General features: G+C 43.0%; 2 protein-coding genes across 8 annotated transcripts in view; one reads left to right on the plus strand and one right to left on the minus strand.

Moving 5' to 3' along the window:
* Positions 1-3,863: 3,863 nt before the first annotated feature.
* LOC310872713 (golgin subfamily A member 7-like) lies at positions 3,864-36,113 on the minus strand. Of its 7 annotated transcripts, none has more exons than XM_083784759.1 (7): positions 36,064-36,094; positions 32,774-32,899; positions 19,530-19,682; positions 18,110-18,211; positions 12,940-12,992; positions 7,164-7,317; positions 3,864-3,959 (listed from the first exon to the last, which is right to left on the minus strand). In XM_083784759.1, exons 1-5 carry the CDS (start codon positions 36,070-36,072, stop codon positions 12,951-12,953), a joined length of 432 nt encoding a protein of 143 aa, XP_083640885.1. In that variant the 5' UTR covers positions 36,073-36,094; the 3' UTR covers positions 3,864-3,959; positions 7,164-7,317; positions 12,940-12,950. The 7 variants fall into 7 exon arrangements, with proteins under 7 accessions (XP_083640885.1, XP_083640884.1, XP_083640883.1 ...); XM_083784758.1 differs by lacking the exon at positions 3,864-3,959 and adding an exon at positions 5,580-5,914 and having other exon boundaries at positions 6,447-7,314; XM_083784757.1 differs by lacking the exon at positions 3,864-3,959 and adding an exon at positions 5,580-5,914 and having other exon boundaries at positions 6,447-7,317.
* Positions 36,114-69,998: 33,885 nt separating this feature from the next.
* sfrp1a (secreted frizzled-related protein 1a) overlaps positions 69,999-72,089 on the plus strand; it is a 19,011-nt gene continuing 16,920 nt past the window's right edge. The window contains exon 1 of the mRNA XM_083784754.1: positions 69,999-70,681. Within this exon, the coding sequence (XP_083640880.1) occupies positions 70,159-70,681 (523 nt within the window). The 5' untranslated portion in view covers positions 69,999-70,158. The remainder of the gene's footprint in view (positions 70,682-72,089) is intronic.

The raw sequence follows: 72,089 nt of genomic DNA on the forward strand, positions 1-72,089 counted from the left end.
TCCTGACTTCCTGAAAGTTCATATAATGGCCTGTTGTGGCGCTGTCATTGGGCCCAAAAAAACCCATAGCTCCATAGAGGTCCATGTATTTGGGCCCAACTTCACCTAGACTGGCGCACCTTAATAAACATGGTCATGAATACTTTCTGCTTCCAGTCACTAGTTTAAAGTCTCATTTCTCATGTCATAATATTATTTTTGGAAAATGATGGTGCCATTTATTTAAAAAAATGACCGTCGAGTATGTTCTGAGGGGTGTGGCTACCGTTGCAGTCTATGATCGGGACCACCCCCCCGCTCAAAATAAAAACCAACGAAGAAGAAGGGGGGAAGTCCCACCTCGTTGTCTGGGCCAGCCAATGACCAGCTGGGCCCAAACGGATCATTGTACATTTCTCAAATTTGAAAGCACTATATTTCTAAAACTATGAAACATTTCAAAGATTCCTTTTCGGGTAAACATGTCCACCGTAAGATGAACCTAAATAGGTTTGAATGGGGTGTATGTAGGACTAGTAGCATGCCAAAGTTTGTGCTATTGCCATTGAGAATGCATTGGGCGTTTAAGTTCAATAACTCAGAAACTACAAAACATTTCAAAGTAAAGAGTTCCAGCATGTGTCTCCACAGTAAGCTGAACTAGAAAGAGGCAATTCTGGGAAATTGCAAAGTGTAGTTGCCCACATCGCACCCGTCGAAAATGGAATTGCTTTTGGCTCTGCGTTGATGAAACCACCTTCGACATGTGATTCAGATTTGGGATGGATTGGACATTCCGTGCGTGAATTGTGGCGTTTTTTGTAAAATAGGCCCCTCCCACTAACTTGGGAAGACGATTACGACCGAACGATACAGAAGATCTAAATTCTGACTGTGCTGTTTTAATCGGATAGGTTGGCTGATATAGGCCCCTCCCAGTAATTATACCAGCCAATTACAATGTCAAGTCATCCTTTGTGATCATGCATAAGTCATTCAAAGAGGATTTCCCCCCCAAAATCATGTTTTTGTAACAAAGGGGTATAGGCCCCTCCCAGTAATTTTGCCAGGCAATTACAATGTCAAGTCACCCTTTGTGATCATGCGTAAGTCATTCAAAGGGGATTTCCCCCCCAAAATCGTGTTTTTGCAACAAACGTGTAATTGTTTTTGCAATTGTAGCGCCCCCTATGGATGGAAATTGAATTGCTTTTGGCTCTGTGTTGATTAGGCCATCCTAAACATGTGATTCAAATTTGGGGAGGATTGGACATTCCGTGCGTGAATTGTGGCGTGTTTTGTAAAATAGGCCCCTCCCACTAAATTCGGAAGACGATTACGGCCGAACGATACAGAAGATCTAAATTCTGACTGTGCTGTTTTAATCAGATAGGTCCGGAGATCATGTGTGCCGATTTTTGTGAGATTTGGACAACATCTGTAGGTGGAGGATCCAAAAGTGTGTTTTGAACAAAATTCAAAATGGCGGGAAATCTATCTAGACGCAAATGGGCGTGGCCTATATGGGGAGATGCGTCATGACCCAAGGAATCCAGGGAAAAAAACTTTTTGATTTTACGACCTACGGTTCAAGAGTTATACCCCAAAAGGTAAAGTTGGCTGTTATAGCGCCACCATGAGGCCGAACGATATACTTCTAAGGTAATTAATTTTAATAATTATGATGAATCTCTCCTCCAAGTCTTGTAAGTATAGCCCTTACGGTCTCAGAGGAAAAAATACTTGAAAGTGAGTTTTTGCATTTTCCCATTCATGTCTATGGGGAAATGCACTAATGCACTAATTAATTCATATCAATTAAATTATCCAACAAATGTCTTAGCAAAATACAAGCACACGATTCCCGATGTAGCCCGTCGTTTTGACATATGGCTCGAGTGCGTGCGACAAAAACTGTGGGAGGTATAACGGGACAAAATAAACAGGGCACTAGAACAATAGTATAGTTGCCCTCAGGGCAACTACACTAATTAGAAAAAGTGCGAATGGAGTTTCTAGGTGAAAGTGTTTTTTTGACGTGCCATAACCTGCCATTGAGCCCCATTGTAAATTTCTCAAATTTGAAAGCACTATATTTCTAAAACGATGAAACATTTCAAAGATTCCTTTTCGGGCAAACATGTCCACCGCAAGATGAACCTAAATAGGTTTGAATGGGGTTTCTAGGTGTAAGTATGTAGGACTAGTAGCATGCCAAAGTTTGTGCTATTGCCATAGATTTGAAACCACAACTTCTGGATCACGTGGACAGCCACTTAACACATTGAGCTACCAGGCGGTCTGCATCATGTCATGGTTTATCGTCTGTATTTCTTCTGATTAACATCCATAATAACACTTAAAAGCACTAAAGACACATTTGACGCACAGCAAACACCATTAAAATGCTCTGTACATGATCCCAAGGCCCCATTTGAAAAGTGACACCAAGAAGAACAACTTAAAACTTAAAATCACAGAGGGCTCAGTGGCACCCTTGTTAAAGGTATATTCAGTGATTTCACTCAAAAACCCTTAGGTTTCGTTTTTGGCTTTGGGACCCAGCCTTTCGTCCAATCAGGATAGAGAGTCAAAAACGAAACCTAAGGTTTTTTGACCCCCAGGGGTTAACTGGGGACAGGGAAGAACTCCTTATATGGCCAGCACACTCTATAGTAGGGAGGATTATCACAACAAAACAAAAAAAATAAGTGATATTTGAATTAAGTGAAATCACTGAATATACCTTTAAGATGGCATACATGTGAGTCAGAGGTTGTGAGTTCAAATCCAGCTGAGTTCCTCTTACTTTCACTGCATGTTTTGGAGATGCACCCAGAAGAACAGTGGAAAGAGATGGAAAGCTGAGGAGATTCTCAGGGAGCATAGTGGCTCTCTGTGATAAGTTGCTGTCTATGTGAGCCACAGGTCGTGGGTTCAAGTTCAGCCCTGCATGGCCTCGGTTGGCATACTATAGCATGCAGGTTTTCTACATTTCTGAGGATTTGAAAAAAAGACAAAAATCATTCAAGGACCATGGGCACGGCATGCCGTTTTTCATCATTTTTGAGGATAAAAAATAAATAAATGAAAATCACTCCGAGACCATGTCCTATAGCCCATGGTCTCGGACGGCATATTATGTCATCCGAAACCATGAACTATAGTATGCAGTTTTTTTCCGTGATTTTCATCTTTTTTTCAAATCCTCAAAAATGACATACTATATACTGTAGTATGCCGTCCGAAACCATGAACTATATATAGTATGTCGTTTTTTTCGTGATTTACATGTTTTTCAAATCCTCAAAAATCATGAAAAAGCTATTGAAACACAAGTATAGATGTGATCTGAACATTTTCAGCAATGTTTTGGGTGTTTTTGTCCTGTAATAGTCAGGATGTGCTTGAATCTTAATAATAACCATTTCTACGTATTCCTTTGGTCCTAATTGTATGGAAACATGTGTTAATCTGTGCCTGTAGGTTGTTTATATCAATAGTTAAGCTGTTTTCTCTTTTTTCCCATTTTTGGATTTGTGTAGGAGGATTGTGTAAAAAAAAGGGTTAAAAATGAACCCCTAGGAACATTATTTCAGTTTGGCACCTGGCAGAATCTTAAAATACACCCTTCAAGGATTAAGAAAATAACTGTTGGAACATCAAAATCCACCTAAGAATTTAGTAAACGGAGAAGTATAATGTGATCTGAACGTTTTCTTGCATGCATCCTTGCTTGCTTACACACAGAAACAAACCTCCCTACTACCAGCAGTATATTGAATACAGTACATATTTTATATAACATAAGATTCACCTCAAGTGAGAAATATTGGTGTTAAGGTGGACTCATGTCTGGTCCATATAACTCCTAAAAATCACACCTGTGTGAAGTGAGTGGTGCAACTCCGTGTTGGGAGTTCCAGACCTACAGGAACGCACCCAGGGTGACGGCCCGGTTCCGGCGTGCCGCCCCGCGTCTGAAACGGTTGAGAAATGACAGAGTTACCGTGTGGGGGTCCCTCAACCATGCTGTTTTCGTGGTCATACCCACCCAGGCCCACCCAGCTACCCAGCCAGCCACACACAGCTCTGTAAGGGAGTGGTTGCACCACTCAAAAGGAAAGAGCAATTACTGATCGTTAATGGCAGCCAAACTCCATAGGGAAATCCGGGGATGATCATACTCCTTTTTTCCTCCAGGTCACGCAATAACTAAGAACGGTAGAAATCGTGGCTTGTGCGTCTTGTATGAGCGTGAGAAGGAACACTGCTAAAATCTGAAATTCACAATTTACCCATGAAATCCTGACACATGAGTCATACACATTCCAAACACTTAAACAAGGAAAAGCAGCCATGATGTAAAATATGTACACATTTGTTTTATTACGGAACAATTTAAAGTTTGCGATAAAAAAAGAAGAAAAACATAGAAAAGTTACCATAAATTATCAAACCCAATGGAAAACTAAACATAAAAAATAAACATAAAAGTGTCCAAAGCAAATAAAAATCCTAAATTCTAAATAAAAATAAAAATGGAATGAAACAAATAAAGGGGAAAATATACATATTTACATAATTAAAACTTAAGTTTTTACTCTAGTGTTCAAAAAACAAACATTCCATGGAATATATATTTGGAACATAGTCAGTAATGAACATTTAAAAATAAATAAAAATAAACGTTTAACAGAGCACATTCAGATGAGGATCCAGCTAATTCTATAATTTACCATGTTGAAAATGCTGGGAAGATTCAACATCAAACTGAGGTTCTCAAAGTCAGGTGCTTTGGCCACACTTTACTATGGCGTTCTAGAGTTTAACCAGAGCAACTACCCTGTTGGAAAGTCATATTTGTAATATGTTTTATAATAATACTTATGCAAGAACCTAATGAATTTATTTGTGCTTAATGCTATCGTTATTAGCAGGGTGTACTTTTTTTCTTACCACTTATATTTGCGCTCACAGCCTTGTCCATTATGTTTTAGTAATTTACTAGATAACATTTGTCCAGGGTGATTTATAATTAGCGAATGGCTCAATAACAGAGCAATAACACTTTTACAGAGCACATTGCTTTGGTGGTCTAGTTTCCCTGGTGTCCTTTTTTTCATTTTTTTAATCAAGATCTTATACATTTCTCCCCGTTAAATACTTCTGATGTAGACTAATCTGAAGGTTGATACTCAGGTTAAGGACAAGGTACTCCAAGGTAAAGTGTACCCGATTCTTTATAATACCGTCAACCAACATCTTACAGTGAGGGAAGTCAAGAAAATCCTCATTTTCAGATTTTGTTGTTTGACTCAACAGAATATCATACCATGAATCCACTTGGAGACTTAAAAGGATCCCTGGCTAATAAGACAAATATGCCATAAAACATTATACTTGTCCTATATAACTAAAAGTTTAAAATTATAAAACCTTAAAATATTGTATTTATTTCATAAAAAATAGAATGTTTCACTCAATAGGAACTGCTCTTGTTGATGATGTCATATGTCCATGAGTGACTAATTCCCGTGGGCTCCCCCCGCCCACCCACTCCTCTGGCCGTGACCAGACTATCAGATATATATCGTGACAGACTATCAAATATGAATGACTACTGACTGACTATCGTAAACGATACAGCTTTGTAAACACATCAACCAGCACTGGACCTATACCTATATTATAATTATCATCATCATCTATATTCAGCGTTGCCCGTCATGCTGCGGATTCATGTTCTTCTCTCTCTGCTCGCGCTGTCATCCTGTCGAGGCCGGGGAGGCTGGTGGGCGCAGGGGAGGGGGATGGCGGATTGCACGGCAACTGGTGCGAGAATTAGTCACTCGCGTGTGGTCCAGCCCTATGGAATGTATGGAATGCACGTGCTAATAAGTATTTAAAATATTGCTTTGATGCTCATATTAACCTTAGGAAGGGCACGGTGGCACAGTTGGTGGTGCTGTCGCCTCACAGCTAGAAGGTCCTGGGTTCGATTCCCGCTGGGGACGCTGTGGGCACTGGCGGCGTGTTCCCTCCTCCGCGTCATCAGTGCCCATACCCGAGGCGGGGTTGGCGATAGGGCCTTTCTGTGTGGAGTTTGCATGTTCTCCCCGTGTCCCCTAGGGTAGATACCCTCACAAAAACATGCCGTAATCCTGGTCTCTAAAACTACCTCCCCCTGGCCAGCTGGGGCGCCTGATGGAGGGGAAAGGAACTGGTCGGAATAACGTGTCCCTTCCACGCGCTACGTCCGGCCGGGGAAATTCCCCTCTGACAGGTGAAAAGAAGCAGCTTGGACTCCTCATGCATAGAAGGAGGCACGAGGTCAGTCCGCTGCCCCCCCAGGTTGGCAGAGGAAGTGTAGCGTCCAGGATTACATTAGATAATTGGCACTGGGTGAAAAGAAAACTGGGTTACAAAATCGTGGGATAAAAATTAAAAAAGAAAAAAAAAAAAACCTTAGGAAGTATGAAGTTGTTTTTTATTAGCATATGCATTCCATAGGGCTAGACAAGCGGTTCCCAAACCTTTTTGGCCATGCACCCCATGTTACCTCCCGACCTAGCTGATGCACCCCCCACATAGCTATATAGAGACATATATTTCCTTTTTAGCCACATATATGAACCTGAATATAGCATAATATATGCAGCATAGGCTATATTCTGCATTACTTGCCATATATTGTATGTTAATATTTAGCACCACCATTAGACTTTTCATGTCGCGCACCCCGTAGAAGGCACTCGCGCACCACAAGGGGTGCACGCACCACAGTTTGGGAACCACTGGGCTAGACCATATGGACATATGACATCATCAACTTGCGAAAGGAGCAGTTCCTATTGAGTGAAAGATTATTTATTTATAAAATAAATAAAGGGATCCTTTTAACAAAGGCAATGTTCCAAGCCAACACAGGCACTAGTATCAACTAACAAGAGCACTTTTTTTTATATTCTTCAGTCAAATGTATCCTACAGTATGAATGATATATACAGTAAATGTGTAGAAAACATGGTTCAATCAAAGACCAGTAGTCACCAAACACTATGCATGTCACAGCTAAGTAAACCTATCTGAAGAGCATATAACATGCAAAATACAAAGACTTAAGTTAATACAAATATATTTAAGTTAATACATAACAAAGAAAACAATTATACTGTACATACATGAATTAGCTGGGGTGAGCGGGCATATTTGGGGGAGGATTGTTTGAGACGCAGTTGTAAGGATTTTGGATCTTTGTCTTCTGGGGAAGGAGGGTCACACTGACCAAATAGTATATCCCCGGCCTGAAGCCCCTCTGCTAAAGACTGGCACCTGCTGAGGAAACATGATGTAGTGAGCATTTTATAATACAAGGATCACACTTTAGCCATCACCAACAAACCGGATTGAAATTTCAGTTACAGCAGGCTAACTATGTAAAAGTGCTATTTTTGAAAATGTTCCTGTTCTTGTTCCTGCCTCGGTTTACACTTTAACACTATATCACTATATTTGCATTGCATTGGAAACTTTACTTCACTGCGTTTGATTTATTGGCAAAGTCCACTCCAGCGATGGGAGATAAAGTATGCTCCAAATGCTGCTCTGACTGGTTGACACAAAGTCCATCACATTGCTGGGAAAGTGATGGACACACTACTAGGCAACAGGGGTGTAGTGCTCGCGTATAGACCGATTCAGAAACGGGTCTCATGGTCGCAGGCAACATATTTCCTGTAGGCGGAGACGACATATCTGCAGTTTCCCCGCACCTCCTTCTACTACAGTGAATGGAAAAGTGATGTTAGTCTGCCTCAAATGTTACTCTTTTACCTGCTTTTTACTAGAGAGAAGAAAAGGGTCCCGTAACGTTTGAGGCAGACTAACATCAGTCACTTTTCCATTCACTGTAGTAGGAGGTGGTGCGGGGAAACTGCAGATATGTCGTCTCCGCCTACAGGAAATGCGTTGCCTGCGACCATAAGACCTGTTTTTTGATGAATTGAACAATGTGGACCCTGTTGTAAACAAGTGTAATGCTTAATTGGGTCGTCCACTCACAGTTAACAGTCTTTGTATTGAGTTTGTGCTTAAAATGTACTGTAAATTCTACAAACTGCCTACCTCTGATTGGCCTACCGACACAGCCGGTGTCGTCGAGGTGGAAGATTCATGCTGGATAGCGAGGTTACTCCGTGGTGGGAAATAAATAATACGATATAATACATGACAGCTTGTCACGCGCGACAGTAACTTTTATTTTTGTAGAAGAGGCAAACTAATATAGTTTATGCCGTTGGCCTGTTTATTTGTATACATGTGTGAACTTGTAAAAAGGTCTCTTTTCCTTTGATCTTTATCTTTTTTTAGTATAATAGTATTAGAACACAGCCAAATCAAATCATAGTATATAGGCCGACGTGTTCAATCAATTATTCAATCAAAGCAAAAAGCACAAACAATATTAGTTTGCCTCTTCTACAAAAATTAAAGTTACTGTCGCGTGTTGCCATTCTCTTGTACTTGTATTATTTCCCACCACGGAGTACCCTTGCATCTCGGAGGACAGTCAAAGACGGGCAGTGTCGGTAGGCCAATCAGAGGCAGGCGGGGCGTTACCATGTCTATGCTCGGACGTAGAAAAGATATACGCAGTGTAGAGTAGACCATAGATGGGCAACTGGCAGCCTGGGGGTCACATGCAGCCTCCACCTTCACTTTATGCGGCCCACAGGTTAATATCGGTATACTGATATATTGATTTCAGTTGTTCCAATTCCAAACCTAATTAAATACATTTGAAATTTAAATTTAAAAAAATACTTCAGGTTTTCCAATTTCTAAATTCTAGATTCCAATTCAAGAATAGCAAAAATAGCTCATCTACAAGCTCAAATGTTGTCACAGTGCAAGAATGATGAAGTATGGCATTCATTTACAAAAAAGTTAAATATGGAGATAAGAGGTTGACAGCAACAATATGCAATGTGACCCCTCTGAAATGAGTTTGGAAATATAGTGGCCCTCTCCATCATAAAAGTTGCCAACCCCTGGTGTTGACAGCGGTTTTAGAAGCCTGCTATATCAATCAGGTGGGCTACAACTGCAGGAATGAACCTCTGTGTACTTGGCCTCACCCCCCGAACCCACCTCACCCCTGCCCACTTTGACAGGCTGGAATGGCTTAGGGTCGACGACAGAGTACAGCATCTTGCAATGGGTCTGGTCCACAAGATTCGATACACCACCAAGATACCCATGTACCTGTCTAAATACTTCCTTAATGTAAACGAAGTCCACACCCACAACACCAGAGGGAGTGCAACAAACCATGTACAACCCAGATTCGGCACAAACAAGGGACTAAATTATTTTCGCTCCTATGCCACCAAAATGTGGAACGCCCTACCAACAGTCATTAAGACATGTGAATCCCTTGACTCCTTCAAAACCGCTCTCAAAGGGCACCTACGGACGGCTGCAATTCGAAACTGGCCTCTGTAAAATATGAATCCCCCCCACCGCCGCCCCATTTCCCCTCACTGTATATGTATCTTTTCCCTTTTTGCTTCCTATATGATGAATTCCTGTTCTGTTCTTTAGCTACATAGAAGTGTCTATTTGTATGTCTCTAAATGTTTTGATGAATTGAACAATGTGGACCCTGTTGTAAACAAGTGTAATGCTTAATTGGGTCGTCCACTCACAGTTAACAGTCTTTGTATTGAGTTTGTGCTTAAAATGTACTGTAAATTCTACAAACTGTTAATAAATATTTCAATCAATCAATGTGCCAGTGTGCGCGTTATCCAAAATGTTGACATAAAAACATAGTAAAAAATTCCATTTGGCCCTCTTTAAAAGTTGGGGCAGACAAATGTTGGCAAAGAAACCATAACATAGCACAGTAGCTGAATAGTTTAGCTCCCAATATCTCATACAAACATGCATAGTAAGTTGCCAGACGGCAAAAAGACTTGATCTATATGTAAATTAACTGCCGATTACATTCTGCATACACTTTTCTGCAACTGACAGAAGACATTTGTCAGTGTGTAGTCTATTTTGATTTCCACACCGGCAAGTAGTGGTGGATTAGATTTAGCACAGAGGAATCCAAAGCATTGACATTGTATGATCTTGCCCATGCAATTTCCATTTCCCTTTGGGACATTACGTTCATCATGAATATCTGAAATTAGTTAGCAGCGGGTAGAGGCTCACAGAGTCTTGCATTTCAGAAAGAAAGGAAAAATGTTGGCTGTTCACACGTTGCCTGTTCAGGAAATCAGATGATTTCTGTTCTTTGGAAAAACTTGTGGTGCGCAAATTATACATCAGTTTTTCTTGTGACCTTGAAGCCCTGGCCCTGTGCTGTTAATATTCAGACCTGTGATCTTTCCATAATGGGACAATCTCTCTAAACACTTGGGATACCCTGCTTGTCGCTGCCTCAAATAAACAGATCAGGTCTGTTTTCCCCCCACAGAGCTGTCTGTCTGGCGGCTGATCCATCACACTCTTCAGCCCTTGGTCCTAGGAGACTTCTACACAAACGGAACAGTCCTCCGAGCCAAAAGGGCCTTCAGCCAAGCCTTCATGGCACAGAGGTGAGGGAAGGGGGAAAGTTAAGAACAAGGAGATGGGCTAGCCTAGCTAGCGGCACAAAGTAGCTATAGCAACTATAGCAACTGTATGCATGCACATACACTGCCTGCCCACTGCAGTTTAGCCTTCTTCTGACCATGGCCATGTTCCAAAGCACTACTGTCTCAACAGTTACTTATAAAAAGAGATGGTTTACATTCCTCACTGAGAAATGTATATGTAGAGGCACTGGGCAGGAATTTCAAATGAGGAAATCTGCTTGTTCGATAGACGGCTCCCATGTCTTATCCGTCTGCAGGGGTCTTAAAAATGTTGGCCAAACATTGCATTCCCCATTGGTAAAATATATATGGATAGAATACTTACTTTGGCATTAGCTGTAGTGACTGTGCTATGATGCAGAGCTCATCACGTGTCTAAGTATATATTTTTTCAACACCTGCACAGTCTCTAGTCTAATACATACACAAGCAGGAGAGCATATCCGGAGGTTTTAATGGGAAAATTATGTTCTTTGTCACATTAAATGAGTTACACACGTGGAAAAGATGAGATTCAACAGCAGTGAAAGGATTTATGGAAGGATGTGTGGTGCTCCAGAGGCTAAAACTTTAATCTGTCTGCCATGGAATTTATTTTTAAGGGAATCTTCAATGTATGAAATTCAGCCATGGTTGAGTTGTTGCCTTGGGCAGAATCAAATTATTTTAACGAGCTAATGAAAGGAATACAGCAGGAAAAGTAAATAAATGTGATGTGTTCCCAGTGCTTTATCAATAGCTTTAATACAGCAAGGAAGCGTTCTTGGACTGAGTTGACCAAAAACAAATACAAAAATATGTGAAACTCAATTTGTCTTGTATAGGTCTATTCCCTATCATTACATTTTGGCAGATGCATCTCAATCAATCCCTTTCTGAGACAGCTGTGGAGCAGAGCTTCACGTATTGCAAATATTAATGACAGTCCATGTTTATGCATGGACTGTCACCAACTGACTCAAAACCAAAATAACATTTTTTTTCTATGAGTTGTCAGCGACATTAAGGGCCTTTCTCGGCCCCACCTCTCTCCCTGTGTTTTAGGCTCCAAGATGGCCGCAGCACCGGGAGGGGGTGGGGCAGAGGTGAGCGGGCGGGGTCGACATATGACCTTACTGGGCTGCATTCAAGACAACTGCCTTGTGTCTGACACCTGACTTGTGTCTGAACACAGCTTTGATGGATGTGTTCTGCCCCCCCTCCACCCCATCAAACAAAATGTTTGGTCAAACCATATGGGCTTCCATTGGAAATGCATTGGGTGGCCATTAAACACAGACACAAGACAAACGCAAGACAGGTGTCTTGAATTTGTGAACGCAACCCAGTAAGGCCACCCCCTCCTGGTGCTGCGGCCATCTTGGATCCTAAAACACAGTGAGAGAGGTGGGGCCGAGAAAGGCCCTTAATAGCAGTTCACACATCAAGTGGTGGATCACAGTCAACAACTGAAAACACTACAATATGTATGAATCAAATACAATCAATGTTTTAAAATGTTATGGACTTTTTCTAAACTTACACAAATTAGCAAGATATCTCAATTTTATATATGTGTGCAAAATATCTCAGATAAAAAAAGGAACAACTAGAAAAGTGCGCTCCTCTGAGTGCAGGTCTCCACCAGGCCGGGTTGCCTACCCAGTGCCTACAAAGTCTAGAAGGCAATTGTAGCCAATTGGAATGGAATCTGGAAGATCTGACTGATCACAAGACTCCTATGTGATAATGTGTTCCAATTTGTGCGAGAAAGATTGTAGTAGTAGCAAAAGGTGTTTTGAAGAAAACGTGAAATGGCATACATTCTGGACAGGCACAATATGGGGAGGAGCGTTGTAATCCAAGGAATCCAGGAGGAAATGTTTTTGATTGTATGACCTACGGACTGTCAAGAGTTAGAGGCCAAAACATGAAGTGGGCTGTGATAGTGCCACCATTGTGGATCCATGGTAGATGTTATTCCCAGGCAAGGTTTCACGGCAATTGCACCGCTGCATTCATGATTTCGGACATTTTGTACAAAACTGGAGATTAGTTTCTCACAAACACACTGACTGTCTCTGGCCTATTCGGCAATCCGGCCTGGCAAAGAATTATATTCCTTTATTAAAAATGCCTGCCGGACGGTTAGCTCAACCGTCTGGGCACCTAGGCTGCTGAGCCAGCCTCACGGCGTGCCGCGGGTTCGACTCCCGATCCCTACGGCCTTTTCCGCATGTCTTCCCCACCATCTCTCTCCCCATTTCCTGTCAGATTACTTTCAACCTGAAAGATGATTAAAAATACTTCCATAAGTGATTAAACTCACCACTGTGGCTTTTATCTTCCCAAACTCCTGTCTTCAAAGACCGTGATCTCAATCTTCATAAACATCTAGTTAAGGAATAACATCTGAAACATGATTGGGACGATTCTCTTAATTCAATCAATTCATGGGAAGGGTTTTGCATCATGGAAAGATCTGGGTTTTTACAGAATAAATAGCTTCAAATGTAAACAGAAAATGAATTTACATTTAGTCCAGGCCCGGCGCCACGGGGGGGCAAAGGGGGGTGTTTGCCCCCTTAAATCAACCTTTTTGCCCCTTAGATCAAAAGTCGATTTTTTTTTAGTTACAGACAAAACAATGGTACATTTCCAGGCATTCAATTAAATTCCATTGCTTGAAAGGAGGGAAGTAAGGATGCATCTTAATACAGGATGCAGTAGCATCTTAATGATCTCCCATCTAGAACTGGAAAAACAACATTCCTCACCTATAGGCCATCCTTGGGGTGGGGAGGGATGCAAATGTCATTGTTGCAGTGGTCAGGGTGCTTAAGTGGGCAGCTACTGTACCTAGCCTATTTATTTGTTTGTAAAAATGTCAATGATGATGGGGAGGGGTGCTATAATGTCATTGTGCTGGGTGTGGTCAGGGTGCTTAACCCATGGACTGCCAGTCCCAATTTTTTTGTTTGGGTAACAAATTGGCATATTTTTAATTCATCGTTTTAACATACAAGAAAGATCTGGTGGTTGGAAAAGATGTTTTTTCATTTTTTTTTCATTGATAGTGTATTCTCTCGATTCGCCACCAGATGGCGGGAAAGCACCATTACGCTGATTTTGGCCAAAATAGACGAATCTTCCTAAGTCACTTCCGGTTCAACGATCAACAACATCCTGTAGTATTTTGACCCTAGTCAATAGCTTGGCTGGTCCGGATTGCTAAGCTAATGCTATATTTTTCATAACTAAGTCAAATTTACCTCAAATCAACCCCAAAAGATCGCAAAATATCACATTTTTTACAGCGACGCACATAGACGGCGCGCGTGCACGATAGCGCACGATCACGCGGATTTCGGCCGTTTTTTGGTAAATTACATCCAAAAATATTAATATTAGCGAAAGAATATTAATTTTTGCTCTTTTGACACCCCGATAACTGATATTGATTGTCATTCCGTTTATTCCGTTAACGGGAGGTTTCGATTTTTAGATTAATTCCGTTTTTTTTCGTTAATTGTAGGCCAAGGGTTAAGTGGGCAGCTTAGCTATTGTAACTAGCCTATTTATTTGTTTGTAAAAATGTTAATAATAAAATATAATTTTACTTTGTGTTGTTTTTATATTTGGCAATTTTGGCAGTGCCATTGATTGATAAGTTGCAGCATTTGATGTGTGTAGTTCTTTATAGATCAAATGATTGTTCGTCGTTTTATATTTTATTATTGACATATTTAAAAAAAAGTTTTTTGTGCCCCCTCAAAAATTGCAATTGCCCCCTCCGTCATTTCATCCTGGCGCCGGGCCTGATTTAGTCTCTCAGACCAGTTCCATAACAGATGGTGGTGGTTATAAGGGATCACATTATCATAGAAATACAGTCATCGGTCAGACTTGAATCAACAGGGGAGGTGTGTGTGTGTGTGTTGTGGTTGAGGCTAAACAACAGCACAAGTGTGACATTCTTGTCAATCTCTGCAACCACCCCTGCCCCCCCCCCCCCCCCCCACCCCGAACTTCCTCTCATGCCAAAGTCAGCAGAGCAACAGCTTGGCGGTGTCAAAGACATAATCCAGGTCAGTTGTGCAAATGAAAACCATAATACTCCAATAGAGAGAATGGCCCTCAGCTGCAAACGATTTTATTCATTTTTTTTTCACCATTTCTAATCCACCAGTTACAATTAATTAGAATGTTGAGTCACCCGTGACCCTCCCCCACAGACTCTTGGAAAAACCGAGCTGTTTTGCACGCCTGCTGATTTTACACAGATGCTATGGATTACATACACAACTTTTATCTGGTGGTTATTATAGTGTATCCCTACATTTCCTGTAAACTGACCAACAATGCTGCTTCCCATTTACTGCCAGCAGGTCCAGAAGATGCAATAGAGGGGCTATGCTATGTGCACCGGCGTAGGGTCCATTGGGCCATGCGGGCCGTGGCCCAGTCAGTTTAGAGCTGGCCCAGTCTAACTTCCAAGAGAGGGGGGGGCGAAAAAACTAGAAAAACAACAAAAGAACTTTGGCAGCCCTATGTGCATGCACATGTCTGTTTAGTATTACAGCATGCAAATGTCTGTTTAGTACTACAGCATGCAAATGTCTGTTTAGTACTACAGCATGCAAATGTCTGTTTAGTACTACAGCATGCAAATGTCTGTTTAGTACTACAGCATGCAAATGTCTGTTTAGTACTACAGCATGCAAATGTCTGTTTAGTAGTACAGCATGCAAATGTCTGTTTAGTAGTACAGCATGCAAATGTCTGTTTAGTACTACAGCATGCAAATGTCTGTTTAGTACTACAGCATGCAAATGTCTGTTTAGTACTACAGCATGCAAATGTCTGTTTAGTACTACAGCATGCAAATGTCTGTTTAGTACTACAGCATGCAAATGTCTGTTTAGTACTACAGCATGCAAATGTCTGTTTAGTACTACAGCATGCAAATGTCTGTTTAGTAGTACAGCATGCAAATGTCTGTTTAGTACTACAGCATGCAAATGTCTGTTTAGTACTACAGCATGCAAATGTCTGTTTAGTACTACAGCATGCAAATGTCTGTTTAGTACTACAGCATGCAAATGTCTGTTTAGTACTACAGCATGCAAATGTCTGTTTAGTACTACAGCATGCAAATGTCTGTTTAGTAGTATCGGTACTACAGCATGTAAAATGTCTGTTTAGTAGTAGTATTACTACAGCATGCAAATGTCTGTTTAGTAGTGTGGATAGTTGCAATAAGCTCCATGGCCCATTTGATTTGTTAGGCATCAGGGCCACTGAAACGCGCTCTGCAACAGTGCAACTCTGTGCTAGATGTGTACATATTTCCCATTACTGGCATCAATAGCATCCTGTAAGTCATCCTGTAAGTCAGGCTGTCAGAGGGACAGATGTGAATATTGGTTAGAAAAGGTCCCCTGGCCCATCGCCCCCAAATTCCAATTTTAGCCCCTTCTATAAACAGCTTTTGTCCCCACACGTCTCAAGATTTGCCATTGACTACTGTAAGAGAATTCCGGTCAAATGTCCGCTAAATTTTGTCCCCGCCCGTCTCTAGTTTTGCCATTGACTATGAACGGAGAAATGACGTCGGAATTCCGCTGAATATGATGTAAATTAAACATCAAAACATTAAACGCCATTGACATTGAAGGGAAAATGTACGTCATATGTAAACGAGCAAAATGAGCCAACCAATCACAGGCAACAGGCATTCTGATTGGCCAATGGCCAGAAAATGGCCAGTATGAGATGTGCGATGATAAGAGCTGATAATTCCGCTAAATATTACGTAAATTAAACATCAAAACATTAAGCGCCATTGACATTGAAGGGAAACATTCAATATAATTGATATAATATAAATATATTGAATGTTTTTTTTTACCAAAAAATTATCCTGGTCAAAACACCTTAATTGCCCAGGGTTATTTAATCCATAAAATTATAGCGCCCAGTCGATTTATAGCAACGAAGCACTTTTACCGACGGACCAGATGTTGTTCCGGATGTGGCTGTAGCAGCTAGATGTAGCCAAACCACTCTCGATGCGATCGACAACAATGGGAGGTAAGAATAAATCTATCGCGACTAGCGACTGGACAGTGGAGGGCCGTCTTAAGCGTTAATCATAGTCTGGATTTTCGGTGGTGGGGTGACCACCGAACTACAACATGACGTCACGAGCCGCGGTGAAGAGCAAACCCAGCCCTTCTCTCTGTTTTTACTCACCACCGCTCAACGTTATTTCAGCTCCGGTGGTCACCTCACCACCGAGAATCCAGACTATGAATAACGCTTAACACAGGCTCTTTTTTATAATTAGACAGGATGATTTAGATCGCGAGTTTTAAGATTTTCGTTGTCGTCGGCTAAACAGGGGGGGAACATTTTCGATGACGTCTCACTGTTGCGCAACATAGAGGATTGCGAAACAGGCGCTCCCAGGCTGTGGAGCGATGTGATCCGTTTTCATATCAATAAACTTTGTCTTTTGGATAAAACTTCGTCTTGGGCGTTACTAATAGAAAAGACAAAGAACTGGGCGATGGGGGTGTTAACTGTTAAACCATTTCTTAGATGTTTTAGAAAATTCCTACAAACGGCTTCTCCTAGCTTATCATCTATCTATAAATGCACCAAGTGTGTGTGTGTGTGTGTGTGTGTGTGTGTGTGTGTGTGTGTGTGTGTGTGTGTGTGTGTGTGTGTGTGTGTGTGTGTGTGAGTGAGTGGGGTGTGTGTGTGTGTGTGATACTTGGGGTATCGCTGTAGATTTACCATACTGATATTCGGAAGCCTGGGCCATGTGCATAAACTGACCATGAGTGGCCTAAGAATAGCTGGCATGACAAAAAGCAAAGCCAAACAACTTGCCAAATACAGTTCTGTTTCGGCTGTTATAGGCAGTTTGTCTGTGTGGAGAAGGAGGTGCGATGTGTATCCTTAAGTGAACATGAACCGTCAACCCCGTTATATTTGTTTCCTTGTAAAATTAATTGTAATTTGTGGATTCAAATAAAGTGTGTGTGTGTGTGTGTGTGTGTGTGTGTGTGTGTGTGCACGTACGAGCTTGCCTGTTAGTGTGTTGACATCACAATGATGTTCTGACATCTGCATACTCCATATTTGAGCATGCCTGACAATTAACTTCATATATGGGCATAAAAAGGGACACAGACCATCACACTTCATTGTTGGCTGCTTGTAATGTTGAGTATATATGATTTCAGCTTCTCCTCATGCGTCGTTAACACTTTAGACGTGAATGATACTGTCAGCACATCAACCACAAGTCATTTAAGATGTTACTGTTAGCAGTTAGAACAAAATCAGCTTTGGAAAAGCATTATAGTTAAAGCTAGAGGGAAAACTCCAACTCTTTCAACACACCTTGATGCTGTTGCGAGAAGTGAAACAGATTTTCCTTATTAAAGAAAAAGGTTTTCCTGGCTACAAAACACACATGGTAAGGATACAACTCGGAGTCCTCTTTCAATGGGATCAGTGAGCAGGAGACCTCGTGGGGCGTAGATCTTGTCGTTCTGCTCCTGAATGTACTTTGCAATTTTCTTCAAAACCTGAAAAAACGGAGGAATAACAGTGACAAATATTACAACGTAAATAAACGTATGTTTTAAAAATACTATCAGGAGGCTCTAAGGCTCAGCTGGATACTGAAGAGGAGCACATGCTTCCCGCATTGGGTCTGCGCGCCTCGCCTTGAGTCCTGGTCTGTGTTTTCCGACTTTGCAAGCTTGCATAATACAATACAAATACTAAGAATTATTTACAAATGCTTTTTGATCCTCGTCTGGCTCTGTGCAGCATACGGCTTTGACATACTTTCACACAGACGGACAAACAAAATTACACTAATATATAGCACGTTAGCTAGTCTTCATTTTGCAGCAGTGGGAGGTTCTGGGAACTCTTCATACCTGGGATGGAACTTGCATACTATTGGCTAAATAGTCCATAAAACAACCAGCCAGCCTGCTGCATTCTTGATTTTTTTTCTCTCCCTTTTTGCCAGGAGCTGAATAGTCGAATCCAGCGAATCTTTGGCTTGGCAAAGACCAGCTAATTCAAATCACCAGTCTTTATAAGGGTCTCGTAAAACCGCGAACCAAGCCAAACTGTTTTTCATCCTCGATTACTCCTGTCCACTCCAATACAAATCCCCTGGACAGGAGAAGCCTATACTGACATACTGATTCATTTACATTCCGTGTGGGTTGGGCTTAAAGAGGGGGTTTGCCAGAGGTTGAGGAGGTATATAAATCATACACATTTTGCAAGCTTTTACAGAGGATCATAAAGCTGTTGATTTATGGCCAAGCTGCAAGGATCCACTCAGCAACAACATGGCTTCTTAGGGTTTGAAGCCACTTCAATAATCTCCAATGTGGCTTGTATACACATTTGTTGATGGGTTTATGTATAAATGTAATCAATTCACAATAGCCTTTTTTGTGTGCGTCTGTGTTTAGGACCCTGGGAGAGAGAATGACGAGTATGTATCTGTGTTTAGGACACTTGGGAGAGAGAACGACAAGTATGTATCTGTGTTTAGGACACTGGGGAGAGAGACACTGTGTTTAGGCCACTGGGGAGAGAGAACGACGAGTATGTATCTGTGTTTAGGACAGTGGGGAGAGAGACACTGTGTTTAGGCCACTGGGGAGAGAGAACGACGAGTATGCAAGTGAGTGAAAGACAGGAGGACGATAAGAATGGATGGATAGAGACCGAAAGAGAGAAGGAGAAAAGGAGACCACATTTTTAAGTGAGGATGGAATTATTGAAAGAAATGCATGAAGCCTACATCATTAAAAGCCATGTATCATGAGCAGAACTTATTAATAAAAGCATCTATTGAGCCATGCAATCTCCCACCTTCTCATAATGGGTCTCCATACAGAGGAAGATTGTGTAGGCAGTGAGACAGGCCAGGCAGCCCTCCAAATATGACTGACCACCGAGCTTTTCAGCTTCAGCATACAGGTTGTTCAGTGTCCTCAGCGTCTCCTCAAACTGCTGCTTGTCAATCTGAAAACACACACAAGAAATGCAATCTGAATATAAAAGCAACCCAGGTCATTCATTAACACGGTAATGTCTTCGTCATCCCACACACGCAGCTAGCTTCCCGATATTACATCGGTCAGAATGGTGCAACTAAAGGTTACACATCGTTTATATGGAGGCTGTGAAAGTGCGCGCGCACACACACACACACTTTAGATTTTATGTTATCTGCTACTTATTAGAGGTTCATCCCCAAAGGGCTGAGTGAAATGTTATTGTTTTTGTATTCATTGTTCTCCTTCTGTAATGAATTTGCCAATTCCTCTGTGAGAATTCACAAATATGAACCCAATCCTTTGATTTAACCCATTAAGACCGAGGTCGATTCTACAAATGCCTTCTAAATCAGTATCTTCTCAGATCAAACATTTCCAAACATTAGAACACAAATCCTAAGAGTTTTCTGAAAAACATTTGATGCTATATACTATAGCTAAAATCTACACCGACTTTCCCGGCTTTGTTTAATGATTTCATCGGTTTGGGCTGTATATAAAAAAATGTTTTTGCTTGCTACAGACATCCCTCTATCCTCACACTACAAATTTGCCTCAAGAACTACAAAGGTCTGTCTGGCTATATGTACTTGCGCAAGCAGAGAGCGCAAGTAATAGTTTTCATCCAGCGCTTCGATGCGTATGTCGCCGTTTGATGCGTATGCGCCGTGCCAGAATATGACGTAATGACTACTTGTGCTTGATATGGCAGTGGTGTCAGATTACATACATGTACAGTATACCTTTAACCCATTCTGAACGGGAACCCATTTTGGTGTTAGCATCATGTTATGCTTTAGCTATTGAAAAATAGCAGATCTACAAGCTCATATCGCGCCACCGAGTGGCGCGATACGAGCTTGTAGGTCTGCTATTTTTGAAAAATTGAAGACACTTTTAGAATCTGATCTCAGGTCAGAATGGGTTAATCCTCCCGACACTAAAACATATCGTCACCATCGAAAACCAATTACACCCTGTCATTGGTTTCTTTAATCCACATCTTTATCACGTCATCATTGAGAGCTAGTTATACCAGTTATACCCCGACGCCATATGCTGCTACGATACATATACGCATCAAACGGGGCATACGCAAAGTAACCACATTATACCGCTAATCAACTTACATATATACATAGCTGAAATTTGACAGTTTGTAACGGTCGACAGTACTTGCGCGCTAGTAGGCGTGCAACAAGCAAGTAGGCACTCGACAGAGTGCAGTTCTAGTTTCCACTATTTAGAGAAAAAAAAAGATTTTGACCGATTGCTACTAAATCTTCTGTGGACCAAGCTTATCAAAACTGACAGATACAGCTGCTGGTTGACATCTCAGTCATCTCCAATTAACCCATTCTGAACGGGCACCCATTTTGGTGTCAGCATCATGTTATGCTTTACCTATTTAAAAATAGCAGATCTACAAGCTCATATCGCGCCACCGAGTGGCGCGATACGAGCTTGTAGGTCTGCTATTTTTGAAAAAAATCGAAGAACGACTGACATTTTTAGAATCTGATCTCAGGTCAGAATGTGTTCATCAGACCAGTGTGTGTCCGGCGGAAACCTCGTATGAATCTGATCTCAGATCAGAATGGGTTAACTTCAAAATGGCCTGGCTCAGCACGTACATATACCAAAGCCAACAACTGCCAATCACAAGACTGGATATGTCTAAAGAACCTGAAACATTCCCTGAAATCCCCAATAGAATCCCTTGGAACAATGGTATGTTGAGAAACAATGTCCTAGGACAGGGGTCTGCAACAGGCGGCTCTAGAGCACACCCCTAGTGGCTCCCTGTAGCATTAAAAGTAGCAATAAATTATTTTTCATTTATGGTTTCTGTAGGAGGCCAAAACGTGACAAGCATTATTAATATTTATTCTACACATTTTTACAAAATTAGAAAACTTAACTAAACTAAAATTTGCGTCATAGCATGCGACACACTCAGTGCCGTGCCAGCCAGGTGTCTATTATAAACAAACCGGTGGGTGTGTGAGGCTGCTGCCTGCTACGCTATGGCTTCTACAGGGAGAGAAATAAAGATAGCCGACGAAAAACAGAGGATTTAACAGTTCGTGGACAGAGGCTTTTGCCTTCACAGCCAATGCAGATTGACTGCCTGTATGTTTAATCTGCAGTGAGAAGCTATCAAACAACAAAAAAAGTAATGTTGAACGACATTTCCAGGGAAAGCATGCTAAATTCTGCTAGTTTCGTTGCAACCCGGGAGATAATAAAGCTTGGCAAGCTGCATTATAATGCGTCATTTTCTTTGCGGCTCCAGATAGATTTTGAATTTATTTTTGGTCGAAAATGGCTCTTTCAACATCTTGGGTTGCTGACCCCTGTCCTAGGATGTGGCTGGGTGGGCATGCATAAAATACACACACGTACAGACCCACCCACCCACCCACGGCACTCCTCCGACTTTTATTCTTTATATATTGGATTTATATATATGCCATAAAGGTGAACCATGAAAAAGTGACTTTCGCTTAAAACTTTGACCTAAAAGTAAAACAAATAAACAACATTTTAAATGAGCAGAATTAAACAATGACAGACGACAAGATAAGAGCACGGGGACTGTGGGGTACATAAGGGGTAGATGGAAAGGGAAGTGATTCTCAACCTGTGGTACTATTACCACTAGTGGTACAAAGGACCTCCTCTGTGGTACGAGAAATCTTCCCGACCACCAGGGGGTGCAAGTTTTGTTGTTGGATTTGTGCTAATGATGCGATCATGGATCACAAACTAAACCGTGGCAACCCAGTGGCTGAAAATGGAACTATAAAAAAGTGTGGAAAATATTTTGACGTAAAAATTGCAGTGGTCTCGTAGTCAGGCGGACCTACAGCACTATTGATCCAGGGAAATGACATCGAGTGCAGTGTTGTGGTCCCAGCACAAATACGTGCCGTTAGGGGGCCGGGCCGGTTCTGGCGAGCTGCCCCGCGTCCGAAACGGTTGAGAAAAGACAGAGTTACCGTGTGGGGGTCCCTCTACTGTACTGTACTGTCAATGTACTGTCACACCCGAAATCATCATATATACAGTTATTGTGTGTGTGTGTGTGTGTGTGTGTGTGTGTGTGTGTGTGTGTGTGTGTGTGTGTGTGTGTGTGTGTGTGTGTGTGTGTGTGTGTGTGTGTGTGTGTGTGTGTGTGTGTGTGTGTGTGCATCAAAAAAGGATGATTTGGTATAAAATATGAAAAAAAGCATGATTCGGTAAAAAGGATGCTTTGGTAAAAAGGTAGATTTGGTAAAAAGGATGAAATAAGGATGATTTGGTAAAAAGGATGAAAAAGGATGATTTGGTAAAAAGGATGATTTATATATATTTATATATATGCCATAAGGTGAACCATGAAAAAGTGTCTTTTCGTTCCCACATCTGGGCAGTACTTTTTCCTATGCATTTTTTAATAGATTACACCCTTGTTGACTTTAAAGAAATCTAATTCTGATCTGATCAATTAAAAATGTAATCGTATAGTGATTGTTTTGCTTATAATGTATTAATATTCATTTTGACAACACAAACTGTTATTACTTGCGCAAGCAGAGCGTGCAAGTAATAGTTTCGCCCGGCTCGTATGCACCGTCCCAGCCAACCCGCCACTTTTGATGCGTATGCACCGTCCCAGCAAATTGTGCCTGATTTGCTGGGACCAGATTACATGGTGTGTATATGTATAACTAGCTCTCAATGATGACGTAAGAAATATGTGGATTAAAGGACCCAATGCCAGAGTGTAATTGGTTTTCGATGGTGACGTAATGACGATATGTTTTAGTGATGGGAGGATTAAAGGTAATGCTCCTGTGTATACATGTATGTAACCTGGACCACTGCCGTATCAGGCACAGTTTGCTTGGACGGTGCATACGCATCAAAAGTGGCGGGTTGGCTGGGACTGCGTACGGCGCAAAATAACCACAGTATACCGCTAATCAACTTACAAATTACATATACATATACATAGTATATATGTATAGCTCTCAATGATGACGTAAGAAATATGTGGATTAAAGGACCCAATGCCAGAGTGTAATTGGTTTTCGATGGTGACATAATGACGATATGTTTTAGTGTTGGGAGGATTAAAGGTAATGCTCCTGTGTATACATGTATGTAATCTGGCACCACTGCCGTATCAGGCAAAGTTTGCTGGGACGGTGCATACGCATCAAAAGTGGCGGGTTGGCTGGGACTGCGTACGGCGCAAAGTAACCACAGTATAAACCGCTAATCAACTTACAAATTACATATACTGTACATATATACATAGTATATATGTATAGCTCTCAATGATGACGTAAGAAATATGTGGATTAAAGGACCCAATGCCAGAGTGTAATTGGTTTTCGATTGTGAAGTAATGACGATATGTTTTAGTGTTGGGAGGATTAAAGGTAATGCTCCTGTGTATACATGTATGTAATCTGGCACCACTGCCGTATCAGGCACAATTTGCTGGGACGGTGCATACGCATCAAAACTGGCGTGTTGGCTGGGACGTGCATAGGGTGCAAAGTAACCACAGTATACCGCTAATCAACTTACAAATTACATACATATATACATAGTATATATGTATAGCTCTCAATGATGACGTAAGAAATATGTGGATTAAAGGACCCAATGCCAGAGTATAATTGGTTTTCGATGGTGACGTAATGACGATATGTTTTAGTCTTGGGAGGCACTGATTGACATATACGTCACCATCCAAAGTCGTCACTTACGTATTCATTACAACATTATGTTTCTGAAGTGTATAAAAACAATTACCATTGTTTCATTCTGGTACCACTGCCATATCAGGCACAAGTAGTCATTACTGAGATTTGACAGTTTGTAGCGGTCGAAAGTACTTGCGCGCTCTGCTTGCGCACTAGTAGGCCATTTATGGCCTACTAGTGTGCAACAAGCAAGTATGCACTCGACAGAGTGCAGTTCTAGTTTATACTGTATCTATACCTAAGAGACAAGTATTGGTGTAAAAAATACAAATCACACTTGTGTGGCGCTCTTATCACAAGTAAGACGCGCAAACGCGGGAAGCGAACGCAGCTCGTAAATGGCAATAACAACAATTAGAATGAATTACATACTTTTTTTAAGGTTCTTTTTAAAGTTCTCTTTTTTGTGTTTTTTTAAGATTTTATTTTTGAGTTAAGTTTTTTGAAGTTGTGTTTAAAAAAAATTGAAGTTAATTTTTTTTTTTTTTTTTTTAAGTTTTTAAGATTTTATTTTTAAGTTAAGTTTTTTGAAGTTAAGTGTTTTTAAAGTTTTTTTTAAGTTAAGTTTTTTTTTTAAGTTAAGTTGTGTGTGTGTGTGTGTGTGTGAGTGTGTGTGTGTGTGTGTGTGTGTGTGTGTGAGTGCGTGTGTGCGTGCGTGCGTGTGTGTGTTTTGTGTGATACAGCTGTGCCCTCTGGTGGCGGGCGGGTGGGTGGTGTCACAGCGGGACAGACACACACACAGACACACAGACAGACAGACATGATCTGCAGGGTCTCATAGTTAGTGCTCAGTGCGTTCGCAATCATACATCACATTCCGTGCTCAGCCAATCAATCATCTCAAATTTGGTACACACAAACACACAAAGCTGGGCATCAAAAAAAGTGTGGGTCATGACCAAAAGAATAAGGTTGCGGATAAAAGCGGCCGAAATTAGTTTTCTCAGACGGGTGACTGGCATTTCTCTTAGAGATGAGAAGTTCAGTCACAGGAGAGAGACTCAAGAGTAGAGCCGCTGCTTCTTCGCTTGGAAAGGAGCCAGCATAAGTGGTTTGGGCATCTAGTACGGATGGCTCCCGAGCATCTCCCTAGGGAGGTCCTCGCTGTCGCTGGGAGGAGACCCCAGGGCAGACCAAGGACCAGATGGGGGGGATTACATCTCCACACTGGCCTAGAAACGCCTCGGGATCGCCAAGGAGGAAGCTGCTAATGTTGCTCTAGAGAGGGAAGGCTGGAAATCTCTACTGTTGCCCCTGCGACCCGACTCCGGATAAGCAGTTGAAGATGGATGGATAGACATGCTGTGACTGTCACATTGTATAAATATTGTATAGTGCTCCATATTGTGTACTCATTCTGAGCTGTAATGCATCTATTCTAGTATTGTCCAACTAAAGTTAACACGTTTATATCCATTGGTGGCTGTGAAAGCATTCTGCTGCGCGCGCACACACACACGCACACGCACACACACACACACACACACACACACACACACACACACACACACACACACACACACACACACACACACACACACACACACACACACACACACACACACACACAAAGAATCAACTATCATAAATCAATGTTATTCTGATTATAAGCTTTCAGTATCACCAATTCATTTTTATGTTGGTGCTTTGATGGCCGGTGCCATAGAAAGCACTGTTCAAATCTTAAATCTTCACCGTTCGAGTCTTTTGGAGTCTTTGGATCAATCAGTAAATGAAGCGCTGTGATTTTATTCTAAAGATCAAATGGAAAATTATTCTGAAGATCAAATGGAAAATGCTCTAACAATGGAAAGTCCTCTAACAAACCCCAGATCACTTTTTTTCCCCCTCTGCTCTGTCTCTGGACCAATGAGTGGGTGAATTTTCCCAGACATGTAATTCATCGAGGCAGAGCTGCACCTCTTTCCAGAAATGGCAAAACAACTCTGAAATGAGAATGCCTCAGCTGTATTGATCTCTGTGTTCTTTCATTTACTTAGCTGGACAAACACACAACTAAATATCCAGTATTGAGATTCACTGTGACCTTATCTCCTGACAAGGATTCACCTTTTATTAACTCAACCCTATATCCGGGTATATCAAGACTTCTGATAGCATCAAGAACACGGTTATGAAAATGGGCTGGGTAACAACAGAAGCAGCCTTTCTCAAGCATTCCTCACATGGAGGCATGCTCCATGGATGTTTCAGGGCCTAAGGACTGCTGCTGGACAACTGCCGTTGTTTTGACTAGGTTATCAACGCTAGTCTCCACTATGCTCTCCACAGTGCACTCACTGAGACCCACTCAGAACATAAGAGATAAGAGGAGAGGAGGTTAGCCTTTGGCTGGAGCCTGAAGCACAGATAAAGAGCCCTCTAATAAAGTGGTTGCGCCCGTTAATAAAGAATGTACGTTTCTGTTTATTCAGTTATAGGAACACAGGCACATTGTCTACCTTACAAAGACTGTAGAGCTCACCAGCAGCCAGGACTTTGCCAAACCTTTGGACTCCTGGATCTCTGAATGCCTCTAACGCGGCCTGACCCCCATGTGCTGGAAGAATGCAGCCGCATCAACATGCTCCAGCCAAGTGGTCTGAAATAGTGTTTTGATGCCTGCCTACGCAACAGTGTCAATTTAACGCTAGAGATTTTACTGGAATGGAACCAATTGGGTCCCATTTGTACACTCTCAGAGTTAAATGAACACTCAGGAGTTGACATTATACGCTAGGAGCTTTTGTTCTACAGCTTATTTCCCATTTAGTGAAAAAGGCTACAAAAAAGGCTACAAAAACATCTGTGAGTATCTATTCTGTTCTCAATTATGTCCATACACAAGTGTCATTGGTACGATGCTATCCTGAGATACAAGCAGGGGGATGGATGGCCGAACCCCACCCAAGACTTCATCCTCTCAGCATTCCATTATATCACCTAACCTTGGGATATGGCCTTCGTTCTACCAATGTAAATAAGACACTCCCCTGCATATTCTCAATGTAAAAAAAAAATAAGGATATACACTCAACCTCAGTTGAATTGGCCTGCATAGTTCCCTTGCACTGAATGTGAGGTCCAGTATGTGTTACACAACTCGTATTGTTCCACACCAACGTCATCAAGACAAATTACTGTCCGTCTAGTAACTCTGAGTAACAAAATTCTGTCTCAGCTATCTTAGCTTGTCTGGCAAAGAAGCTGCCAAACACGAGTGCTTTCCCAGTTATTTGGGATTATTCTCCATCCAAATATTAAAACAGAAAAGCACTACCAACAATAATACATCAACCGCCCCAAATAATGCTATGCAAGAATGTGCTTTTACAATATGAAAACTTTTGCAATGAAAGATAAGTAGAAACAGATTGAACTAAATGTTAGCCATTAAAGATTAGCAATAGTCCAAATGAGGTGACATAAATAACAGGTCAGTAAAAAAAAAGCTTAATAGCTTGGCAAAGTGCTGCCGCTGCATATCTGATAGTTTGCAGCAAATAATAAAAATATATGTTGGAAACACTTTTGTATTATATATGGCACTGAGGCAGTTGCCTCCCTTTAGCCCATTCTGACCTGAGATCAGATTCTAAAAATGTCTATTACATCCTGACAGTTTCATTATTAACCCATTCTGACCTGAGATCAGATTCTAAAAGTGTCTTCGATTTTTCAAAAATAGCAGACCTACAAGCTCGTATCGCGCCACTCGGTGGCGCGATATGAGCTTGTAGATCTGCTATTTTTAAATAGCTAAAGCATGACATGATGCCGACACCAAAATGGGTGCCCGGTCAGAATGGGTTAGGAGAAGCCCACTGTATTTCTCCAGCCATTTGGCATGTGCGTCTTCTACACAAAGTATATCCTACAAGAAAAACCAGACAAAGACCACCCAATCTAGAGGGAAGCGCCATTAAACCACTAGGCTTAAGTGCTGCTAAACTGATCATTTCATGTGGCTATATGGGTTGCAAAAGCTGCTGCTGCTTTTTGTTCGATGAACTCTGAACCGATCACCCACCATGGACTTCCATGTGGCACAGACTCTGTTCAGTCTCAGCGACCTGCTCTTCTATCCCCCATGATCATTACTGAAGCGCCCGTCTGCTCGCAGTCATATGAGGACACAGTCCAGCAGTATTTTTCTCTCAGATCGGCATCTTTCGAAACGGCAGTGGGATAAATTTGCTTTCCACATCTATGCTCCTTGTTTCGATGCTAGTGTAAATTGTAGCACCAGAATTCTTCTGCGCACACTTTATTGTAATTTTACTTTATTGAAACTCACTTGTGCTCTTTTAAAGAAACCGAGTTCATTTGAAATGTATATTTGTTTGTTTGTGCTGTAGTATTCTAGTTGTGGAGGCCTATCATTGCGCAACAAAGTAAACGCTGGGCCAGAAGAACTTAATACAGAGCCCGCCAGAAGCGTAGAAAGCGTAGAATTACTTTTGTCTGGCCGCCCGCCGGACCGTAGCCTACGTTTTATAGGATTAATCCATGTTTTGGATCAATCGATAGCTGCCGCTCGTTAGCATCACAGTGTAAGTGGGACAGCGGCCGCGGCCATGCGCGCGCATCCAATTGCACTCTATGTGCTGCTTTCAATGGCCTTTATCTCCAAATCGGCGCAATGAATGTCTTTTCTGGTGAAAACAAGGTTTTTCCAACGGCCAATAGCAGGCGCTGTGATACTCGGTCATTTTTTTCTGCACAGAGTGAGAGAACAACAACCGGTCAAGACACCACACACAGCATTATGTCATCGTAACACCCGGTTATGGATATTTGGCTCTTCAAAATAAAGATAGATTAATTCATCCTGGCGGTTTTAAATGTGCATCAAAGACACACTTCTGTGACTTCTTCTTATTGCAATCTAGAGATGTCATCAGCGAACTACACAACACCTAACACCATAACATCAACATCTGTAACGGACTATAGTTACTTCTTATCCTGTGTTATTGGTACCATAAATTGGCAGTTTGGATGCACAGAGGATGACAGACTCACTGGGACAAATCCACAAAGAATATACAACATCACGGTGCTCTGAGTCTACTTAATGGCACTCTTTAGTGCACTTAAGAATACAGCAGGGCAGACCATCTCCTTGGACCAAACTCATTACACCAGGATTGGCTCTCCTCCAAATGCAAACCTCTGACATGTCGGCACTGACATACGTTCTCTATCACTTTGGTTTGGCAAAGCTGACTTCAATAATACAAAAATTAGGGACAGGGATAATAGTTGACTAGTCAAATAGTTTATCAGCTATCAACTACCAAAAATCCAAAAATCCCAAAACTGACATTTCTTATGTCCTAAAATGTGATTTGTAAAACGTTGTGAAAGGGGAACCCCAACCTTGTCGTAGACACAGATAAAAGTCTGTGTAAGAGAAAAATAAATCATAAATAAATAACATGGCAGCGCACACCAAATTTTGGGGTGGTAAATGGTGTTTTCCTAAAGTTGCCTTTACTGATTGTGTGTGCCAATCCAAGCTTCATTTTATAGAAGCAGCTTTTGAAGTTCTGTTGTATTAAATTGCTACTAGTCTGGCCAATTAATTAAAATACTCATATCTTGAAATTATTACTGTAGGTAGGTGACTTTACAGCCACATGGTGCATAGCAGCAGTGTGTTAAAGTAAAAAAATCCAGAGGCATGTAGCCTTTAGTAGTCCATTATACACCTAGGTTGCAAGTGAGAACAAAAGTCATGAGAGACAACCCACTGGTTTGGCAACTAAATTGGATACAGGATAGGTGGGCAGTGGGATAGGACATCTGGATAGGACATCTGGGCACCTCAACGTTTGGCTGCCTATTTTGTCCAAAATGTAAAAAAAAAAAAAAAAAAAAAAGAAGAAAAAAAAGGAAATATTTGAAAAATGGTAATATAATGTGAACGTGCATGGTGCATCATTATCAGACTTAATTTGATCCGTCAACTTATTGCTTATGCCCCAAATGGATATGTACAGGTTTTGTAGCAATTTGATGCTACAATTAATGCAATGCGCTGTAGGCTTGTAGGTTAGTTGTGTTCCCTGCTGTTGTGAAGCGAGAAACAGGAGCTGAAGCGAGAAACGGAAGCAGAACACAGAGACATACAGCTGTGTTTCCAAAGCACTACAATGGGTCACAGACGAGAGCTAGCCGCATTGACAGAATTTAACACCAGTAAGACGCCTTAATATAGGCAACGAGCACCCGCTTTGCAACGAGCGACCACAGGGCTGAGACACTTCATTATGTCAGCACTGTCATAGAAGTTTTACATTTTAAATTGTCTCATATAAGCATTGTGGTTCAAAAATGAATAAACTGTCTCAGCGATATTGTCAGGGAGTTGTCTCTGTGTCGTCACGACTGTAAATAAACTGTCTCCGAAATTTGTAATAATTTTAACGGCAGTTTTCTCTCAGTCAGTCGATTCTTTATATCCATATGAATCAAACCACCGTGATCTCATGGGAAGTGAATGGGAAAGTCCCTGACAGTCAAAATGACAAAAGCGATCTTTATAATCTTAACACATTATGTGCCCTTTCATTCTTTCAAAATAGCGACGTGGGGTGCCCATCTGATTTCGCAAAAAGAAAAAAAAGTGTACAGACGTCCTGGGCACTGCATGGGATCATTCCTAGGACGTCTGTGGACGTCTTGGGCACAAATTGTACTTAACCCATTCTGACCTGAGATCAGATTCAAAAAAAATGTCAGTCGTTCTTCGATTTTTTTCAAAAATAGCAGACCTACAAGCTCGTATCGCGCCACTCGGTGGCGCGATATGAGCTTGTAGATCTGCTATTTTTCAATAGCTAAAGCACGACATGATGCTAACACCAAAATGGGTGCCCGGTCAGAATGGGTTAAGCACAAACAAACAATTTTATAAGAACAATATTGATGTAACTAAGAGATTCGACGAGTTAGCCATATTTTATATACAGAGATTTAGAAGGAATAAGCAAAATCGTGATGTTGTGTGGGTCATGACTGAAAGAATAAGGTCGCGAATACAAGCGGCCGAAATGAGTTTTCTTCGACGGGTGGCTGGCATCTCCCTTAGAGATAGGGTGAGAATTCAGTCACACGAGAGAGACTCAGGAGTAGAGTTGCTGCTTCTTCGCCTGGAAAGGAGCCAGCTTAGGTGGTTCGGCCATCTGGTTAGGATGCCTCTCGGGCGTCTCCCTAGGGGCACAGTTGGAGGAAATATATGGACTCACTGGTATTGGAACGTCTCGGGATCCCCCAGGAGGAAGTCCCTGTACACTCAAGACACGCTCCATATATGGCCAGACCTCATCGAACCCTGTACACTCAAGACACTGCCCCCGCTGCCACCCTTAGATCTCCATATATGGAGCTGACCTATCCTGACATTCCATATGATGATCTGACCTCACCAAACCCCAGGGGATGACACTAACGCCTGCCCAGGGCAGGTAAGAAATATGGTCGGGCAAGACAGGCAGGTGAAGTTTGCCACCGGGTTGCCCGATCGGGCAGGTGTGCATTTTGAGTGGGGATACAACCGTCTTTACTTCGTTATAAACACAACGCGAGATATTCGTCTTGAACGTGATCATAGCGCTCCGTGTTTCTCTCTCGCACACACACACACACACACACACACACACACAGAACAGGTCTAGAGACCCGGCTGAAGTTTATTCAAATGTCTAAATAAACAAAGGTCCTTTCAGATGAGCAGCAATTAACGCACCTAGTAATTCATTTTCAATAAGGGTTTTTTGTTCGGCAGAGAAGTCAAGGGGCGACAACGCAAGCGAATTTACATGGGCGCGGTCCTGTGAAATTGTCGCCCGCGGGCTCTTTTCTTGCACACGCCCGTGACTAACTAGACCTGGATTGTGTTGAGCTTTTTTTTTTACGCTCGTGTTGTCGTGCCCCTCATGAGCAGAGCAGTGTGCAGGATTTTTCACTTCAATTCACAAGTCTGTACTCTGTAGTATGCTATCATGTATGTGTCTGTGCATGCATGATGTCTGTATCTAATGATCGATGGCACACACACAGAAACAGATAGATAGATAGATAGATAGATAGATAGATAGATAGATAGATAGATAGATAGATAGATAGATAGATAGATAGATAGATAGATAGATAGATAGATAGATAGATAGATAGATAGATAGATAGATAGATAGATAGATAGATAGATAGATAGATAGATACGTAGATAGATAGATAGATATCTTACTCTGGTTACAGAAACAGACAGACAGATAGATAGATATCTTACTCTGGTCTCCAGGTCAGCGGGGAACTTAATCTGGAACTGGCAGACAGTGCCATTGGTGTAGTCCCTCTGGATGAAAACTTTAGCAGCAACCGTTGCCTGCTGCCTCATGTCCTGCAGGCTGTGAGTCTGTAACAAATAGTCTCCATTTAATAGGATAAGAAGAGTTTCAAATTGTCCCTTTATAGTTACACATGTGTATTGAACTATTGCTTATTTTATTTAAATGTTTGACATGCAAAATAATACATAATTATGTTCAGGGAAAGATATCAATATTCAATACCAGCCATAAGATGGTCTTTGGCAGTTAGATAGCTATTATTCAGAGGTCCTGGAATAAAATGGGGCTGGCAGCCATCAATCATGAAAAGGGTAGTGTGCTGTGCGCACTGCGCACGCACATCCAAGTTCCCAGGTGTAGAACGAGCGAAAGTTCACATAAAAGATAATAAGTGAAATGAGCTCCACTGCTTTATTGCGTGTCAATGTTGCGATCTTCTTCTTCTTCTCTTGATCAAAACACGAGAAAATGAGGTTTCATCGTTGTATTGCGTGTCAACATTTCCATCAAGAGATCTACATCAGTAATTCCCGATTCCTCGATCAAAACATTGACACACAATATAAAACAGTGGAGCTTATTTCACAATAATTTTCTTTTACACTGGCATCAATCAGCCACCATGGATTTTTTTCTCCTTTCTTTCCTTACTTTTTACTGAAAATTTCCTCAGCTCACTTGACACAGGTCTAGAGTGCAGCATATGTCATACAGTATCAGACTATCAGCAACAGCTGTTACTGTTTTAAACATAAATCAGGGGTAGTGTTTTGGGTTAAAGAAATTCAACAATCACTGATGTTAGAATAAACAGACAAAACCCATATCCTTTGGAATTATGAGAACACAATGATCACTACACTGTGACAGCCTTCAGGCTGCATTTTAAACGATTAGTGCGAGTTCAAGATATTGTTGTCTCTTGCTGGAGCTGAAAGTTATTAAGAGCCCATTTCACTATTGTTTGATTATAGCTTTGTGCTGGCAAGCAGATTGGAATCAAAGTTCTCCAGGGTAAAATTGTGGTTTTGAAATATACTAGCCTACATAGCGACAGGCTCTACAATTTTATGAAATACCCAAGTGGCAAGTTAACCCAATCCAAGCCAAGGAACGACAGGTTACGTTTTAAGCACTATAACCCCCTGTGCCAAGACGTAATTTTGCATCTTAAAAAAAAATAGAAACGCTGGCACCTGGTCTGATTTTCTATTGTAATGTACGGGCATGGATTGTGTTTAGCATAGAAGTGCACATGCAATGCAACTTTTAGCAAATATTATTTGATTTTGTTATGTTTTAATTTGTACTGGTAATCCCATGTAAAAAGAAATGTAGTAGGTGGCGGCCTAGATACTAAGTGTAGCTCCGTTTGGAACCTCAATATCTACGCTGCTACACTAACCTGTTTTTGGCTATATAGAAGTGTACCGTATATTCGTACGTCTCTAAATGTTTTGATTAATTGAAAATGCCCTAGGCCCTAGCCTAAGATTTAGACTCTCGTAGACGTATTTATCGATTCTGATATCACTCTCTCTACGAGAGTCTAAGGGTACTTGCCCCATGGGTTGCTGTCTGAAAAGCTTTGCCTCAGAGTAACTCTTAATGTGTACAAATGCAAAATCTAAGGTGCTTCACTGCTTTCCCTGCTGCCCCACTTGTCCGATTGGTGTACGCTAAGCAATTACAACCCGTACCCCCATAGTTTTCAATTAAAAAAGTATTTGAATTCACTCCGTCTCGGAATCTGGCATCCATCTTGGATTTCCCTCCATTGTAAATGCGCAACAGTCTAGTCTATTCTGAGGAATAGACTAGGAATAGTGACTCATAGGAATAGACTATGTGACAACCGGGTATAGTCTGGTGACCACCGGAGAGACGGGTGACAGCCGGAATGTAGACGGCACCCCACGCGGGTATGGGTTAGCGCCCCAGCCTGTGTCCTCCGTGAGGAGGAAGCCCAAGGCATTTAGGAGGGCCATTGTAATCCACCACTCTTGAATGAAGTGCCAGGTGCTGGGAGTCTGGTGCAACGCACAGGTCCTGGGCCTGGTGAGAGCAGGAGTGGACCTGGTGAGACGTAGGAGGGGCCCGGCCCCGGACAGGAGTCAACCCACAGAGCCTAGTCCTTCCATGCGCCAGAATGTGGTTCTCCCAGTCCCGGCAGAGTAGTTCCGAAGCAACAGATTGTGTGGCCTTGGTCTTTCCCTGATGGACTGATCGAGGGTAGCTACTGGGACGTAAATTGGGATTTGATCAACCTCGGCTGGGTCGCCTGAGTGAGGGGTATGATATTGGTAGATCTGAAACCCTGTTGACCTCAGGATACATCACTGAGGATACGTCCCAGGTGCATTCATGCAATGTATTTTTTGTTATTGAGGCAAAGCTTTTCAGACAGCAACCCATGGGGCAAGTACAGAGAGTGATGATGTCAGAATCGATAAATATGTCTACGAGAGTCTAAAACTTAGGCTGGGTGGGCGGCGGGCCCTATTGTAAACAAGTGTAATGCTTTATGGTGTCAAACAGTTTTTGTATCGAGTTGTACTTTAAATGTACTGTAATTCTGCAAAAAACAGTTAATAAATATTTCAATCAAAAAAAGTAGATAGTTTGGAATTCCAAACGGAGCTATACTAAATGTAGCAAATGTCAACATCGATCAAATACATCTACGAGAGTCTTGATTTAAGGCTGTACTAAACGAAAATACAAGGCTTTGTGGCGTGTTCTTTCACACTGTTATAGCACTATATTCGCGCAAAAGTGGTTTACTGCTAGTTCTGAAACAAAACGCCTGTGGTTTCCGAGGCTCCTACTTCTGTCACTTGAGGGAAATACTAAAGCAAACATTAGAACACTAAGTTAGCATGGCAAGCTTGTTATTTTATTTAGAATAAACCCAACCTACCATCTAAGCTTCTTGCAGAATATGGAAAGTCTTCACATTAATGCAATAACGACGGTACGGTCTACTATGACAAGTACGTATTTTAATATTATTAGTAACAATGTCTTTTGTAACGTTGGCCAACTTAGCTGGTGAGCTACTATCGTCATCTTTCGTTCGGACCTGTTCGATCTTTGGAATCTATGGAAAATGCATGCTGTAAACAAGCTTCCACATTAGTGTATAGAGTCAATTGTTGCCTTGTTTGTTGTCCAACTATATATTTTAAATTATAATTGGTTCACTACTAGTAATTCAATCGTAACTCACCTCTGCCATGTTGACAGATTTCTGTTTATTTTCCGATAGTGGGACCCTGGTACTGCTGAGATATTCATCCGGGGTAAACATTAACAAGTTGTTGTAATCATAGGTTCCGGGTATATCATATTTTTGGAGTAATTTACGCAGATAACGTAATAATCTGTACCATTTACAGAGGTGAACTGTTCAAGTCCTATTTATGGAGTCATGGAGTTTTGATGCTTGAACAAAAGTTATTTTATTCCTTAGCCCATAGCTGCACTGGTTCCCTTTAACCCAGAAAAAAAGCCTATATACTATTAGCCTACTAGGAGGATAAAAAATAATTAATTGTACCATATTTAATAGGGTACAAATTTATTTTTGAAATCCAAAACAAAAAACTATTTTTGAAGTTGTGGTGGAATAATATAAATAATATATAAAGCACCCACTATATTCTAAACGGTAACTGGATAACTCACCCCTTTTCCACCTCAGAGTCATAAGTGCGGATATCTCACCCCGAAAGTCGGGACAACTCGAGCACCGGTCACGTCACCGGAAACCGAAAGTCTAGCTTGCATTGCATTTAGAGCTATGTTACTCTCGACTTCTGCCGCTCACATGAATGCAGACCAAAAAATAACGTTTTTGCTACTCACCAAAACAAAGGTGGGTTGTGTCATTAGAAAGCCTACTTTCCTTAGTGGAAGCACTCTGAGCCCCCCACCACACGTATAAACGGTACTTTTTGGCCAGAAAGGGATTTTTTTTAACCGGAGGAAAAATATTCTCGATGAGGCAATTCTCTGGCCAATATCGGTAGAAGGTGCAGTGGAGTAACTAAAAGTATTTTTTTTTAACAAAATCCCCTTTTGGCCAAAAAGTACCGTTTATACGTGTGGTGGCACTGGTGGGGGGCTCAGAGTGCTCCCACTAAGGAAAGTAGGCTTTCTAATGACACAGCCTTTGTTTTGGTGAGTAGCAAAAACGTTCTTTTTATTTATGCTAAAGACGAGAGGCTGGTCTGCATTCATGCGAGCGGCGGAAGTCCAGAGTAACTCTAAATGCGACGCATTAGAGCTATGGACCAGAGCTACCGAAAGTCCGGACATGTCGCCCAGGGTGAGATGTCTCTCTCTGTGAGTTATAGAACTATTTGATGTCAATCAATCAAGTCATATTAATTAAAGTGCCATGTCTCTTGTGCACATAAAAATCACTTTATGGACATGGAAACATCACAAAGTAATGGGGGACTACTCCACACACTATCTTTGACTATTCATTCTGCATGCCCTGCTGGCATGTACATGTAACTACAGTAATCATACATAGATGATGAAACATTAAAATAGAAACATTCTATAATTGTGTAGACTTATTGTAAATTAACTTAAGTAATGCAGATGTTTAACAATGAGGGGAGTTAATACAGTCCCCCCAATGAGGGGAGAGAGAGAGAGGGAGGGTAGTTGTTGAGTACTTAACAATTTGAGTACTTCCACTCAAATTGCCAACGTTTCGAACTCCCCTGATGAACAATTCTAGAGAAAGAGGCAATCACAGCTTATTTTACAATCAATGTCTTATAGTCATTTATACTGGTCGGTCGGTCATATGTGGGTCATATGTGGTCGGTATAAATCATAAGGTGAGCTGTCCCAAGCAGCGTCTCTTGTGCGAGCTGTCCGTCTCTTGGGAATACTATAACTCACCCCTTTACCAACTCACCGTAGAGACATCTCACCCCGACATGTCAGAAAGTGAAGACATCTCACCGGGTGAGTTATCCAGTATTCAACTAAACAGTATGTAGGTTAGTAGTGGTTAGAATCTCAAAAAGTAGAAAACGAGATATACAGATATAGATATGTAGAGTCTTCAACAATAAGCTCCTTTCCTTTCCAGTTTTAGTCCGGGAGGCAGACACCGTCTTTACGTTTAAGAGTATAGGCTCAAAACCTTCCTTTTTGATAAAGCTAGCCTTATATGCTCCTTAGACCAGGAGTTCTCAACGTTTTTTGCTGGGGACCCCCGGAAATGCTTTGGCCATGTCTCGCGACCCCCACCCTGCCCCCCTTCCCCGCCCCCAATAAAAACTGACTGCAAAAATAACCTTAATATTAGAGAAAATATATCATAAATTAATACTGAAACCAGATCTAATCATTAAGGAAATTTTATTAATGCACTGTGTACTATGTAAACTCTTAATTTCCATTTCCCAGCCATTCAGTTGCAAATTGTTTTTTAGTTTTTTAATAAGTTGGGGACACCGGAGCGCCGGGAGCAGAGAAGACCAGTGAGCTGCATGGCGATTGGCCAGTGTGAAGCAGCCTTTTGAAAGTCAGTCTGACCATGACCAATTAGTGGTAAAGTTCATTTTAATGACCAACCACATTTGCATACTTGGTTATTCTCTACACTCAAGGAAAGATGTAAAAGAAGTTTCCTTTCTCACATAGTTTTGTACAAGAAGATACAGATACTGTAAATCAGGGGTTCCCATGCAGACGGTAGATTGTGATCTACCAGTTGATCACAAAGGCTGTGCAGGTAGATCACATGACATGCCCCAAAATAATTATAATTAAAATATAAAACAAAACCCATATTTTTGGCATCTGCCACTGAAGGTGACTTGATTGATTGACAAGAAGGGCCTGTCGGGATCCCTTCACGGCTTCTAAATGTATAGGGAAATGCTTTGTTTTACAGAGTCAGTATAGCATTATAAAGAACCCGAAAACCTACCACTTCCATACAGAATGGGAGAAAGGCCCCCCACTATTTCACTTTCTAACCCATTCTGAACGGGCACCCATTTTGGTGTCGGCATCATGTTATGCTTTAGCTATTGAAAAATAGCAGATCTACAAGCTCATATCGCGCCACCGAGTGGCGCGATACGAGCTTGTAGGTCTGCTATTTTTGAAAGAAATCGAAGAACGACTGACATTTTTAGAATCTGATCTCAGGTCAGAATGGGTTCATCAGACCAGTGTGTGTCCGGCGGAAACCTTGTATGAATCTGATCTCAGGTCAGAATGGGCTAAGTGTGTTTGTCTTAGCGCCGCTATTCCAAACCACCCTCAGTTTTTATTTAGAAATGGATTTTATTCAACGGTGGGTTAGATCATGTTGAGCTGGTCATTTTAAAAGTAGCTCTCAAGTCCAAAAAGTGTGGCACCCCTGCTGTAAATGCCGAAACCTTTTATATTTACTGCAGTGAGCAGTCAAGTTGCAGTCGGGTTGCAATCAGTCACCAACTCGATGCATCAGATTGGGGGCAACAGTGGTCATTCTAGTCTCGTGAGGATGCATAGTGTTTCCATTAGAAACCCACTTTAGCATGAGATGGCCTGAGCAGCAGTAAAACTTATTGTCGTTGGCTATTAACCAGCATGTGTTGTAAATGAGGGGCCCAAATGGTCTTCATTAGTGGGCTCTCCCAGGCTGGCCATCAGAGGAGGGAGAGGGCTTTAAAGGCCTGGTCTCCTTGCCAGGAGACAAACAAAACCAGGACCAATAGAGGGATTCCCCCCCCCTACATTTATACTGATCCACACTAATTGCCTCCTTAAAGCCAGTCCAGGCCCTTGTGATGCACAGGATGGCCGTGAAAACACACTATTCGCAGCCAAGTCACTCACATCAGCAAATTGAACACCAGCTCCTGCAAGGCTGTGAAGGTTATTGCCATATAGTTCTAATACCCCCTGAAAGGGATATTGTGAAGATAATGTAAATGGTGCATTTATATAGCGCCTTTATCCAAGGCGCTTTACATAGATTGTGCATTACATTCACCCATTCATACACCGATTGCGGCAGAAGCCATGCAAGGTACCAACCAGCACATCGGGAGCAATTTGGGGTTCAGTGTCTTGCCCAAGGACACTTCGACATGTAGACAGGAGGACCCATGGATCATTGGACGACCTGCTCTACCTCCTGAGCCAACAGTCGCCACAATGCCATTAGCCACTGAATAGAATGATTTGGGCCTCATGTCATTTTTCGGAGGGCAGGTGCGAATGATTACTAGTGTTGGGATTCTTATTTCTCACTCACTAACCTTCCAAGATCTGGTCTTATCAGCTCTTTCTGTGGCGGAGTGGCTCTTTATGTGTACAGTAGTGATTTTGGTATGTGTTTTTATCACAGATTCTACAAAACAGATTCAGTCTGCAGGACAATACATATATCTGAGATGAACTGAGAGAACTTCAGAATACATACTGTACCTTTTACAGTCTCAATTACACAACAGACATTAGTGTTCAGTAGAGGTTTGAGTGGTGACTGATCCAAATTATCCATGCACCACCCACCCTGTGCTTGTTTACTGATTTACACACACACACACACACACACACACACACACACACACACACACACACACACACACACACACACACACATTTGGACCCATAGTGGTTATTATCATTTCTGAAGATATCCAGAGCTTGGCTGGGAGCCTGTCTTATTTTGGCATGTTGTCCACACACCCAGGAGTTGTGATACAAGCTGTTTAATTTTAAACAGAGATGTACAGTCCTGAGAATAATAACAGAAGACATCAAGACACAACTGCCACATTCTTCCTACAACAGATATACAAGCTGTTACATCTGCTGCTGGTAAAGCTGAAATCAATTTAAATGCTTGTATGATAGCCCTCATTGTCCTCTCAGTGCCAACCTCTTCCCCATGACATGACAAATGCAATGCAAATGCTGTTTTAGCTATCCTACAATTGTACAGCATTTCACTGTATGGGGCGATCGATCCTTATAGATTAGAAGAGAGAGTCTGAGTCTGGCTGTGTATGAGTCTATCAGTCTGCGGCTAATCTCGTGAACGGCTGCACCGATCAGTGCCAAATTTATCGTGTGCATGCTGCCAGTAGGCCAATAAAGTAACTCTCTACAATTTCTTCCACATGTGTTTTATATTTTTGAAATTTGTATTTTAACTTTAATTTGACCATGCCGATGACCATCAGGAACAAAGCCTGTTGGGAACGCATGTCCCTCCGGTTATGCTCGGTCATACCTGTTGTATCTGTTGTTAGACTACCCAGTGTTAGAGTAAACCACGTTGTCAGATTATCATAGTACTTGGAGGGAATACAAGAACCCCGGCCCGGGTCAAATCCGACAACCTCGGAACGGTCACCACCAGGTATTCCTAAATGCAACCTCAGTCAAACTATGCCTACCCCACATATTCCTAACCTTATCCTCAGTAAAAACAAATTATACAAGAACCACTTGGGGTGAGCGGTCCACGAAATGTTTTTCGGTTACCCTTGGAGGCCATGACATCAGTCCTGACCTCAGGGACATGCCTCCATTTGAGTTTAAAGGACTCAAGAGACAGACAGACATTTTCATTTTGTCAGATGATGCCAAATGGATAACGTAATAACCTGACAAATTTAATAATTCTGCGTTATGAAATGACAAATATTTATTTGTGAATTTGCCAGTTCAGTTTGATGAAAGATTTATCCTGGAATTTGACAACGTCATGCAACTGTAAGTGTGACTTTAATGTGCTTTGCGTGTGCCACTCGGGAGTTCCCTATGTCAGCCCTAATGAGTACCATAATGACATGCCATTATTACCTCAGCTTCCTTGTGAGTCACTGCGTCAAATGTGGTAGACAGCATTCAGTCAATAGGCCTACATTGTGGAAATTCAAAGAGTGTCTTTTCCCCACACTGCCTGGAAAGTATTTAAAGGGAAACACACTTCTCTAAACGTTTATTAGCTGTTTAATATCCTGTTTAGAGTGGCTTTTATCAGATTGATGTTTCCTGGTTATTTCACCATTTCCTGTAGGTACCAATCCTCCCCTGCCTCCCCCTCTCCAAGTCATCCCATTCAACTGCGGGAACATGCTCAGAGTGTGGCTGGTGTTTCCCAATCACTGGGTTGGGACCAAATTGGTTGAGATGTTTTGACAGGGATGCACACAAAGAATAATTTAAGCCTAATTTATACTGAATATACTAGAACATTGTATTATTTGGTCACCAAAATTGGAGCACTTACCAATCTTGAGTGCCATTCTTTGCGCAAATAGAAACAGGTTATAGCCAAAGCCCCCTATTCCGTGAAGCAGGATGTGGGTTGCCCTCATATCGGGCATGTTTTGACTGGGATTGAGGAGTCGGATTACCTCATATTTCGTTTAACCAATGTCTGAGAGGCGTTAATCATCCCGTTAAATCGAGACAGTTTTATAGCCTTGTGTGTGTGCTTATAACCTGCATAGCTCCACTGCGCATTCAAGACCTATGTGCCCAAACGTCCAACTTAACAAGCAGAAATGTTTATAGTTGGGCATTCCTTCACAATACCAAAGGCCAACAAATGTTCCCTCATATAGTACCAGTTGGCCAAAACATTTTGACCAATACCCACTTCAATATTGTATTCTTAGACTGAAACATTGTACATATTCTCATACATGACAAATCACACCCATGTGAAGCGAACGGTGCCTTTTTATCATGATGATGATGTATAGTCCCACATGATCTTACATGACGGTAACCACAATAACTGTGCTGCTACCGACTAATAGACACCCAAACACACAAAGTCACATGTTGGAGCAGTTAGCACCACTCACCACTGTGTGCGTGCGTGCATGCATGCGTGCGTGCGTGACCAAATGTTATTTATTATTGTATAAAAGATCAAATAAATTGACAATATGACTCTATTAACATTTAGCATAAGATTAATAGAAACAGAAGAGATCACTGTCTTGCACGTAAACACCTTACAATGTAAGTGAAACAAAATGATAATTTCCCCCCCATAAATATTCTTTACATGTAAAGAATATTTAATTACTTTGTCCTTCCATAGATTCTGGTTATGGTGGGGATGGGGGAATGATCATTTTGTTTCACTTACAGTAACGTCCTGTGCAAAATGGTACGATGTATCGGTGCTGTACGACTCCATATTTGGGCAAGGTTTCAGACTGAACTGACCGCCATTGACTTCCATTATAATTATAAATGTATCAAAGTTAAATATTAGAATCAAAGTCACCGGAAGTGACTCACAGTATAAACTAGACAAAGTGCCAATCGGCACAGGTCTCCACCAGGGCAGGTCAGGTTGTGGCCTCATGGTGGCGCTATAACAGGCTGTTGAGGAAGATTTGGGCCGGAGGTTCGTATTGGAGGGATGCAGGTACAATGTTTTTCCATGTGTGCATACATAAGTTGTATACAGATCGATGCAGTTATAGCTAAAAACAGGAATTGGCCTGTTATAGCGCCACCGTGAGGCTGATTTTGAGGAATAAATTGTGGCATGTCATCCTCGGCCTAGTGAAAATGTGCGTGTATAATGAAATGAATGAAATTGCACACTGTGTTTGTGATTTGTGGGCTTTTTTCTAAATGGACGAATCGTGTGAGCTTTGGAAGCCAATCTTAGCCAATCAGGATGGAATATGAGAAATCAAACAAACCTGTCTTGATCACATGACTATGGAGATCATGTGTACCGATTTGCGTGAAATTTGGATAAAATCTGAAGGAGTAATAATAGAAAATGTGTTTTACATATGTCGGCCTCCTGGTGGCGCTATAAAGAGCAGATGTGAAAAATTCCAGGCAAAGGTTTTTCCTTGGCCTCTAGGGAGTTGGCATACAAAGTTATCCACAGATCCGTGCAGTTAGAGGTAAAAACACTTTTCGGCCAGTTATAGCGCCACCTTGAGGCTGAGTTGAAATTGTTCATGTGGCATTTCGTCCTCGGCCTAGTGGGAATGTGGGTGCACAATTTCACGGAAATCCCGCGATGTGTTCATGATTTGCAGCATTTTGTTTGAAACTGAGCACTCCTGTGAACTTTGGAAGCCAATCTTAGCCAATCAGGATGGAGTCTGAGAAATGTGAAAGACCGGTTTGGTTGAATGGCTGTAGAGAGACTGTGTACCAATTTGCGTGATGTTTGGACAAAATCTGTAGGTGTACTGTGCAAAAACTTGTTTAGCACAAAGCGGCCTCATGGTGGCGCTATAACAGGCCGTTGTGGAAAGTTTGGGGCAGAGGTTCATCGTTGGCATCCAGGGAGTGTGTGTGCAAAATTTGGCATCGACCGGGTTAACGGTGGCCGAGATTAGCTCCTCACGGACGGACGGACACACGGACACACGGACACACGGACGGACACACGGACGGACGGAGTGCAAAACATACTCTCCCCACATGCCTTCGGCCTGGTGGAGACAACCAGCTGCTCTTTTACGTATAGGTCTTCTCCCTAGGTACGTGCGTCTCCAGCTGCGACATGCAAGGAGGCCATGGGGCAGACTATAAGGATCAAATGTGGGGATTACCGTATATCTCCACACTGGCCTTGGAATGCCTCAGGCAGAGCCAGTTAGATGTAGATACTGTGGCCCAGAAAAGGGATTCTCTGCTGGAACTGACTCTGGATAAGTGGATGGACGAATTAATATTTACCCAAATCAAGAAATACATACAGTATATGTGAAGAAAAATGTGACAGTGGAGGTAAGGTACTTCCTTGGCCTACTGTGCACAACAAATGGGTAAATTAATGGCACATTCATATAGCGCTTTTATCCAAAGCGCTTTATAGATTACATTCATCCATTCACACCAATGGTGGAGGAAACCATGCAAGGCACATCGGGAAGTTCAGTGTCTTGCTCAAGGACTCTGGGGGGGCCCGGGATCAAGCTGGGAACCTCAGGCTCACGGTTCCCATCCGGCTGTTCTATACCGGCCACTGTTGCCCCAAATATGGACAAGGTAATTATTTGGCCTATACTGGCAGCGTGCACAAAAGATTTGTGAGAGTATTTGCTTGGCCTAGTAGGTTACACAGGAAATGTCATGCTGATCGGTCCAGCGGTTTGCGAGATTAGCCCCAGACAAACAGACTCACAAACAGACAGACAGTTTCTACTACGGCTCGCCTCCAACAGAGCCACGTACGGGATAGTGCTGACTTTCTAACAATGAAGAAGAAGACATTGAGGATTAAGCCAAGACAGTGAACATTGCATATCTGTTGCACAACTATATGAAAGAACACCAGGGTTGAATTCTTGTCATGTTGTTAAGACTGCTTTGTTTCCTGTCTTTTTCACTACTCACAAAGAACAAATTATATTGATCAAAGCTAACCACAGCCTTTGTGGGGCATTCCCTTCTGACGTTGTCATAATGTTGTGGTTCATAAGAAACATGATAGACGATGATGAAAATAAATGGTTTGTGCAAACCAAAAGGGGCTTTATCCCTCTCAAACCACTTAGATTACAAGGTCCAAAATTGAATCGTCTTCCCTCCCTCTGGATTTCATTAGAACACTATGCCTTCTGTGGCATTACTGTGGTGCATAGTTTATTCAGTGCCATTTCACGTAATGATTACCAAACAGGCTATGGGTTTGCACATGGACAGCTATAATAAGGCAATGTTAAAAGGGTGGTATTCAACATGGTGGAAATGTGCATGCAAAGTTTCACCGCAATCGGACACTACGTTCATGATTTGCAGCATTTTGTTCCTGCAAACTTAGATGTTAATCGGAATATGAAAAATCAAACAGATCCGTCTTGATCACATGACTATATAAATCATGTGTACCGATTTGCGTGAAAGTATAACAGGCATGTGAAAAGGTTTTTCCTTTTGCTTTACGGAGTGAGAATGTATTTATAAAAATCACACCTGTGTGAAGTGAGGGGCGCTCTTATCATCTTACAACATCGAGGAGCCAATAAGAGACCACTATTTTTACCATGACATACATACCCAACCGACTCGATCGCATTACACCGATCACCCAAGATATCATCAATAGCGAAAAAAGGGCACATTATGGTATCTTTTTTTTCCCTGACAATACAACAACTCAAACTTAATACATACAGGTTTTACGTGTAACCTCTATTAATCTAACTAATATTAAAGTCTCATGTTGCTATGATTAGATGATGTAATGATGATGTAAAACAAATAGTGTCAAAACAAATATTAAATTCTCTTTATTGTTAATGTCATTTAATGTTTGTGTTAGGGACAAGATGACGTAAATTATCGCTTCATTGTCAATGGCGTTGACCAGCATTAAACCTGTATATAGGAGGGGCTAGCACCCCTCAAAAATACGAATCGCCTCTCATAGCACCACCATGAGACACACAAAGATGTGCATTGGAGCAGCTAGCGCTGCTCAAAAGTCTGAAAGACCTGTTTCGTTTAATTCTTTCTCTGCTACGAACATGTTCGTAACCCCCAGCTATGGGACGTTATCAGCCAGGTACTCCCGTATACTCCATATATGAAGTGGTTGAGCCCCACGTTTGTGGAATTTGTGCATGCTCATGTATGTCAACACAACTTTAGCAGTTTCTGACAACATCAGGAATGTTCTCCATATTTAGTTGACCGGTCATATGGTAGTGTGGGCACCCCACAATTCCTGATTGGCCACGTTGTACTGTATGTACCAAATGTATTTGGCTCATCTGTGCTCTGATCACTGATGGGCGTGGTTGGTCTTTAATGCTATAGGGACCTTACCATGCAGCCTGATCCTAAATTCATATAAGCACAAGATGGCACAGTCAGCCATGCCCATCAATGGCTTCTCTGTACTTTGGCTGGGCATATTAATGTTATATCAAGTAGGGATGTCCAAATCAAATCACCAAAAATGTATTTTCGAATTTAGTAGCCTATATGTATATGTCTTTGATTTTCAATATATTAGTTTTGGTGCAAGCTTTGCCGATTGGCGGCATAGTCAAATGACAGGAGAATGATCGAGGTCCTGGTCAACATTTTAAACACATGCAACGTATGTTGTTGTGGATAATAATTGTGTACAAACAAAATATTAAATGATAGGAAATTATTATTGGAAACCAAATTCCTTGAACTGATGCGCAGATGTGATTCAGTGAATTATTGCACTGCACTATGAGATTAATTACTGGTGCAGTTGTACTACAGCAGCAAGTACTTTTTAACTACTTTAGAATTACAATAAAGCACTTTTTAATATCGGAACCAAGGACTTCCTGACCAACTCCATGTGACAACATAATGCCTTCTGCCAAATGAGGAAGTGGGTGTTGAAAAAAATCTAACCAAAGAATTTTTGGTTTTTGGTAACTTTGTGATCACAACAAAAGCTGGTTGCTGCAATCATAAAGCTAAACAAACTTTTGTTATTTTGTCGAATAGTTCTTTTATCAAAAGTTCAAACATGCATTTTGAGGACATGTCCAGTCCATTTAATCAAAGTCAGGAGTGTGATGGATCTGTTCAAAGTGGATATTGGGGAAAACATAATTCAGTCACTGATTGGATGCAGTTTTTCCAAAACTATCCTATTAATGCTGTGGTTGGTAGGAGTGCCACCTGTTTAGATCACTTAATCTGCTCCTCTCTTTGGCAGTTAATCATGAAATGACCTGTATGCAAAAAGAGAACATGAACATGAACAGAGGAGAGAGAGAGAGAGAGAGAGAGAGAGAGAGAGATCGGTGGGGGGAGACATACTACTACACAGGGCTTCTTGCTTCTTGTCTCTGGCTTGTCTCTGTGAGTCAGACCACATACAGACTGAAGAGAAGTAGGTCATACAACAGACAACCTGAATAAGGCACCCACCAGGAGCATGCCACTATGGCCACAACTTGGACCACCCTTAATGCATCGCCTTCTTAATGCATCCCCTTCTTTCATCATTTTTAGAACTAGAGCCTCTACAGCAGTGCCCGTTGGACACTGGCCTACTTGAAACGATGCAAGTTGGATATGCATGCCCCACACAGATATTATGCGTTGGAGCCTCTACAGCGGTGCCTGTTGGGCACTGGCCTATACTTGGAACGATGCAATTTGTAAATGCATGCCCCACCCAGATATTATGTGAGTTCTTTGTGAGGCATGCCCAAATATGGAGTCTATGCAGACGTCAGAATGATGTCAGAAAAGGCCAGCTCCATATATGGACCCTGGGCAGGGACCCTGTCCAGAGCCTGGGCAGAGGCCTTTTGGGGCGGTTCTGGACAACCGTGGTTCCAACCGACTCGATACCGGGCACTGCACTCCCTGTGGGGGTGTGGAACGCTTGTGTCGAATTTGAAGTAGGTGGGGCGAACGGTTCTGGAGTTACGTGGATTACAGACGTACACACGTACACACAGATGCATTTATAGCTAGATGATGATTTCTTTGATTAATCCATATCTCAACAGTATTCAGTTACCTGCTGTTTACCAAATCATCTCACCCTGCACTTTGGAAAGCAGGCTAAACAAGGCTTGGATCATATTTTTGGGGAACTGAACTCAGTGGAAGGAGACAAAAGTTCAGGTTTACAGTATGTATACCTTGAAGTTGCATCCAAGAACCCCCCTCCCCCACCGGCTCCCTGAGGAGTAGAAAAGTCTCATTGATTCGTCTATGGTTATGGAAATGCCATGTACAATGACCCTGAGTTCAGCCACTCTCTGGCCCTGAAACAGACCCAGGGAAAAGAGGGTCTGAAAATGGGGAGCTGCAGTGGAGGAGGTGGTTATATCCATGTGAAACCCAGCCAAACAAAGACTCCCTGTTTCTGGGGCCAGACAACCCCCCACCTCTCCAAGCAAGATAAATAAATAAATACAAATGGAAAAAGAAACCATATACGCCCACTGAAAAGGCCTGTGAGAGAGTGAGTGACAGACAATTGAAAAGACAAATTGTTACATTGTCTTTGGGTGGGGGTGGCCCCAAGGCTGATGTGCAAAGGTAATTACCAGGAGATGTGAACCACAGGGTCATGGGTCAGACTATGTGTCTGACCCCAAGTTTTTGGCCATCGCTTGGCAAAGAAATAGGCTCTGAATCGGGCCAATGTCTCTTCTTACCCCTTGCTTCCCTACATCTTGCATTGGTCGCCCAGGATGGTGACACAAAATGTCATAGCCCCCTTTTGGTGGAGGGTTTTCTTTCTAACTTTCAATGCTCTTTTTCTCTCAATACCCCTCTTTCCACAAAAAAAACCCCACCAGCTTTTCTCTTTCTTAAAAATGCTGACCAGGCATTTGTCCTGCAGCTACTCACCCATGTTTTATTTAATTGCTTTTCCACCCCTCAGTGCCACAGCTCTCAGCAGCTGGCTCTGACTGATGGACAGTACTGGAAGCCTGAGGGAAAGGTACTGTTATTTTGACAGTCAGGCGAGGAGACAAGCTTGACCTGACCCATACTACTTGGCTGGCTTTCCCATGGTGCTAGAGGGGCTGGGAACTGGGTGGATGGATGGCTGGGAAGCCCTTTGGCTGTCCCTATAGGATCTTTGCTTCAGTGTTTCTCTGGCTTTTTAAAGTTAAAGGTTAAGGTTGTGTTTTAGAAGACTAACATCTTTTTGGAACGAAAGTCTTTCTGGGTCATCTGTAAAGTTTCCCCCCTGGTACTCTTTATTTCTGAGAATGTGGTACCATCTTAGCATTGCTGGTAATAGTCAAAGAAAAGGATAATGCACCTGGAACTTCTGGACCAATACCGATATTGAAAATATCAACTCGGCCTATATCTGGCCATGCCAATAATGTGTAGGACCCTCTTGGAGAGAAACTTCTCTCCTCTTGGAGAGAAGTTTGTAAAAAATGAAGGCAATGAATAATGGAGTTTTAGGAAAATTACTACTTAATGCAGAGTCACATTTTTATGAAACTTTGGAGTATGGTAGAGAGTCATGTCAAATAGCATTGAAACAAATTTTTACTCCAATGGGCCAAAGTGGCGCTATTGCAATCGTTTGGGAATGTAAACTTTGGCAGAAGTCATGCCTTGTTTGGCCTAAAGTCATGAAACTTGCTTATACATGTGCCTCTACTCATGATTTCCATTGCATTTAAGTTTTCCAGAGTTCAAATGGAGGGACTGTATGTATGAACGCAACATTCCGGATCAGTACGATCAAACATTATTTGCGGGCCAGAGCCTTGACTTAAGTCATTTGGCTCAGATTTGGCTCAAACTGCTCTATGTCTGAATGCACCTGGTGATAGTCCGTTGAATTTACATTCAGTGAGTGGATGTGTTGATGATGTCGATGCATGGAGCTCCCCCTCTTCTTTCCGAGGTGTATGGAGAGAGATACAGTAATTAACAGTTTAATTCTGCTAGTGTTTGAGTTTGAAATATTCACAGGTCAAATATGAATTGCTCATAAGTGAAACAAAACATGAACGTCTCTTTAGTAGGTTAATAGTAAGAGCTACACGTCTGTACATAAATACCAATGTTATTTTTCCAGCTCGGAGGACAGACGACTCATTTTGATGAAAAGTAGGTTGTAGCGTAGCTCCGATGTACGGGTGCATTATGGAGACCACATGTCATGTCTGTGGAAGGAAGTTACATTTTAAATATCACACCCATGTGAATTGTGAACTGAGCGGTGCAGGCTGTGTGTGTATGTGTGCATGTGTACTCTGTACTGTACTGTGCTATTGTTGTCTTAAGTTCCTCTCTCGAAGAGAGTCATATGGGGTGCCGCCACCTGGTGGCGCAAAAGCACAGAAACTCTGCATGTACTCACGAACTATTCCATTGGATCGTGAAAGTGTCGCTCACGGTGACATCCCCAACCCCACCCACTCGGTATAAAACCGGGGGTTGGTCCCGTGAGCGTCATTCCTCTACCTTTCTGCCGCAGATGCCACATCGCTCTGACAAAGAATTCACCACCGGCTGTTGAAAATGTTTTCCCTAGAACGGACAAGTTTTTATACTTGTACCTGGAAATTCGCAGCCCCTGCGAGGTGCTTTCACACTCACGAACGTTGCAGAAAAGTTCTCTCCAGCAGTAAGTCCTTACACGGACAATAAAACACAAGTGTGCAGTCACGCGACTTGTTGTTTAGTCCTTCTCTTCTTCTAGCTTTGCGCCTCAGCTAGCTTACTGCTTCGCTTGGTCCACTGTTAGCTGCCACGTTCAGGGTTACTGCTCGCCCTGCTAGCTTAGCCTCCCTAGTGCTAATAGCTTTCAGCTGCTTAAGGCGTAGCCGTCAGGCACCCTTTCCCCGTCGTCTACGCTATCTGCCCCGCTGTTAGCCCTCGGCCTACCGGTGTTGCGCTAACCAGCTACTAGCTAGACACCCGCGGCCCGTAGCTACACGCTACGTCCCGCTGTTAGCCTTCAGCCTACCGGCGTCGTGCTAACTAGCTACAGCCTCGCTAGCTACACAGCTACCTTCCAAGCTATCTTCAGCCGTTAGGCGTTGATTTAGCGTCACTACCGCTATCTTCCAACGACCGCGGCCCGGCTACAACAATCATCATACTAATCAGCCACTACAGCAGGCTGCAACGCTGATTCGCTTGCTACCGGTGTTTTCTAGCTAATCCTCAGCCGCTAGGCGTTGATTTTAGCGTCCCCACCAACAACAACAAGCAACCACCGTAGCCGGGTTACAACGCTAGCTTGCTTCCAGCCGCAGCTTCGCTAGCCTTCCTAGGTTAGCTAGCTCCCGCTAACACAGCTATAGCCTTTTAGCTCCGCTAGACACTAGCTAGTTTCCAGCCGTCAGCCCCAGGCTTTGCGGCCTTCCCGTAGTCCGGCGCCTTTTTCTTTCACACAAACTAAACAGCTTCTCTCGTCACCACAGTTTCACAACGTGGTTTTCTCTGTTTAGACGGCTGATCTTCAGTGGAGCACCACGAGTCCTACTCTTCTACTCCACCACCACTTTTCTTCTTTTACCCTGTTTTGTGAGTTACAGACAGTTTTCCTCACAACATTTTTGTTATATTATTTATTATTATTATATAATGATATTATATTATAACTTAAAAGAGAAGTGCTTCTACAATGTCTAGGACTGCTGGTTCCTTCTTCAAGCTACACCAACACCCAAGATGGCCTGCAGGGGTGATAACAGCCCTCCCGGGTTCCCCGAGGAGGAACGCCACCGGGGGTCTAGAGCATGGGTCTAGAGCATGCTCGCCAGGCTTTCGAGACCCCTGGTCTCTGCCCCTGCTGCTTCTACTTTGCAGACAGGGAGAGAGACTGACGCATCTCACGCGTCAAGAGTCACCAAGACAGGTCCCTGGTCGACACCTCCTCGACTACCGACTGCTTCCCTCAACATTACAGGTATGTACATTGTGAAGCTAGGTTTGTTTAGCTGTTTAGCTAACCTTTTCGAGGTCGGGAGTAGCAACCTTGTTGGATGGCCGATGCCACCCTAGCATGCTTAGCATTCTAGATAGGCTGTTTTCAAGGTGGACGACGGACAACGAGCTCCTCCAAGAGCTTCCTCCGCGGACATGAGGGACAAACGTCCCCCACGCCCCACTGACCAACAGCGCCGCCCTCCAGCAGCCGCGGCCGGCGCTAAGAAGGCCCCCCCCCCCCAAGTCGGGCAAGGCTCAGCAGAAGAAGTGACACTTCCTGCCTCCCGGTGGGGACGCACCCTGACGTCTTCCCCCATCCCCCCCGCCTCAGGGCTTGCGCTGGGCGTAGTAGTCTCGGACTGCACTCCCGAGCCGCCCCACAAGAGGTTGAGGCTCATGGCACGGGTTCCCGCCACGTACGGGCCCGTGACCAAGCCATTTAAGTCTGCACTAAATGCACATGATTCTGTATGTTTCTCTGTAATAAGGGCACTGCCCAAAACAAAAAGAAAACAAGAACACCAATGTCGGGGGACCATGAACCCTCTGTCAGGGGCAACCCACGGGCTGCCCACTGCAGAGAGGTGGTGCATGAAGCCGGTGGCGTGCTCAAACGCCACTGGGGAGACGGGTCATGCTGAAAATCTCTCTGGTCTAGGGGTGGACCACCCCTTAACGGCGCATTGCAGGCGCATTGCACAGTGGGAACGCCACGGCGCGTCACCATGGGTTCTGCGCACCTTAGCGAAGGGTTACAGACTCCAGTTCGCTATGAGACCCCCCGCGTTCGGCGAGGTCATCTTCACCGAAGCACGGGGTCAAGCTGGCCATATACTCCAACAGGAGATAATAACTCTAGTGGAGAAGAAGGCCGTCAGAGTGGTGACCCTCAGCCAGAGCCGCAGCGGTTTCTACTCGGGGGACCATGAACCCTCTGTCAGGGGTAACCCACGGGCTGCCCACTGCAGAGAGGTGGGGCATGAAGCCGGTGGCGTGCTCAAACGCCACTGGGGAGACGGGTCATGCCGAACATTTCTCTGGTCTGGGGGTGGACCACCCTTTAACCAGGCGCATTGCACAGTGGGAACGCCACGGCGCGTCACCATGGGTTCTGCGCACCATAGCGAAGGGTTACAGACTCCAGTTCGCTATGAGACCCCCCACGTTCGGCGAGGTCATCTTCACTGAAGCACGGGTCAAGCTGGCCATATACTCCAACAGGAGATAATGACTGTAGTGGAGAAGAAGGCCGTCAGAGAGGTGCCCCTCAGCCAGAGCCGCAGCGGTTTCTACTCCCGCTACTTCCTGGTCAAGAAAAAAGGGGGGGGGGGGGGGGGCTCCGTCCTATCCTGGACCTTCGAGCACTCAACAGACATCTCAAAACTTTCAAGTTCAAGATGCTGACGGCCAAGTCTCTGGCACGTTCCATACGCCCAGGCGATTGGTTCACGTCCATAGATCTAAAAGACGCCTATTTTCACATCCCTATCTACCCACCCCACAGGAGGTTCCTGAGGTTCGGGTTTCAGGGGAGAGTGTACGAGTATATACTTCTCCCCTTTGGGATGTCCTTGAGTCCCAGGGTCTTTGTTCGATGTACGGAAACTGCTCTCCCGTTACGACAACAGGGTCTCCAGGTTGCAAGCTACATCGAATACTGGCTTCTGAGCGCGGCCTCGGAGCAGGAAGCTGCACAGACGTGACCTCCCTAGGTTTCAAGGTTGACGCCGACGCAGTCCATGGACTTCATAGGCATCACGTTGGACTCAGTCGCATACACTGCGAAACTGAACGCCGACCGGGTGGACGACCTACTGAAGTGTGTCGCACAGTTCAGGACAGGCCACACACTTCAACTCGGGGTGTGCCTGCGCATGGCAGGCCTCATGGCCTCAGCCATATCTCTGGCACACCTGGGCAGGCTGTACATGAGACCTTTCCAACGATGGTTGAAGTCTCTACACCTGCCTCCCAAGTTCACACGACGCCGGGTGAGAGTCTCCCCGGACTGTGTATTGGCCTTGAAATGGTGGTCCGACAGACGCAACCTGACGGAAGGGGTACCGCTGGGGTTGCCCCTGTCCAGAAGGGTGGTCACCACAGACGCCAGTCTTTCGGGCTGGGGGGCCGCTCACGAGGGCAGGACGGCCAGAGGGGTGTGGAACGGTTCCCTAAAGGGATCCGCTCACATCAACTATCTAGAACTTCTGGCGGTTTTCCTCGCCTTGAAGGAGTTCGAGCCGTTCCTCGGGGGACATCACGTGTTGGTCCGTACGGACAACACCACGACGATGGCCTACATCAACAGACAAGGAGGGATCAAATCCCTGCGTCTGTGCTCACTAGCTCACAGACTGCTGGTCTGGTGCGACGGCCGGTTCCTCTCCCTCACGGCCTGTCACGTCCCAGGACTCCAGATCTCAGCTGCGGACCTCCTATCGAGAGGCCCACTCCGCTACAGCGAATGGTCCCTCCATCCATGGGTGGTGGGCCAAATGTGGCACAGCTTTGGAGTTCCGGTGGTGGACCTCTTTGCCACGGGGGAGAACACGAAGTCCCCTCCGTTCTTCTCCCTCACAGGCAGGCCGCCTCTGGGTCTGGATGCCTTAGCGCATCAGTGGCCTCAGGGCCTACTCTACGCCTTCCCACCGCTGGAACTGATCCCACAAGTTCTAGCCAGGGTGAGAGTTTTGGGCTCGGAGCTACTACTGGTGGCTCCGGCCTGGGGGTCCTGGAGACAGGACATCGCTTCCCTCCTCTATCGCGACCCTTGGCGACTCCCTCTGAGGGTCGACCTGCTAACGCAGGCCAACGGCGAGATATTCCACCCGCGCCCCCAGGACTTGGACCTTTGGGTTTGGCCTGTGAGGGGGCACCGCTCGCAGTAGCAGATCTGCCACAGAATGTCATAGAGACTATTCTGAGTGCTAGAGCAGTCTCCACCAGACGCCGGTACAACACGGCTTAGCAGCTGTTTGAACGTTGGTGCTCGACCAGGCCTGGTGGGGTCCTTCCTTTCCAGGCCTCGGTGGGGCTCATCCTGACCTACCTGCAGGAATTCCTGGACAGAGGTCTAGGCTTGTCCTCGGTTAAGGTCAACCTGGCGGCGATATCCGCCTCCCACTTAGGTGTGAACAACGGACCGTTGAGTGAGCACCCGCTGATCCGTCAGTTCATGAAGGGTGTCCTACACCTTAGACCGGTTGCCAGGTCCCTGGTCCCAGCCTGGGATCTGACGGTGGTATTGGACGCGCTTACGAAGGAGCCATTCGAACCACTGGAGACAGTGGATTTGAGGTTTCTCTCGCTGAAGACCACGCTGCTGGTCGCACTGACAACTGCGAAGCGTGCTAGTGACATCCACGCACTCTCAGTCAATGAGAGCTGCATGAGGTTTAGTGGTAACCAGGGATGGGTATCGTTAGGATTTTTTCGAGTCCGGTACCGATTCCGGTTCTGCTTATCGATTCCGGTTCTTAACGGTTCCCTATTTCGGTTCCAAAATGATATAAAAGAGGTCAAATGTTTAACAAAAAAGCTCAATGTCAATTTAAGACATGTAATGAATAAATAGTGTAACATCCTCTTCCACAGTAGACTACCACAGTACTGTGGTAAAGGCCTACAGTTAGGCTACTGACAAGTTCAGATGCAAATAATAACATAAAAATAAAATGTATGATAGGCTATTTCATATACCGGTAATATCACATCAGAACAGTGCAACACTACAGTGCTTCAATGGGAGGGAGGGAGAGAGAGAGAGAGAGAGAGAGAGAGAGAGAGAGAGAAAGAAAGACGTGTTAGAGAGAGAGCGTCTCTCTCTAACGCGCGCGCGCGCGCGCGCGCGCGAGAGAGAGAGAGAGAGAGGGAGAGAGAGAGACGTGTTAGAGAGAACGTCTGAGAGAGAGAGAGAGAGAGACTTGTTGCTAACAGGGTCCCGTTAGCAACAAGCTAACAGCATACCGGTGGTACGTTCGTTCCATAAAATGAGAGATCCACAACGCACATGGAGCTGCGCCAGTGCGCCAGGCTGCAAAACCCCCCATGCGCTCATCGATCTGCCGTTCGTTGCATGAAGGGCAGATCTACTATAGTGAAGCCATACTTTTGAGCGACAAGAGCGATTACCACGGTCCATTCTGTTGCTGGCTCTCCGAGTAGCATGATCTGATTATAATCAGCTGTTTTATGTGCGTGCATGCGTGCAGGGTGTCACCCAGGAACCGATAGAGAGAACCGAAATTGAATTATTGTAATGGGTACCCGGTACTCGAGCATGTTCGGTTCGGTACCGGATTGGTCCCGAGTTTCGGGACCCACCCCTAGTGGTAACAACACTAAGGTCACGGTTAGGCCGAACTTGTCTTTCAAGCCAAAGACTTTTCCTGCTGGTCGTGACCCGGTGGAGCTCATGGCGTTCCACCCACCGCCTTTTGCCTCAGAGGACAGGCGGCTACACTGTCTCTGTCCAGTCAGGGCGATCAGACTGTACGGGGACAGGACAGCTCCCTTCAGACAGGGAGATCAACTCTTTGTCTCTTGGGCCTCCCATGCCAGGTGGCGGGGGAAGCCTATAACAAAGGTGAGGCTTTCACAGTGGATTGTGGAAGCTGTACAACTGGCTTACACCAGTAGTGGGGTGGAGTTCCCTGAAGGGTTAAAAGCTCACTCCACGAGGGGCATGGCGGCATCCCGGGCCTTGGCACGGGGCGTCCCCATCCAGGATGTGTGCGCAGCGGCAAGTTGGTCGTCTCCCTTGACCTTTGCCACGTATTAAAATCTTGACGTGGCACCCAGGGACTTAGCCCAAGCGGTCCTGGGTGCGCAATGATTGACAGTACATAGTGCCCCCATGTTCACACAAGCATTCAAGCTCTATGAGATGGTTAGCCATCGAGCCCGTTTCACGAGCACATAAGGCAGCTTGCTGTCGGCTCCTTAGTGGGGATTGATAGCAGTCGGACAGGTTGGTCTGTCCCGCTATCAGCTTTGTTCTACCTGGTCAGGGACCTAGGTAGCCTTTAATTGTCCTCCTTACAGGAGTATACACGTGCCACACCTGAGGGTGACGTGCGTGTGTCTCTTGATAGGTGGACCTTGGATCGGTCCTATCAGCCGGTGTGATCATACGGGAGTGTTATGATCCCCATATGACTCTCCTTGAGAGAGGAACTTAAGACAACTTCGGGTTACTTCAGTAACCTCAGTTGTATAAGTGACTCGAAGAAGAGAGTCATTAAGACGCCCTTCTGCTTTGTCAGCGGCAGAAAGGTAGATTGATAGGAATGACGCTCACGGGACCAACCCCCGGTTTTATACCGAGTGGGTGGGGTTGGGGATGTCACCGTGAGCGACACTTTCACGATCCAATGGAATTGTTCGTGAGTACATGCAGAGTTTCTGTGTTTTTGCGCCACCAGGTGGCAGCACCCCATATGACTCTCTTCTTCGAGTCACTTATACAACTGAGGTTACTGAAGTAACCCAAAGTTATAGTTATAGTGGTCAGTGTGAAGCTCAACAGCTAGTAGCCTGGCTAAAGCTAGACTGAATCAGCCGTTGGCTGCTCAACAGTGCCACTTTAGGTCACCCAGCGGTACTGCAGCTGTCCATACTCAAACAGACATACCGTACATACATGGAGACTGATGGATATAAAAAATAGGATCCATCTTTTAATAATGATAGGTTTGAAAGGACTGTATAATTTAGAAAACATACTGTAAATCTATAACTTCAAATAACTCAGCAGGGAGACCAATTAAATACCGTGCTGTATTTACCTTAAAAATGAGTGAGTAGCCCTTTAAATGACAATCACTGTACCAAAAATAGCAACATACCTTAAAGAATGATTTGGAGGCAGGATGAAATAAGGTTCGGAGAGAGCTTAAGGTTTAACAATTATTTTAGTCGGTATAAAGTCAATTTACATTTACGAATGTGCTACAGGTTCAGAATAATAGTATTTACAATCATAATTTAGAATAATCAATTGTTGATTCCAAATGAATCACCGAAGCTGAACTCCGGAACCGAACTGAACTGAACTTCACAGTATTTGTTCCAGGCTAAATACTGCAGATCCCGTCAGATTTGTTGATATAAAGTTCATTGGCTGTAGATGTTTCATGTCCGCAATGTCAGATGACAAGACCAGTGTTGGCCGTCTCTTATTAGTCCAACGCCTAGATGATGAGGATGGCACTCATCTCTGTCCCGCACATGGATGCCCATTGAAGCCTGGAGAGCGGCAGCGCCTAGGCAGGCGTTGCCAGGCAACCTGTAGATAACTTCTTTCCCTGCACCAAGTTACTAGGCCAAGGTCAAACTAGACTGATAACACAGCAGCTGCATATCAAATTAAAAACAGCGCCTACAGTATTGAAGGTTTGTGGCTGAAGGCAGACCCCATGGAGACTGAATAAGGAGTCAACACGATCTTAAATGGGACAGATGAAAACGTATTTTGACCATAAACATATGAATGACATGACATTATGATGATAAGGAGAACAACAGGCAGTAGGTTAAGAGTAAAATGATGATCTGGAGCATAAGGTGACAATATGAATGATCCCGCCTGGGTCAAAGTTCAGGAGAAGGAGAATATGAGACATTGACCACTGGACATTAGTTTGTAAACACAGATAAGACCCTTTTTATCTATCAGAGACATACATACACATACATAGAGACAGGCACACAAAGTCACTTAATGGAGGCGTTTGGCACCACTGTGCGAGGGCGAGTAGCTAATGTGTATGCCGTCTACCCAGACCCTGCCCCCCCACCTTATCAAACTAAATATTTACTTGAATGTGTGAACGCATCTGAAACGGACATTCACCTGTTGCATGCTATACTGTACTGTATGACTGTACATTCACATACAGTGTATGTGAAAGGCCAACAATGGTCATTGCAGCCAATGTCCCAACCTGAACCTGATTTTCCAGTGTTATGCCTGAAAGTGCATGGCATATGGTCCCTGACCGTCTGTCGGCAGATTCTGGCTATTTCTGATTTCCTGTCACACAAATCAAATCAAATCTCAGTTTTCCCAATATGACTGGTCTGGGTGATTTGAGTTCTTCATGCACATTACTGTGCCTATACACTATGCATTTTTCAAATAATTATGAACTGAAATTATAAACTGTTTGATATAGCCTTTTTAGCCGGTATTTTAGAGATATCTGTCATCAATTTTGCACTGTAAATTAGATGGTGCTACTTATACTGTAATTCCCTGTTTGCTTGGCCATTGATAGGATAAGCTGCCCTCCGTCACTGAAGCCCGATTTATGTGACGCACACACACACACACACACACACACACACACACACACACACCATGATATTTCCCTGCAATGTTATAATAAAAAAGGGTGGAGTGTCAGAAATAAATGGCTGTGGAGGATGGGTGAACTCAAGTTAACATGCTTTCCTAGTTAAATGCAATGGGTTCCTGATGAACCCCCACTGGGGATAAAACAAAATAAAACGACTGGAATTATTCTCAAAACAAGGCTGATACACCCAGGCAGCATCCCCTGGCTATGAGTAGCAGCTGAAGATAAAATGCATAGTTAAACTTACCGTGTTACTGTTTCTCTTTTGGCTAGCCTTCAGTTGCTATATCAAACCTTACAAACTTGTTTGTAATAAATCGTCCGTTGTTTGTACACCCTGGAAGTAGTACCCCAAACTAGCAAGGATTGTTAGGATTTTGGTCTTTCCTTTTCGGATTAGCTTTCCAAATTGACCACTGGGGGAGCTTCCAAACAAACAAGGCCACTGACTGCACACAGACTATGAGGTGATAGAGGGCTGGGGTTATATTTGGTTTGTTTATATTATTATGTGATGCTGCTATTAAACTCAAGGATGACAGATGACATCTAATTGATTGCATAAAACATTTCACTTAATAATTAGTTTGTTTGGTGGGGGCAGCTGCAGCTCTGTGTGTGTTGAGCTTTCGCCATGGGGAGGCTCATTAATTGTAATGTTTATGTATGTCAGCCATACCCTGCAAGCGCTGCTTTGTGTCACAGACAAGCTATGCAGAGAGTCTGCAAGCCCTCGGGGTCCAGGAAAGCATGAGAGCAGGGTGCTACAGAGGCCATCTCTGTATCTGCCACTGCAGTGCAGAGTATGCCCACAACCACATTCAACCACACCTTAAATGGTTTCACTCAAGTGGCGTACCTTGAGAGAGAGTATAAGAGTATGAAAACCTTTTTGAAGTGGTTCCGATCATATCTAACGGATAGGAGCTTCTCCGTAGCAATTGGGGAGGCCTCCTCCTCTCAAATTACTTTTAAATGTGGCGTGCCACAGGGATCGATCCTGGGTCCCTTGCTATTCACAATTTATATGTTGCCAATTGGCAACATCATTAGGAATCATGATATAAATTTCCACAGCTATGCTGATGATACACAATTGTACATCCCACTAAAACCTGGTATTACAGGTAATGTACAACAGCTACTGGCATGTCTCTCGGACATAAAAAAGTGGATGTCACAAAATGTCCTCAAACTAAATGATTCCAAAGTAGAAATTATAATTTTCGGCCCACCACAGTCCACCCTCCCATTCCACTCTGAACTCGGCACTCTATCCACAAATATTACACACTCAGCCCGCAACCTGGGCGTTTTCTTTGACCCTGACATCTCTTTCAACACCCAAGTCACCAAAGTTGTTACAGTCCTGCTACTATACCAGATTAGGAACATTGCTAAAAGGAAATCATTTTTGTCACATGCAGACCTAGAAACCGTCATTCACTCCTTCATATCCTCACGATTAGATTATTGCAACTCTGTCTATTCCGGTATGAGCAAGAAATATATAGCACGCCTCCAAATGGTGCAGAACTCTGCTGCACGTTTACTTACAAACACACGAAAACGTGAGCATATCACACCAATCCTGGCTACCCTACACTGGCTCCCTGTAAGTTTCAGAATCGATTTCAAAATCCTATTAATCACTTTCAAAGCCCTACATGGACTATAGCCCCCAGCTACATCACAGACATGCTAACACCCCACAGGCCGGTGAGCAGCCTCAGATCTGCTGATTGTGCCCTTCTTGTCCCACCCAGAACTCACCTTGTCACCCGTGGTGGCCGGGCTTTTGCGGTCCGCGCACCATCACTCTGGAATGCCCTCCCCTTGGCTCTCAGGCAAGCAGAGACAGTGCCCGCTTTTAAACATCTTTTAAAAATGTATGTCAAATGCTTTTCTTAATTGCAGTTTTACTTATGTGTGTATATGTATGTAGGCATATACATATATGTATATGTGTACGTATATATTTATTTAGTGTTCCTTGATGTTTGTTGTTATGATTCTATGCTTCTGATGTTTTTGATTGTTGTTTTTAACCTGTAAAGCACTTTGTAACTTTATGTTTGGAAAGGTGCTATATAAATAAAATTCATTCATTCATTCATTCATTCGTTATAGGCAACAGGAAAATACTTTGTATCTCTGGTGGAAAGTTGTGATGTCAATTAAGTCCCACAAAAAGTGTACTATACACAACCATTGTTGTATTTCATATTCATATTTTTGAATATGTTTTAGACGCAGTTTACTTCGCCACTAGAGCCAAAATTCCATTGAATGTTCTTAAAGTTTGGGCTGCTTTCAACTTGAAAGAATGTCACGGAATTCATACTGACATGAAGATAACCCAAGCAATAAAAACTAGTTTCCAAAATGTAGAAATAAATACATTATAATAGGATGATGAATTGGGTGTTGTCGGGGCTGTAATTATGTACAGATGGATATCATAATGTCTATTAGGGTCACCCGCCCCTCCTAAACACACAGTTACAGCCCAGAACTTCCCTCACAATGATGCTGTCTACACAAAGAATAAAGCTTTCAATGATCAGTGCCTTTTAAGATGATTTTGATTTTCATGAGCTTATACTAGTAATTGGTTCAAGTAATGCCCTCTCTAAATTATCTTACAGTGTACACGCAACCCAGATTATTCCTGTGTTTTGGTGACTGTAATGTATAACGTGGTGAAATATTATAAATATTCTATGTTCTATTACAGAGACCGAAGTCACAATCAAAGTCAATCTGTCGGACGACGCCCGAGTTATGCCCAGGACAGGCAGACTTAGATATGATCAAATCATTTAACCACAAAACCCCTATATATATACAGTTGACCCGGGTCCCTCAGGGGTCTATCCTTGACCTCCTCCTTTTTACCAGCTGTTTGGAAAGTTGCTGGTCAATAAACGCACTGGAAACGTAGACGACCTAGTCCGTGATTGGTTCCCGCTAGTCATGCTTAGCTGCCCCTAAGCCAATGGGATACTCTGAAACGCCGCCTAAGCCAATTAGTAGGGGGTATTATCGTCGGGAAGTCAGGGAGTCTAGCTTCAGTCCCAGGCTTACTCATCTGCGAAGAGAAAAGCCTGGTCACAACCTAAGGCAGAGACGGTATCGGCGGAAGTGTCGGCCGGAACATCTGTCAGATGCATTTCCCCCGGATACGATATTCTTTCGACCAATCACGACACTTGTTTCATACACGGAGAATGTAAACTGATTTGTAAAGCGTTGATGTCATTTCCTTGAGCGGTACCTCTGCCGAAATCCCGCAACTTCCTCCCAAAACAAATGATACCGTCTACAACGTAGGTCTTGCCCAGCGTGATGGGAGTCTGAACCAGCGGGAGCCAATCACGTAGTAGTAGCGATCTAGTCATGATTGGCTGCCGGTATTAGCGACCGCAGCCAGCGTGGAGCATCTGACATGTCAGCGGCTAATGTTATTAGCTAACTGGACAGCAGGACAGCCATAACAAAAATCAGTGATTGAACCAACAATAGAACATCAGAAATGAAAGAAAACCACAGCCGCGATGTTGTGAAAAGAAGAGGGGGGGGGGGGGCAGATACACATCGGACAGCATCATCATATATATATCATTCTATCCTTGTTCTTATTATAATGCCATTTATGATATAACTTCATGTTGTGATAATAATATATACTATACCAGTGATTCCTAAAGTGTGGTCCCCACTTTGACCCCCCAGGGGTCCTTGAGGCAGTTCCAGGGGGTCCCCAGCTAAATGATACCCAAATGGACCCTTATGGGTCTGTAACTCTGACAGTGTACAAATGGAACAATATAAAAGCAGCTGATAATAATATGACTATGTCATAATTTCTCGTTTCCCCCTTGTATAATGTTCACCTATTATGACATGCCCAGAATAGGGACTCTACATGGGTTCAACTGGTTAATAGATATGACTATACAACTGCTGCAGAGATATCCATCCAAATAGGTGGGCTGAACCCAGTGCCCTTGGGAAAGAGAGTGAATAAGGATTTCTATGAAACATCTGCAAAAGTAGACAGGCATTTTGTTGCTGTCGGGCAGAAACCTTGATTCTCCATATTTCAACTTTTTACGTTTTTTTTTGTAAGTTAATGCCCTACTTGCATATTACAGTGTCACACAAGCGTAGCAAAACAATGTTTTTGAAGTGAAAGTGGTTAAATCTGTCTGTTATGTTGGTTATATGAATATTGAACCAATGAATTCAAAGTAACTTAAGTAAATTAACAAATAATAACTACATTAGATCCAATGGAAGAAAGGTAACGGTTTTGGACATACAAGGTTTCCACCCAACGGCGATGATTTGATAAAGTGGACTGGAGATGGCCCATCCTGCATTCTGACTTGTGTGGTATTGCAGGATAAGCAGTGCTCACAGATCACACCAGTGTGCATGCGTGACATGCATACAGGCCAGTGGGTTTTCCAGTGCTTTCCTTGGCCAGGTGCTAAGAAAGAAAAGCACTGCCTTGTTTGTTTTGCTGTTTTTTCCCTTCTTGACACAAATCAATCTGTCATTTCTGGCTAGAGCACAAAAAACACGCTGGGTGAGGATTTGAAGTCAAGAACCAGGTTTGGGCTTTTGGCACAGCCTGATACCGAACTATGCATTATGGCCAACTTGAGTATCTTTAAGTGTCCACTTTATTAAGTCCATGGTCTTCTACTATGATTCAGGGTTTTACCAACGAAAGCTCAAAAGTCAAAAGTTAATAAAACATTGCATAAAACATGAATGTGCAGATCAAGAACTTGGTATTAGTAAATCCCCAATCAATAATAAACAGCTTTGCTCTAGACTGGAAAGGATAATTGATATAATTGAATATAACTTCAATCAATACAAAAGTGAAACATGTTTTACATTTGCAGCATTAGCAGATGCTCTTATTCAAAGGGACTTGCGTTCCGTGTCTTGCTTAAGGACACGTGGCTGCTGATGAACACATACTGGCTGTTTCAGGGTTTAAACATGTGGCTTGATCTGGTTTACAGGACAGTCTCTCTGGCTCCGTGCCACCCCTTCAATAAATGTGACTGCAGACAGCAAATGAATGTGACCAGATTTGGAGCATCCCTCATCACAATTGGAATTTGAATCACTTTGTCTGCCATATGGCACAGGAATGTGTCTTTAGGACTGTGGAGCAACAACAAATGGAGGAGCGACACATAAATATAAACAGGTCTGTAGTGAAGAAACAGCAAGAATTCATTGGAAGTGAAGGGTGAAAGAATAAAGAAAGTAGGAAAATCTGAAGTATCGGTTAAAGTAGGTTGAAGCATGATTGCTGCTGCTAGTCCAAGGGTACATTATTTAGTTAGAACATCAGTGTAGTGAGTTTAATGGAAGTTCTAATGGTTGTTAAGCATATAGTAGTACATGCTAGTTCCTGCAGGCTAAAATGTTGTGACTTGTGCAGACATACAAGTAGCATACTTGCCAATGATGACAGTAATATGATTTATTTCACCAGGTAATGATAAAATGTTAACTGTCCATTTTATTACCTAATGTCTACATCACTCAACAATTAAGGCTCAAGGCTTGTGCATGGTAGCCCAGTGATGCATTGTACCAATGTAAACATTTTAGCATAACATAAATGATTAATAATTTCATCAAAAGCAACTGACAGTAGGCTATGCTAACTTCTTACATTTTGCAGATGGCAACAGCATAGTAATCACAAGGCATAACGCTGTTTTCACTCTTACCACTGCTAGCAATCATACTGAAAAGTGAAGGTTGTACTGTCTAGAATGGAGATAGATATGTGAAATACATTCTGAGCATTGTGGGTCAGATAGGCTGTGCGATCTCCCCCACTGAGCAGTAATCCCGGAGCCTGAGCACGAGGTCTGAGTTATGTGAGAGCTATTCTGTCCCAAGTCTTCAGCAGCACAGGAGCATCATTAACTTTAAGTAACTGCTGTGTGCATAGGAATTTCCCCCCTTCATTCTCCTCTTCATATGAGTTACCCATGCACATTACCCCTGATTTATAAATCAGGCACTGAAAATAACCGATCTGGAAGACTTGTGAGCTTGTAGATCCGCCATTTTCAGCGAGCAACAATGCCACGCAACTAAGTATAAATCACCCTTCATGGCGAGGGCTTAAAATCCAAACAAGTTAACACAGGCAGGCCTACACTAGGGCTTAGGCCTACTGTCTTGTGAAATTCCTCCAAGGTGCTGGAGTAGCATTTCCTTTGAATAAGAGATCACATTCACAACCCGTAGCCGTGTTAAAATAATACAAGGGGCAGAATGTTAACTTATCTCCCACTGAGTATGAAACGCTTCACTAGTAAAAGACAACATTTACTGATGTCTCAATGCTTAATGTTTTGTGTAAATGACTTTGAATTAGCTTGTTGTTGAAATGTGCTATAAACTTGCCTTGCCTTGAAGGTCAAATGATTTATGTGAATGAAGTGATGAAGGATGAAGACTTTAGGGTGGCAGAGTAGTTTCAGGAGCTGGCTGCCATGAGTTCCATCATGGCTCTGCTCTGGTTCCTAGAGAGAGGGATGAAAGAGAGAGTAGAGGGATATGAAGAAAGAGGGATGTGGAGGCTGTGAAGCAGAACAAACAGGTGGGTCATGCAATCGCAGGTGTATTTATGCATTGGTGATTGTGAATGGTTTATGCATTGGTGATTGCGAATGGGGAGCGTCAGGGAAACGTAGAAGGTGGTCTTTACTCCTGAACTTGCATTGCAGCCTTATCAACTGAATTTATCATTTCATTCAACCTTACAGGATAACATTTTATGGCAGCAGCAGGTCCATACTAATATTAAACTGCAATAAATTCACATGGCGGTTTTTAAGTTTTGATATAAATTAGGCATTGACAGTAGCCAAATATAAGGTTCTGGTTTCAAATCTACATTTTGACCCCCCCCCCACCCCTTCTCACACACACACACACACACACACACACACACACACACACACACACACACACACACACACACACACACACACAGTGACACACAAACACACACACACACACACACACACACACACACACACACACACACACACGGGTGGACTTCCCATTGACATCTCTTGCTAATCATGATTGTCTCAGGTGTTCTACAAATAATGTGATATGGATCTGCTCATACAGTTGCTCTTTACATAAACAGACCACCAGCAAGGACCCCCTGATGCTCTGCTTCATTTATCTTAATGTTATGCGAAAGCTCTCAGTGATAGGAAATTCCCCACATATCCTTAACCACTTAAACCCATTAAGACCTGAGGCCTATTCTACGAAATAATGCCTCCTAAATCAGTAGTTCTAAAAAAAATCTTAAAATGTTTTGCAGTGCATGGCACAAGGTGGTGGTGCTATGCTGAGCTTGTAGATCTGCTATTTTTTTGAACTACTGTTCTGTTCAGTTTACTGTTACTGTTATTTCTGTAACAGAGACACAGCTTGTAGATATATGCTATTTTAAAATATTTTATAAAAATAATGATAACTTGTGAAACAGGATATTCTGCATAAATTTTACTTTTGGTACTACCAATACTTTTACTCAAGTATCTTTTTAATACCAGACTTGTACTTATACTAACAGTGTTTCTACATTATTGCAGTATTGATACTTATATTTAGTAAAAAACAAGTACGTAAATTTTTCCACCACTGCATTTCTCCAGTGGAGCATGTCGAGACCTACAGGGCTGTCTGTAGAACACTCCCCCGAGAGCTAAGTGCTATCTGACAAAAAGCAGGTATATGCTTGTTATTTCTAAACATTTTTTTATTCTTACAATTTAGTTCCCCACCCTCTCCCACACCGGCCACGAGAGAGCTTTTTCACCCACACCATTCTTCATATGCATGTACATCTTGTCAGCCCCTTTAGCCCTGGCGTTGCACTCATGAAGGGACCCAGTGTTTAGCCAACGCTCAGGGATGACAGATGCCTAACGACATACATGTACGTTCTGCCAAAGCAAAATGCCCTTTCATGGAGAATTCATGCACATGTATGTTAGAGATGATATGGATTCAAACATGGCTGAATGGAGATGGATCACCAGACTTTGGGAAACTCCATTTTCTCCGGAGCCCCAATAGTCAAAATATTTAGTCTCTCTATTGTTTAACATGCAGAGTTTGAAAAGCGCCCTGTCTACGTATATGTCTGTGTATATATAGAGTATATGTGATAAGCATGATATATGCTTATGTTTAGAAGTTAAATGTTCAATTCTCAGTTCTCTGTTCAGAAGTGAAAAAAACTGTATTAGTTTGTCTTTGATCTCTTGTTTGTATGGTTTTCCAAAACACCACAGGTCATTTGTGAATCACACAATTAAATATGATACAATTTAAGGGTAAAAAATTAAATGTAACTTACTTAACATTGTGTGTGTGTGTGTGTGTGTGTGTGTGTGTGTGTGTGTGTGTGTGTGTGTGTGTGTGTGTGTGTGTGTGTGTGTGTGTGTGTGTGTGTGTGTGTGTGTGTGTGCGTGCATGCGTGCGTGCATTCGTGCGTGCGTGCGTGCGTGCGTGCGTGCGTGCGTGAGTGATGGGGGTTGATGTGAAACATCCCGCTGGTTGTTATTAGTAGCACTATCACTGCTGTCAGGGAGCTTCCTCATGCATTTGAGCAAAAACAGTTATGGTAGGAGAAAGTGATGGAATTACCAATAAAGATGGAGGAAGGGAGGGAGAGGTATAGGGAGGAAGGGAGAGAGAGTGTGAGGGAGGGAAGAAGAGAGAGACACAGAGAGAGAGAGAGAGAGAGAGAGAGAGAGAGAGAGAGAGAGAGAGAGCTGTCCTCACTCCTACATTTAAAGTTTGCTTTAGCAACCACCTATGAAAAAGCTGTAGCTGGATGGCATCACCCCTATAAAGCAGTCAGTGTAGCTGCTATATACAGAGACACTGGCAGCCTTTATTAAGACCTCGCCGTTTATTTGAAAATGCCAGCAGAGGAGGTGCAATCTGAAAAATAATTTGGGGGAGAAATCTGCTGGCGTGATCCATCTACATGCCTCACTGCTCTGGCATGCTATAGCTGCTGCTGTACTAGAGAGGTCTCAGTTAAAAGTTATATAAAATTACAACCTTGCAGAGACTTCAAATGCTGAGACTGTAAAATCAGTGTTACATTAACTCTGAGAGTATATGGAGTTACAAATGGACAAGTTAACACTGAATATTTTACTTTTAAAAGTCTTTTTACTTGACATTTTTATTTTACACATTTAGCCCAGGCTCTTATCAACACACCATGCAACTATGTTGATTAAGATTCAGAGAGTGAAAAGTAACACACAATGAATAGTCTTTAAAATGTGTTAAGCTAAATGTCTCATTATTTTCTGATACAAGTTTGAATGAATTTACATATGGTTTTATAGCCTGCAGCCCTGCAACATGACATGCAATGCCAGACTTATGAAAGGTTAACTGACCAAGACTGACCAAGTTAATGCCTTTTCTCCTGGACTGAAATCAGGAAGGTATAATGGAGAACATTAAGGTGAATGGTGGTCTCTGGTTGACACAGCTGTAAATGACATTAGCTATACTTTTTTTTTTAAGATAACAAGATTATATCTGTGTGTTAAGAACACTGCTGCAAGCATTTACAGAACAATGGCATACAAATTAATGGCAATTTAAATGGATGGTTTCACAAATTCACACCTTCTTTTGTCTGCACCAAACAGAGCAAGGCAGGAGATGGGCAATTTGCTTAAGCTTATGAGTTTCTAATTAGATTGTGTTGCTAATTGTTATTGTTGTGTAAACTTGTGTTCTGTTAGTTTTGCAGACCTTGCCACAACATAATTTCGCTGCTTGTAGAGAGTACCTGTAGGAGTGACAAATACATTATCTTAATTTTTGACTGGACTTGATGTCAATGCCTTGCCGTTCAAAAGCTTCTCACATAACTAATGTAAGCTGTAAATGAAATGTAGTTTGCTTGCATCAATTTTAGGTCTGACTGACAACATTGGCGATATAAAGTGTTGTATTTATTTTGTCACAGTCGCCAAAACATATTTTTGCGAACAACCATTTGCCATTTTAGAGATTGTATTTTCGCTGAACGGTCAGGTCAGGTAGTTTGTTTTGACAAAGGAAGGGGAAAAGAGTAATGAAGGGGGGCAGGGAGGGTTGGTAATTGAGCACTTTGATTGACATAATAGTGCCAAAAGGCACAGGCGCTCTCCGATTGGCCGACGCGCGCTTTACAATCTCCCCTTGTTTCCACGCTGCGCACGAGCAAGCAGCAGTTCTCCTCCACAAGCTGCAGGAGACACACCGGACTGGAGGAGAGCAACAAGAGACGAGAGCTAGAGCAGCCTGCTGCTGTGGACTAACTGAAACACGTTTCACAGATTCTTCTCAAATAGAAAGAAAGAAAGAAAAAATCTCAGGCAAGTTTGTTGGTTATAGTAGGATAGGCCTATATCTTACTTATTTTTTGTAAACTCTGGTCTGGTTACAAAAAAGAAAAGAAAAAAACAATTATGATGTCTTCTGACCCTTCGTGGAGAATGGTCCCCCTGGTTTTGACAACAGCTCTTGTTCTGTCAGTGTGCAAAGCCTCAGAGTACGAGTACCTGAGCTGGAAGTCGGACCTGTACAACGGGGGGCGCAGCTATGGCAAGCCTCCCCAGTGCGTGGACATCCCCGAGGACCTGCGGCTCTGTCACAACGTGGGCTACAACCAGATGCTGCTCCCCAACCTCCTGGAGCACGAGACCATGGCGGAGGCCAAGCAGCAGGCCGGCAGCTGGGTGCCTCTCGTGCACAAGAACTGTCACCCGGGCACCCAGGTCTTCCTCTGCTCGCTGTTCGCGCCCGTGTGTCTGGAGCGCCCCATATACCCGTGCCGCTGGCTGTGCGAGGCGGTGAGGGACGGGTGCACCCCCATCATGGAGTCCTTCGGGTTTCCCTGGCCCGAGATGCTCACCTGTGACAAGTTTCCCCAGGACGACGTGTGCATTGCCATGACAGGGCCCAATGCAACGGAGGCCACCAAGCCAACAGGTAACAGTCTAGCAGTCATAACGCTATAGCCCATGTGGGCATTGATTTATTTCTCTTTTTCTTTCTTTACCACTTAAAAAGTAATTGTTTCTCTGGTGATAGTTAACTTAAATGCACAGTGGGACATGATAGCTCTGATCCATAGCCCTAATGCCCTTTGCTATGCAAGAGCTACGTGGGACATAGCATAGCACGATAGTTTGTGGGCTAATTGACGGTCTATTCTTAAAGTGAAAAAACAAACAAAAAACGAATTATAATTTATGAGTAGGCCAAGCCTTATCATGCACCAACTCAGTATTTTTAGTAGCCTAACTGATTATGTATTGTCATTTGTTCAAGGAAGAGTATGCCACTTAACTGAGAGATAACAAAATAGCCAGTATACTTTTGCCACAGTGTAAGAATTGACACCCATACAGCTCAATGACCATGAGAATGTTGTTACAGAGGTTAAGGTTTGTTTGCAGAGGCAAATCCCAACATAAACAAATCATGTCCATACCTTTTGGGTGGAATTACCCATGACCCCTTGAATTTGATCCCCCACCCAAAAAGTCCATATAATCACTTTGTCAGTCAGTGTAAGTCCCATAAGCTCTGACCTGCAATCCTGCATGGTGCATATATTAATATGAATAATGCCTATACATCTGAAAAAATAGTTATGTTGTAATATAGAAAATACTCAACAGATGGTAGTCATTTATTTCAAGGTGTTCTTGTTGAGTTGGAGGACAATGCTGGGACGAAGTCCAGCAAGCACAAAAGCAAATACCTGCATCTAATAACTCATTTTATGCTGACCCGTCAATGGCCAATAAAAAAAAATGAAGGAACGTTGAACAACATGCATAATTTTGAAACCAGATTGTGAACATAATGACAGAGAGAAGGGGTGTGTGTGTGTGTGTGGGGGGGGGTTAGAAGAGAGAGAGAGAGAGAGAGGGCAACATCAATGCGAACCAGGGGGGTGGATATGGCAGAGTAGAGCCAATAGATTCTAAATAATGCTTTCAAGGACATTTTACCCCTCACCCTTACAAAACACATTTCTTACTAATGGTTTCTTGGCTGGAGATTCCTGAACCCTGTTGGGATTTTGTGTCTCTTAGTATGAAATGAAGCCTGAATTGAGTAGTCTCAGACACCTCACGCTACATGAGGGAGCAAAACCTAACACAGTCCAGGTTAAAAGTGTTCCATTTCTGAGCCAGATTTGACAATACCATGGCAACCACTGAAAAATGCACAAAAACAACATGCCCATGGGGAAAAAAAAACTTTGGGAATTCAAATTAGATTTAGTTGGAAAACGCGTGTTATTGTTCAACACTTGGGTGTTGTGTTTTAGAGCCCTCAGTGTCTTTCTGAGAGAGGCTTCTATTTGATACCTTGGTGAGGTATA

The sequence above is a fragment of the Protomyctophum parallelum genome (genome assembly GCF_964188405.1).
Source record: "Protomyctophum parallelum genome assembly, chromosome: 15".
Taxonomy (NCBI): domain Eukaryota; kingdom Metazoa; phylum Chordata; class Actinopteri; order Myctophiformes; family Myctophidae; genus Protomyctophum; species Protomyctophum parallelum.

What these genes read in the sequence shown, in the direction of transcription:
- LOC310872713 (XM_083784756.1), bottom strand. An exon ending in CCGCTGACCTGGAGACCAGA is followed by an intron (nt 19,683 to 32,773) that starts GTAAGATATCTA and finishes GTGTGTTTTCAG; the next exon opens with ATTGACAAGCAGCAGTTTGA. An exon ending in TGGAGACCCATTATGAGAAG is followed by an intron (nt 18,212 to 19,529) that starts GTGGGAGATTGC and finishes CCGTTTTTTCAG; the next exon opens with GTTTTGAAGAAAATTGCAAA.